This window comes from Miscanthus floridulus, chromosome 16, assembly GCF_019320115.1.
Source record: "Miscanthus floridulus cultivar M001 chromosome 16, ASM1932011v1, whole genome shotgun sequence".
Classification (NCBI taxonomy): Eukaryota; Viridiplantae; Streptophyta; class Magnoliopsida; order Poales; family Poaceae; genus Miscanthus; species Miscanthus floridulus.
Window position 1 is genome coordinate 84,439,868 of NC_089595.1, and position 72,089 is coordinate 84,511,956.

The 72,089-nt window shown below is 46.1% G+C and overlaps 2 pseudogenes; both read left to right on the forward strand.

Annotated features, from left to right (window-relative positions):
- Positions 1-16,220: 16,220 nt before the first annotated feature.
- LOC136510943 (L10-interacting MYB domain-containing protein-like) lies at positions 16,221-17,107 on the forward strand (annotated as a pseudogene).
- An 8,035-nt stretch (positions 17,108-25,142) lies between these two features.
- LOC136510944 (disease resistance protein RGA5-like) lies at positions 25,143-27,099 on the forward strand (annotated as a pseudogene).
- Positions 27,100-72,089: the final 44,990 nt, after the last annotated feature.

Genomic DNA, 72,089 nt, shown 5'->3' on the forward strand with positions numbered 1-72,089 from the left:
CATTAGCGAGGTCCTCTCTGATTCGAAGACCCGCTACCCGAAGGTTCAGAAACTCCTCTACGCCGTGCTCATTACCAAGCGCAAGCTTCGACACTATTTTGACAGCCACTTGGTGGTGGTCGTGTCCTTCAACGGCCTCGGTGAAAGGTCCTAATATGGCTAGAGGGGGTGAATAGTCTATTTAAAAATCTACAAACCAACTAGAGTAATTTGATTAGTATGACAAATAGCGAAATGCAAACTTGCTCTTGCTCTACAAAGGGTTGCAAGCCACCTATTCAACAATTCTAATTACTATAATCACTAGGCACACAATTTGCTAAGTCACTACTCACTAAGAGCTCTCACACTTGCTACACTAAAGAGCTCCACTAGATGAACTTAAGCTACAAAGCAAGCACTCAATTCTAGCTACACTAAAGAGCTTACTACAACTAGTTTGCGGGTATGTAAATGAGTACCTAAGGTGATTATACCGCAGCATAGAGGAGTGAACCAATCACAAGATGAATATATACTCAATCACTGGGAGAATACCAAAAGGCAAGAGACAACCAATTTTCTCCTGAGGTTCACATGCTTGCCAACACGCTACGTCCCCATTGTGTCGACCAACACTTGGTAGTTCAGCGGCTAAGAGCTGTTGCACGAACCTCGTCCACACAATTGGACACCGCAAGAACCTACCCACGAGTGAGGTAACTCAATGACATGAGCAATCCACTAGGGTTACCTTTCGGTGCTCCACCGGGGAAGGCACAAGTCCCTCACAATCACCAGAGATGGCCACAAACAAACACCAACTCGTGCTAATCCTCCTCTATCGCTCCAAGCCGTCTAGGTGGTGGCAACCACCAAGAGCAACAAGTGAATCCTACAGCGAAAAACGAACACCAAGTGCCTCTAGATGCAATCACTCAAGCAATGCACTTGGATTCTCTCCCAATCTCACAAAGATGTTGAATCAATGATGGAGATGAGTGGGAGGACTTTGGCTAAGCTCACAAGGTTGCTATGTCAATGCAAATGGCCAAGAGAGTGAGCTAGAGCCAGCCAAATGGTATTTATAGACACACCCAAACAATAGAGCTGTTGGCTCAATTATTGGGCTGACTACGCATCGACCGGACACGTAAGTCTATGTTGACCGAACACACCATTCGTGTATACCGGACGCGTTCGGTAGGTCGACCGTATGCGTCCAATCGCTCCTTGACCGCCACATGTCCTATTTCAAAATGAAGTAGCCGTTGCTGCCCACACTCACTTGCGATCGGACGCTCTGACTGGACGCTGAGCCACAATGTCCGGTTGAGTCCAGAGAGTACCCGGAGCCGACTAGACGCGTCCGGTCACTTCAGACCGAACGTAGGAGACGCAGCGTTCGATCGAGTCTTGTAAGCTCCTAGGTCTGACCGAACGCGTCCGGTCACTCTAGATCGGACGCAACCCACGTCCGATCAACTGGTATACTGAACATCGACTTCGCTGATTTACATCGGGCGTGTCCGGTGTGGTGACCGAACACGTCCGGTCACTCTATGACTAGCGCGACTTACTCCTTTTCAACTCTATCTTCTTCACCCTTGCTCAAATGTGCCAACCACCAAGTGTATCACCTTGTGCACATGTGTTAGCTTATTTTCACAAACATTTTCAAGGGTGTTAGCACTCCACTAGATCCTAAATGCAAATGCAATGAGTTAGAGCATCTAGTGGCACTTTGATAACCACATTTCGATACGAGTTTCACCCCTCTTAATAGTATGGCTATCGACCCTAAATGTGATCACACTCTCTAAGTGTCTCGATCACTAAACCAAAAAGCTCCTATCAATTTCACCTTTGCCTTGAGCTTTTTGTTTTTTCTTTCTTCTTTTCCAAGTCCAAGCATTTGATCATCACCATGCCATCATCATCATGTCATGATCTTCATTTGCTTCATCACTTGGAGTAGTGCTACCTATCTCATAATCACTTTGATAAACTAGGTTAGCACTTAGGGTTTCATCAATTCACCAAAACCAAACTAGAGCTTTCAATCTCCCCCTTTTTGGTAATTGATGACAACCCTTACACAAAGATATGAATTGAATTTTAAATGAATCCATGTTACTTGCCCAAACATATTTACCATGTGTAAAAGGATATGGACAAGTTTCATGAATCCCATATGGTAGCAATTGCTCCCCCTATATATGTGCTTAGAGTTTGGATTGTAGTTTGCACATATGCTTAGATAGGAAATATAGGAGACAATGTCTACCAAATGATGCTAAGGTATAAGAGATGGACCTTTGAAGCATGATACCAATTGGAGTGCACCAATATACCATCCTTAGCACCATTAGTAACTAGACATACACAACAACTAGAATACCCCATGAGATCAACATTTAGAAGTAAGGGTCTAGTTTCCATAAAATGAGCATGAGTCTAGTTACTTAAACCTATGCATGCTAGTTTTTTATTTCATCATCCAAACCTACAACTAGCATACACCACACAAGCATGGATATTGAAATTTAAAACTTGTGCCATGCAAGCAACTATATGAAATGCACATTCGAATGCAACATACAAGTTTATGAGCTTGCCCCCCCTACTTGTGTGCAATTTATGATTGATCCCCTTACAATATCATTTCATTTGTTTGCTCCCCCTATCTTACTATATTTGTGAATTTCTCTTCCCTTTTGTCAACAATTAGCACAAAAAGGTGAGCTCAAATTTTAGATAGGTTGGGGTGAAACCATGTGAAGTGAGGATCATTTTTTCCCAATTTGGTTCAATCTAGATCACTTGCAACAGATATTTAACTCGGTTTGATCCAAGGACAAGTTTCTTCACACCTCTAAATAAGGGTTATCTTGTACCATGTTGAGTTAAACACTTATAGCTTATTTTCTAGATCAAACACTAGGTTTACAAGCCCACAAACATGTCATATGCTACCACTAGATCATTTCAAGCATGCAAGCAATAGTGGTACCACACAAGCATCAAATTCATTTGATTTTCATGAATGAGCCTATTCAAATGTGAAATATGTCTAGATGCACTAAACATGTCCTTAGCAATGATGTATGTCATGCTAATCAACTTTTACCTTGGATTGCTCGAAGGAGAGGCATGTCATATAAGTGGGGGTGCCTCAACACATATTTGAGAAGTCAAGTATGTTCAACTCATTCCTTAGCTTGCAAAACCTCTTTTCATCAAGTGGCTTGGTAAAGATATCGGCAAGTTGATCTTCGGTGCCCACACTCTCAATGCAAATGTCCCCTTTTTGTTGGTGATCTCTTATGAAATGATGGCGGACATCAATGTGCTTTGTTCTTGCATGTTGAACTGGATTGTTGGTTAACTTAATTGCACTCTCATTGTCACATAGCAATGGCACTTCCTTGAACTTGATTCCAAAGTCACTCAAAGTAGCTTTCATCCAAAGTAATTGAGCACAACAACTACTGGTCGAAATGTACTCCGCTTCGGCGGTTGAAAGTGCTACACTATTTTGCTTCTTTGATGACCAAGACACAAGTGATCTTCCCAACAGTTGATATGAGCCCGATGTGCTCTTTCTCTCAACTTTGCATCTCGCATAATCTGAGTCCAAATATCCAATCAACTCAAATCTTGCTCCTTTGGGATACCACAATCCAATATTTTGTGTATGCTTCAAGTACCTCAATATTCTCTTTGTAGCCTTCAAATGACTTTCTCTTGGTGAGGCTTGAAATCTTGCACATATGCATACACTAAACATCACATCCGACCTTGATGCGGTCACATAGAGTAGGCTTCCAATCATAGACCGCTACATCTTTTGATCCACCATGTTGCCACTAGCATCACTATCCAAGCTTCCATTTGTCCCCATTGGTGTACTAATAGCTTTAGCATCATCCATTCTAAACTTCTTGAGCATGTCCTTGATATACTTGCCTTGACTCACAAATGTGCCATTCTTCATTTGCTTGATTTGAAGACCAAGGAAGTAACTAAGCTCTCCAATCATGGACATCTCAAACTCACTTGTCATCATCTTGCCAAACTCCTCACAAAAATCATGATTCGTTGACCCAAATATGATATCATCAACATAGATTTGCATTACAAACAAGTCATTTCCAAGCTTCTTGGTGAAGAGAGTGGTGTCAACCTTTCCCATCTTGAATCCTTTAGAGAGTAGGAAATCCCTCAATCTCTCATACCATGCTCTTGGTGCTTGTTTCAATCCATACAAAGCTTTTCTCAACTTATAAACATGGTTGGGTTTCTTTTCATCTTCAAAATCGGGAGGTTGCTCAACATACACAAGCTCATTGATGTACCCATTGAGAAATGCACTCTTTACATCCATTTGGTACAACTTGATGTTGTGGGCACAAGCATAGGCTAGAAAGATCCTAATTGCTTCCAATCTTACAATTAGGGCATATGTTTCTCCAAAGTCAAGACCTTTAACTTGAGTGTAACCTTGAGCCACTAATCTTGCTTTGTTCCTTATCACTATCCCATCTTGATCTTGCTTGTTCCGAAAGACCCACTTGGTTCCAATCACATTATGACCCTTAGGCCTCTCAACTAACTCCTATACTTGGTTTCTTGTGAAGTTGTTTAGCTCTTCATGCATAGCATTGACCCAATCAACATCATTCAAAGCTTCATCTATCTTCTTAGGCTCAATGGATGACACAAATGAGAAATGCTCACAAAATGATGCTAATCTTGATCTAGTTTGCACTCCCCTTGAAATATCACCAATGATAGTATCCAATGGATGATCTCTTGCAACATTGGTTGGTTGGAGTACTTGCACTTGATTGCTAGCATTTGATTGATCATTTGGTTGAGATGATGAACTAGCCATTTGTTGATCTTGCATATTGCCATCACTAGTGCTTGCTTGGATTTGATCATGAGAACAACTAGCTTGCACATTTGAGTTGGAGAGTACTTGATTCTTGTCATCTTCAACATCAATCACCTCTCTAGGCCTTATCTCACCAATATCCATGTTTCTCATTGCCTTGATCAATTGAGTGCCTTTTACATCATCTAGGTTCTCATCTTCCTCTTGGGAACCATTTGTTTCATCAAACTCCACATCATGAACTTCCTCAAGAGTACCACTAGCCAAATTCCAAACTCTATAAGCCTTGCTAGTAGTGGAGTAACCAAGCAAGAAACCTTCATCACATTTCTTTTCAAACTTGCTCAATCTAGTGCCTTTCTTCAATATGTAGTATTTACAACCAAATACCCGAAAGTATGCTATGTTTGGCTTTCTTCCATTCAAAAGTTCATAAGATGTCTTCTCCATCATGGGGTGACAATAGAGTCGGTTGCTATAATAGCAAGCCGTGTTGATTGCTTTGGCCCAAAATGAATGACTCACATTGTACTCACTCAACATTGATCTTGCCATATCAATTAAGGTTCTATTCTTCCTTTCAACTAGCCCATTTGATTTAGGAGTATACTTGGCCGAGAATTGATGTCTAATTCCAAATTCATCACATAACTCATCAATTCTAGTGTTCTTGAACTCACTTCCATTGTCACTTCTAACTTTCTTGATGGTTGTTTCAAACTCATTGTGAATGCCCTTGACAAATGATTTGAATGTTGCAAACACATCACTCTTGTCAACAAGAAGGAACACCCATGTGTATCTAGTGAAATCATCCACAATCACAAATCCATATTTGTTTCCACCAATGCTAGTATATGTGGTTGGTCCAAACAAGTCCATGTGCATTAACTCAAATGCCTTAGATGTGCTCATCATACTCTTCTTAGGATGTGTGTTACCAACTTGTTTTCTGGCTTGACATGCACTACATAGCTTATCTTTCTCAAAAGTGACATCTTTCAAGCCTCTAACTAAGTCATGCTTGATTAACTTGTTTAATTGTTTCATTCCAACATGACCAAGCCTTCTATGCCATAACCAACTCATGCTAGACTTAGTGATCAAACATGTTGTCAATTGAGCTTCTCTAGCATTGAAATCAACTAAGTATAGATTCTCATATCTAAATCCTTTGAATATCCAGTTAGAGCCATCTACACTTATGATCTCTACATCATCCACACCAAATATGCACTTGAAACCAAGATCACATAATTGAGCTACCGACAATAGGTTGAAGTTCAAGCTCTCTACTAATAGCACATTGGAAATGCTCAAATCATTGGATATTGCAATCTTACCAAGCCCTTTGACCTTGCCTTTGCCATTGTCACCAAATGTGATACTATCAATCCCATTGCTCTTGTTTTCATTGATTGAATTAAACATTCTTGGATCACCGGTCATGTGTTGTGTGCACCCACTATCAAGCACCCAATGCCTTCCTTCGGCTTTATAATTTACCTACAAAAGAAGATCAATTCTTTTTAGGTACCCAAACTTGCTTGGGTTCTTGTAGGTTAGTCACCAAGGTCTTTGGTACCCAAATGGCCTTCTTCTTTGGGTCCACAATTGGTGTACCAATGAACTTAGCCTTCACACCATTGGCACCCTTATAAAGCATGTAACAAGAATCAAATTTGATTGAGGATACATTAGGTAGCTTGCTCTTGTTAGTCTTGCAATTTTGCTCTATATGCCCAACTTGCTTGCATCTATTGCAAAACCGACCATTGCCCTTCACAAAGCTAGCTTTGGGAGTGACAAAGGCCACCTTGTCTTTCTTGGGGGTATAGCCTAATCCCTCTTTGTTGAGAGAAAATCTTTGGCTACCCAAGCACTTTAGCAAGCGGGCATCTCCACCATAGGCATTGCCTAAGGCACGAGTGAGCTCATTCACCTCCTTCTTGAGGTTCACATTTTCCACCATAAGTGAGGCATCACAAGTGAGACCATCACTCAAAGGTGAAGTGGAAGTTGTAGTGCTATAAGAAGTGTTAGTGGGAGCAACAATAATGGGTTCATGAAAAGATTCATCAATAAGATCACATGTTAGTCCCACATCACATGTTACTATCACTTGCTCCTTCTTGGCTTCCTCCTTCTTGACTTGCTCAATGAGAGAGGAGTGAGCCTTTTCAAGCTTAGAGTGAGCTTTGCCAAGCTTCTCATGGGCATCCATTAGCCCCTCATGAGTGGCATTGAGCTCATCAAAGGATTGCTCAAAAATTTTTACTTTCATGCGCAATTCTTTGCACTCCTTTCTCTTCATCTCATTGCAAGCGTGCACTTGCTCACACATGTCCAAGAGCTCCTCCTTGGAGTACTCCTCATCATCATCATCACTCCTACAAGCATCACTTTCACATTCATCATCATCATCACTCTCATCATATTTTACCTTGGTGGACTTTGCCATGAGGCATGTTGATGGAGTGTCAAAGATAGAAAGCTTCTTGTTGATGGCAATGCTTGCTAATGCTCTCTTGAGATGTTTCTTGTCATCATCACTAGAGCTATCATCATCCGAAGAGCCATCACTATCCCATGTGACCACATAGCCTCCACCTTTTTTCTTCTTTTGGAAGGTCATCTTCTTTTCCTTCTTCTCCTTTTCTTTCTTATCCTTGTTGTGCTTCTTCTTCTCATCCTCATCATTGTCACTATTGTAAGGATAATTTGCTACAACATGATCGGGGCTCTTGCAGTTGTAGCATCTTCTCACATACTCCTTGCTCTTGATGTGATCTCTTCTCTTTCTTGCACCATAGCCCTTCTTTTTCATGAATTTTCCCATCTTGCGCACAAAGAGAGCCATGGCTTCATCATCAATGTCACTAAGATCATCATCATCACTTGACTCTTTCTTGGACTTGCCCTTGTTCTTGTATGATGATGAGCTAGCCTTGAATGCTACACTTTTCTTCTTCTTGTCTTCTTCTTCCTTCTTGTCATCCCCCTCCCTTTCCACATGGTATGTCTCTTGGGTCATGACATCACCTAGTACTTGGTTGGGGGTAATGTCCTTCAATCCTCCTCTTATGATGAGCAATCTCAACATCTCAAATCTTGGAGGTAGGCACATCAAGAATTGATGAGAGACGTCATCATCCTTGATCTTCTCTCCCAATGCCTTCAAGTCATTGACAATTACTTGTAACCGATAGAACATCTCTGGAATGCTCTCATCATCCTTCATCTTGAAGCTTATCAATTTGTCCTTAAGAATATATAACTTGGCACTCTTCACCGCCGGTGTGCCCTCTTGGTGAAGAGAGTGGTGTCAACCTTTCCCATCTTGAATCCCTTAGAGAGTAGGAAGTCCCTCAATCTCTCATACCATACTCTAGGTGCTTGCTTCAATCCATACAAAGCCTTTCTCAACTTATAAATATGGTTGGGTTTCTTCTCATCTTCAAAACCGGGAGGTTGCTCAATATACACAAGCTCATTGATGTACCCATTGAGAAATGCACTCTTTACATCCATTTGGTACAACTTGATGTTGTGGGCACAAGCATAGGCTAACAAGATCCTAATTGCTTCCAATCTTGTAACTGGGGCATATGTTTCTCCAAAGTCAAGACCTTCAACTTGAGTGTAGCCTTGAGCCACTAATCTTGCTTTGTTCCTTATTACTATCCCATCTTGATCTTGCTTGTTCCGAAAGACCCACTTGGTTCCAATCACATTATGATCCTTAGGCCTCTCAACTAACTCCTATACTTGGTTTCTTATGAAGTTGTTTAGCTCTTCATGCATAGCATTAACTATAAGAAGGGTTAGTAGGAGCAACTACAATGGACTTATAAAAAGATTCATCAATAATATCATATGTTAGTCCCACATCACAAGACATGATCACTTGCTCCTTCTTGGCTTCCTCCATTTTGACTTGCTCAATGAGAGAAGAGTGAGCCTTTTCAAGCTTAGAGTGAGCATTGCCAAGCTTCTCATGGTCTTCCATTAGCCTCTCATGAGTGGCATTTAGCTCATCAAAGGATTGCTCAAGACATTTGACTTTCTTGCGTAATTCTTTGCACTCCTTTCTCTTCATCTTAGAGCAAGTGTGCACTTGCTCACACATATCCATGAGCTCCTCTTTGGTGTACTCCTCATCATCATCATCACTCCTACAATCATCACTTTCACATTCATCATCATCACTCACATCATATTTTACCTTGGTAGGCTTTGCCATGAGGCATGTCGATGGAGTGTCGAAGATGGAGGGCTTGTTGTTGATGGCGATGCTTGCTAGTGCTTTCTTGATAGATTTCTTGTCATCATCACTAGAGTCATCACTATCCGAAGAGCCACCACTGTCCCAAGTGACCACATAGCTTTCACCCTTCTTCTTCTTTTGGAAGGTCTCCTTCTTTTCCTTCTTGTCCTTCTTGTGCTTCTTCTTCTCATCCTCATCATTGTCACTATTGTAGGGACAATCTGCTACAATGTGATTGGGGCTCTTGCAATTGTAGCATCTTCTCATATATTCTTTGCTTTTGGTGTGATCTCTTCTCTTTCTTGCACCATAGCCCTTCTTCTTCATGAATTTGCCCATCTTGCGCATAAAGAGGGCCATAGCTTCATCATCAATATCACTAAGATCATCATCATCACTTGATTCTTTCTTGGACTTGCCTTATTCTTGGATGATGAGCTAGCCTTGAATGCTACACTCTTCTTCTTCTTCGTGTCTTCATCTTCTTCTTGTCATCCTTGTCAACCCCCTCCCTTTCCACATGGTATGTCTCTTGTGTCATGACATCACCTAGTACTTGGTTAGGGGTAATCTCCTTCAATCCTCCTCTTATGATAAGCAATCTCAATATCTCAAATCTTAGAGGTAAGCACATCAAGAACCGATGAGAGACATCATCATCATTGATCTTCTCTCCCAATGCCTTTAAATCATTGACAATTACTTGCAATCGATGGAACATCTCTAGAATGCTCTCATCTTCCTTCATCTTGAAGCTTGTCAACTTGTCCTTGAGAATATACAACTTGGCACTCTTCACCACCGGTGTGCCCTCGTATGTTTCCTCCAATCTCTTGCACACCTCATTAGCTCTATCACAATCCTTGATTTTCTCAAACACCTTGGAATCAATGGCATTGTATATGGTGTTGAGAGCCATTGTATTGTATTGCTTGTTGGCCTTGTCTTGCTTGGTGAGATTGTCGGGATCAATGATAGCATAGTCACTCTCGGTCGCATCCCACACTTGATTATTGATTGAACTAAGATATATCTTCATCTTTCTCTTCCAATAATCATAACATGTGCCATCAAAGAATAGTAGTTTGCCCCCCACATGGTTGAACACAACTTGAGCCATAATTTCACACTGAGGTTGTTAAGCCTTCAATCAAACGGTGACCACGGCTCTGATACCACTTGAAAGGTCCTAATATGGCTAGAGGGGGGTGAATAGCCTATTTAAAAATCTACAAACCAACTAGAGCAATTTGATTAGTATGACAAATAGCGAAATGCAAACTTGCTCTTGCTCTACAAAGGGTTGCAAGCCACCTATCCAACAATTCTAGTTACTATAATCACTAGGCACACAATTTGCTAAGTCACTACTCACTAAGAGCTCTCACACTTGCTACACTAAAGTGCTCCACTAGATAAACTTAAGCTACAAAGCAAGCTTTCAATTCTAGCTACATTAAAGAGCTTACTACAACTAGTTTGCGGGTATGTAAATGAGTAAGTAAGGTGATTATACCACCGTGTAGAGGAGTGAACCAATCACAAGATGAATATATACTCAATCACCGGGAGAATACTAAAGGGCAAGAGACAACCAATTTTCTCTCAAGGTTCACGTGCTTGCCAACACGCTACGTCCCCATTGTGTCAACCAACACTTGGTGGTTTGGTGGCTAAGAGGTGTTGCACGAACCTCGTCCACACAATTGGACACCACAAGAACCTACCCATAAGTGAGGTAACTCAATGACACGAGCAATCCACTAGGGTTACCTTTCGGTGCTCCGCCAGGGAAGGCACAAGTCCCGTCACAATCATTGGAGATGGCCACGAACAAACACCAACTCATGCCAATCCTCCTCCGCTGCTCCAAGCCATCTAGGTGGTGGTAACCACCAAGAGCAATAAGCAAATCCTGTAGTGAAACACGAACACCAAGTGCCTCTAGATGCAATCACTCAAGCAATGCACTTGGATTCTCTCCCAATCTCACAAAGATGTTGAATCAACGATGGAGATGAGTGGGAGGACTTTGGCTAAGCTCACAAGGTTGCTATGTCAATGCAAATGACCAAGAGAGTAAGCTAGAGCTGGCCAAACGGTATTTATAGACACTCCCAAACAATAGAGCTGTTGGCTCAATTATTGGGCTGACTGCGCATCGACCAAACGCGCAGGTCTGTGTTGACCGGGCGCACCATTTGTGTATACCGGACGTGTCTGGTAGGTCATCCAATCGCTCCCTGACCGCCACATGTCCAATTTCAAAATGAAGTAGTCGTTGCTGCCCACACTCACTTACGACCGGACGCTCTGACCGGACGCTGAGTTAGAAACGATTGGACGCTGAGCCGCAGCGTCCGGTTGAGTCTAGAGAGTACCCGGGGCCGACCGGACACGTCCGATCACTTCAGACCAGACGTAGGAGGCGCAGTGTCCGGTCGAGTCTAGTAAGCTCCTAGGTCCGACCGGACGCATTCGGTCACTCCGGACCGGACGCAACTAGCGTCCGATCAACTGGTATAGTGAACTTCGACTTCGCTGATTCACACCGGACGCATCCGATGTGGTGACCGGACACGTCTAGTCACTCTGTGACCAGCGTGAGTTACTCCTTTTCAACTCTATCTTCTTCACCCTTGCTCAAATGTGCCAACCACCAAGTGTATCACCTTGTGCACATGTGTTAGCATATTTTCACAAACATTTTCAAAGGGTGTTAGCACTCCACTAGATCCTAAATGCAAATGCAATAAGTTAGAGCATCTAGTGGCTCTTTGATAACCGTATTTCGATATGAGTTTCACCCCTATTAATAGTATGGCTATCGATCATAAATGTGATCATACTCTCTAAGTATCTCGATCACTAAACCAAAAAGCTCCTATCAATTTCACCTTTGCCTTGAGCTTTTTGTTTTTTCTTTCTTCTTTTCCAAGTCCAAGCATTTGATCATCACCATGCCATCATCATCATCATGTCATGATCTTCATTTGTTTCATCACTTGGAGTAGTGCTACCTATCTTATAATCACTTTGATAAGCTAGGTTAGCACTAAGGGTTTCATCAATTCACCAAAACAAAACTAGAGCTTTCACTCAGGGACATCATAATCAATTAGGAGTCCACAGGCCGCATCACCAAATGGGGGCTCGAGCTCATGGGCCTCAACATCACATACGCCCCTTGCACGACGATCAAGTCCCAAGTGCTCACCGACTTTGTGGAAGAGTGGACGGAGGAGCAAGCCTCAACCTCTCCTATCAAGTTGGAGTACTAGAGTATGTACTTCGATGGCTCCCTCATGCTCAGGGGGGGGTAGGCGCAGGGGTTCTCCTCATATCTCCCAGCGATGATAAGCTAAGGTATGCCCTTTAGCTCCATTTCTTGGCCACTAACAATGTTGCAGAGTATGAGGCACTCTTTCATGGCATCCGGGTGGCCGTTGAGCTCAGCGCATGGCGCCTCTTCATTTGAGGGGACTCTGAGCTGGTTATCAACCATGTCATGAAGGAGTCAGCCTGACGGAACATGAGGATGAGGGCCTATTGCTCGGAGGTCTAGAAATTAGAGGAGAAGTTCGATGACATCGAGCTCCATCACATCCTCTGGAGGGATAACGAGGAAGCTGATGCCCTGTCAAAGCTAGCATCCTCTTGAAAGGACCCACCGTTGGGGTCTTCCTCAATGTCCTCGACACCCCCTCGATCCACCTTGAAGGAGAGGCAGGAACGACCACCAGGGAGACCGCCTCTAACACGGCCATGGTCGGTGATGGGTCACCCCCCCTGAGGGGTGCGTGCTGGCTGTCACCACATGCGGCCGTAGGAGGATCAAACCGCTGGCCGGCCCTCTCCCTGACCCTCCAGCATGAACCCAAAAGTGCGGGCGACAGGAGCTCACCACCCCCAATGAAGAAGGTGATGGCCCCAATGCAAGGGACTTCGAAGAGCCCCCAGCACAGATGGACAACTCGCTCGGCCAATGGGGCACACCCTCCGCAAACTCAGCACCGCCCCTTACCGACGAGGCGGGTGCGCTGGTAGAAGACTCCCCCTGATCGCCTAAGACTCGGAGGACTAGATGACGCCCTTCCTCAACTTCCTCAGACAAGGGATCCTCCCCGACGATGTTGCCGACACCCATAGATTGGTCCAGTGGGGCAAGAGCTATAAGCTCATGGATGGGCAGCTCTACCACCGAATTCGGGTGGACTAGGCATCGGTGTATCACCCTGAGTCCAACGCCTAGGTCGAGCACGCCAACAGGTTGATCCTCCAAGGGATCAAGACTCGCATCTACAATGAGCTCAAGATCGATGTTGGCTGTTGGGTGGATGAACTCCCCTCCCTGCTCTAGAGCCTCAGGACAAGTGTGAACCATTCGATCAGATACACGCCTTTCTTCCTCATCTATGGGGCTAAGGCAGTCATCCCCTCTGGCCTCGACTTCGATGCACCCGTGTCTATTTCTACGATGAGCGGTAGGCTGAGGAGTAGCGCTAGGCGGACATCGACATGCTTGAAGAGGAGCAAAACATGTTGTCATACTATCCACTAGGTATCAGCAAGAACTCTGTTGCTACCACACTAGGCGGGTATGTGAACGCTCTTTTGTTGTAGGTGTCCTCATCCTCCGAAGGTCCGCCTCGTCCAAGAGAGGCCACAAGCTATCTCCACCATGGGAAGGCCCCTTCCAGGTCTCGCAGGTGATCCGGCCAGGCACTTACAAGATCAGCGACATTTTAGGGAGAGAGTGTGACAATGCGTGGAACATCAAACATCTATGTCACTTTTACCCATAGCCCATTTCCCCATATTACATTTCCATACCTCTAACCCTCTAGTAGGAGCCCACCCCCTAGATGGGCGGAAGGGATGCCACCTAAAGAAAGGGGCGCTGCCCAGGGTTCAAAGTCGGCTCTCCTGAGCTTCAATGCTGCCCCAGGAAGAAATTGAAGTGTGAGGGATGCTCAGGAGACGGGCCCATGCGGCCGTAGCCGAGACGCCTAGAAGCTTCTTGACCGTCCTAATGAGCAATGTCCCGACCTTGAGCTGCTTGAGGTGACCCACCGAGGGAGGCAGAGAGCCCCCAAGCTCGGTAGAGTGGGCTCGAGAACCAAACAAGAGGCTGGGTTGGGAAGCCAAGAATCTCCCCCTAGGGGACACGACCAAGGCACGAAACGACCATAAACTTGGGGTTCTCATGGGCTTACCCGCTAGTAACACGGGCGCGACATCTTGGCCACCGAGGCTTTTGTCGTAGCAGCCTAGCCCCATGAGGGAACAACAGCTCCAACCTGCAAGCTCACTTGAGAGCTAAAAACCCATGAGGCCCCACGATGGCCTCGAGGGCTACGCCAACTTCAAGAATCCAGCCTCCCGATAGACAGGCACCCGGGCGGCACGCCCCCAAAACCAACCAACTCTCTAGAGTTGGATTGGGAGCCTCTGAGCAGTGGACCCAACGAGGGCTCTCATCGAGCTCGGCGCACTCCCCGCACCCTGACCTATGACTGTAAAGGTTGGCCCGAGAGGATCGAGGCCTACTACCGAAGCCCTTAGAATGGCGTGGTGCGCTGGGTGATCAGGTGGCCCCAAGCTAGAGCCTAGACGCTCTCAATCACCCAACCCATGGCAGGCCTAGATTAGGAAGGAGGGTGCCCCCGGGTCCAAGGTTGGCAACTCTGAGACGAGTTCGCCGAACCCTCCCTTGGGCCATAGACTCGCACAACATGGGTTAAGAAAGGGGTCAGCACCACCATCGCTTGGCCTCGATAGCCGAAGCTCCCCATCTCACTTGGGAAGGCCCCCACAAAGGGTGTTGTGCTCTCATCAGCGGAAGTCATCCCCGCCATGGCTAGCTCGGTCAATAGAAGATCGAATCCAGCCCTTCATCACCATCATGAATCGGGTCTAAGGCCATGAAGGGCTAGAGGGCTCCTGATGAGATCCTAACATATGGATATGTTAAGCCTTGGGATCAAAGGTTCTCGACCGAGAGACCCCTTGACTGACCCTTCTAGGATCACCCAAGGGCTCGGGGGCTATACCCATCGGGTACGCTCACGCGTAACCTTAGACCAAGGAATCAGACCAAGCCTGAGCGTGACCACCACTTTCGCTCAGGGCTTGGGGGCTCGACTGAGCCCTAAGCTCCTGATCAACGGAAGCCTAGACCCAATCCTTGGCTCCCTCCTGGCCTTTGGCACTAGCCAAGGCCTAGGCACGAGAAGGTACACCAAAATCCACCAAGGCCCGAGGGCTCCCTAGCGCTGCCCCACAGGCATGGCGCTGTCAACCACTTCTCCGATAGGGTCATGCACGGGGCGTGACGCAAGAAGACAAACTCCTCCTCAGCCTCTAGGGGCTTGGGGGCTCCTAGGCTCGCACGTCAGTCCCTCAAGCCAACCTCCTTCACCACCAAGAAGCCTTCGGAAGGCACACCTAGGGGAGGTCGGTCCAAGCTGACATAGCTTGACACTCAGCATGTCAGAACAGAGCAGCCGAATGACGCCCAGAGCTTCTTTGGCTCCACGACATTGCCATGGTCCACACGACGCCGCTGCAAGATCCTCCTAGACTCTGACGCATGTAGACCATATGCTCAACTCCCCCAAACCGCCATGTACCTGACCTACCTCGGAATATAAGGGGGAGGTCGAATCCTAAGAGGGGGGAGAACGATCCCACGCAGATCATTCGCTTCTTCACCATTCCACTCGAGCCATCGAAGAACACCCGAACCAGGATAAACCGTTGCACCCCCTCTGTGATTCTAGTGTTCTTGGGTCCACCCGAGACATCGAAGACACACTTTGACACTACCACGAACAATAATGCTTGCCACGGTTCTGACCCTGCGACAATCATCATCAATGATCTATGATGAAACGTAAATATTAGTCATAGAAAGCGATCTTCTATGACTATCTCGGATTCGTCATTAAGATTTTCATCATAGAAGTGGATATTTCTAGTAGTGCGGCCTGAATCAGTATAAACTATTGTCTTCGTGTTTACCTCCGAATTTGCATACACCGAAGCCCTCCAATCATCGTTCCGTGTAACCCTATGACGTGTTGTCGCTCTCCAAACATCGAAACCAATGTAATTGAGAAGTTTGAAACAAGAATAGGGTTAAGTTATACAAAGCTATAGTTCAAGAATAAATGGGACAAGCTGAAAAAGGATTACAGCAATTGGAAACAATTGGGAAGAGCGATGAGCTATGGCTGGAGTGCCGAGAAAAAATTGTATTGAGCTCTAGATTGGTGGTGGAAGAAAATAAGCAATGTAAGTTCCTATGAAGTTTTCTACTTGTAATTTATGTGTGTGTAAATCTATTTCTGAAATTTTTTATGCATGCAGCAATACAATGGCATCTCCAAGTTTAAAGGCTGCTCACTTCAAAATGAGGAAGAATTGTCTATCATGTTTGAGGATATTTGGAATACTGGTGATGGATCATTGCCCATTAGGCTCCAACTAGTGGTTCTATACCCCCAAGACATTGAAGAACAACCAGAAGACGATAATTACAAGGAGGAGCACATGGACAATAATGCTGATAGTGATGGCGATAATGACACAACTTCTACTTCCAAGGGAAAGAAGCGGTGCATGGCCGAGAAAGATAATAAGGGTAAAAAGGTAAAGACTACTGGAGGACAATGGATGCGAGACCAGATGGCTAAAATTATTCAATTGAATGAGAAGACGACCACATCTTGTGAGTCTGTTGTGTTAGCAAGAACACAAGAGATGCCAGGCACTTCCATAAGAGATGTAATGGAGTTAGTGAAGGCATGTGGTGCTACGGCTGGCACAAAGAAACACTTCATTGAACTCAAATATTTACCAAGAAACCTGAAAGAGAGATGTTCCTCATAATGGAAAAACCCAAAGAACACTTCTAGTGGCTATCAATAAAGTATGAATGGATGAACAAGAAGGGTTAATTAGTGGCTGCTTGTGAGTTTATGTGGTGTGATATTTTTTTGGTGTCTTCTATGATATTTTTTTCATGTCTCTAGAACTATTTCATATTTGCTTGTGTGAACGTTGCTGTATTTTAGAACCTTGCTGTATTTTTTTCATGTTCTATGGATCTGTACCAAGTTTGAACCTTGCTGTATTTTAAAACCTTGTTGTAATAATCTGGTACTTATTGATCGTTTATTATACAGATGTCTTCTTCTAAAAGTGAACTGGATGCTAGTGAGTCAAAAGATGATGAACCGCTTGATATTAGGGTCATGCAAATTATGAGACAAAATCAAATGAACTTGTCTCTAATAGCATGCCTCTTGAATAATTATTTCACTACATACCATGACAATAATCCACCAAGGACTTCAAGGCTCGAGGGATTTGCTTGGATGATGGAAACATTAAACACTCTAGGTGAAAGCCATAGAATATTTAGAATGGATGCAGATCTCTTTTACTAGTTGCATGACATATTGGTGAGGTGACCATGGATTGCAATCCTCTATGCATATTGGCTCTATGGAATCACTTGCTATATTTCTTGTCATATGTGGTCATTGTTGGTCAAAGGAAAAAGTGACCCCTGACCTTTTGTGTTATGTCTACTTCATCCCCTGAACTGTGAAAACATGTATTGAACACCCTAAACTTTCCTAACCCCCTGCACTGGTTTTGCCCCCCGGTTTTGCTGATGTCAGTCCAAGCTGGCTCCCAATGACACGTTGGCGTTTAGGCACGAGCAGAGGGTGGGAAAAGGGAGCCGAGGAGCGGCAAATGGCCTTGCAAACTACCACCGAAGAGGCCATGCCTTCCGTGGAGGCGTGCACGGAGCATCAGGTCCCACCAATGACTTTCGCGAGGGAACCAAGGGGGTCGAGGTTTGGTAGTCGATGGCCAACAAGGAGGAGACAGTGGCGGCGGTGGAGCAGGATGAGCCAACGCAAGATTCCTCGTAGGAACGGGACGACGGAGAGGTGGCACAGCTAAATCGCCTGAGCCTCATTAGCAAGGCTACCGAGGAGCTTGCGAATGCCGTCGCTCATGGTGTGACTCGGCGAGCTCTCAGCTGACGTCGCCATGCTTGTGGTTGTCTTGGCCCCGCTCAAGGCTGCAGAGGAGCATGCCACGTTGCTCAAAACCGTGAAAGAGAATGCCCAGGCGGAGGTGGCGCGTGATGCCAAGGCTAGCCATGGTTCTAGGCGATAGTCATGGAGAACGGCTTGCCCTTTACATCTAAAGTTGCCATTGCTGTCTTGTCTGCACGTCCATCCATATACTGTCTATCACCCTCGGTGTGCATCTAGTGAACCAGAACAAGCTCCAAGCTCGCTGTAACACCCCAGGTGTTAGTCACAAGTTAAGCAGTGGATTTGGACTTAAGTAGGATATGTCAAGCAATGATTATGATATCTAGTTCATAATTTAGAAGTGATGATGAAGGTGTTGAGGCCCAATCTATGAAATTGAGTCCCAACTTGAACTTGGACCACGCACCTTTGCTTACATGTGGACCCTAGTTAAGATTAGGCATGAGTAATGTTAAACATGCTTATTTCATGAACATTACATCAACATGTATCCATCTTGACCAGTGGAAAAGTTTCATGAAGTTTGGAATCAAGAAGTCACATGAAATGATAAGTTATAACCTTGCATGAATTGCTGCATTAAGTGAATGGAAACATGGGATATCGACCAAACCTTGCTACCTTGCCCAAATGACTCTAATTGAACTCTACCACAAAAGTCATTAAGGGTCCATGTTGAGCAAATGCAAAGAAAATGTCTCAATCGGTCTAAAACTCCAATTTAAGGTTTATCGTGATGCTGCTTTGGCCAAGGTCAAATAACAGTGTGGAAATAAGTTATGAAGTTTGACCTTACATAAAAGTTGAAGTTTCAGTGGAGTACAACAAACTTTATTTTTGGACCAAGCCCTGATTCAACTCCTAAGTGGCTCAAACAGTGGCCTCAAGTTTGGATGCAGTGCTGTTTTGGCCTCTCAGAAATCTTTCTAAGTCTCTGATCGGCAACAGCGAGTTGACATGTTGTGATATTTTTATCTTCCAAATTCATATGGTAACTCAACTAGATTCCTTAATATGAGTTGAAGTACACTTTGTGCTGGAAACAATGAAGCAAGTCTCATCAAGTTTGGAGTTTATTTGGATCTTCAAAGTTAGTTTCAAAATCAGCAAAGACTAACTGTTTCCAAGAGTTAACTGAATCCCAGTTTCAGTTTTGTGTACCCCACTTTGGAGAATTGTATCTCCCTAACCAAGCTGAACCAGTCCATGATCCTTTAAGCAAAGTTGCATACCAAGAGGTGCACAACAACATTTGTTCAAGGGTCATGAGCTAGTTTGGTCCCTAACTTAGTCAAACTAAGGCCTTAAAACTGAATCCAGTGTAGTTTTGGATCTCAAAAATTTGGCTAAGTCTGAGATTACAATGTTGATGATGATTGGCATCTCGCGTTCTCGGATTTTTGTTAAACAACTTGAGTTGAGCCAAAAATAAAAGTTGGAGTTTACATCATGAAGAAGGAATAGGAAGAAGTTGGATCAAATTTGACCATGTTTGGACCAAGTAATTGGAGCACCAGCAGAGCAAGGCTTAAACCTTATTAAGTCATTGACATTATCATCTCGGGGCTTAATTAGCCTCTAATGGAGAGCTCAAATGACTAGGCACCCTTAATGAGTTTTGTAGATCATCAGGTGGGCTGCAACTTTGCTTTTAGGCTCAAGGTCCAATTTGGCCTGTACCTGGCCCAAAACGATGTCCCGCAGTGGCAGCCATGCCTAAGCTAAGTGTCCCACCTCCTTGCCACGTGCCCTTGCTCCTCCAGAGCGGATGCCATGCTCCTCCACGCCTCCATGCCCTTGCTCTCTCCTTCCAGGCACTCGCTCTTGCCTCTCGCTAACCCTCCCTTGCCTCTATTGAGCACGCAGAGCACGCACAGCCATGGCTGCCCTAAGCTCAGCTCTACAGTACCGTGTCTGACCGCTCACGCTTGCCTCTGTCCAAGTGGAAGCGTGCCCAAGCAGCCCCACATCCGTAGCACACGTCTGCCGGCCGCTTTCCCCGTTGTGGACGGCCGCCGCCCGAGCTGTGCCTCTGTGCGCCGCGCATGCATGTGGCCGAGCCACCTGGGCTATCCTTGGCCTAGCTAGTGCCACCCTCGGGCATGGTGGACAGCCGCCATGCTCTCCCACCACTTGCCTCCGCCGGAGACCGCCCTTGCCGGCCGAAAATCGTCGTTCCCGAGCTCGTCCCCTGCTCCAACTCACGTCAGGGACCTCGAGCAAGAATTTGATAAAAGGGAAGGACCTAACTATGAACCATAGACTCATATGAATAGTGCCTATAGGGACCTGTTCGCTGGAATCGGCATTTGAAGAAAGTTCGGGGTCCTCGGTGCAAATTTGTTTTTCTTTTATGGTTGAAACTTTGAAAAATAATAATAAATCGTACAAAAATCATAAAATAGCTAATGAGGACTTTTTGGAATCCTTGTGAGTAGATCTATGCAGTGGAGTCATAATATGACATGTGTTAGTAGAAGGTTTTTGCTGTTTTATTTATCTATTTTAATTAGGGTTTTCTAGGGATAAATTTATATCTAAAGTTGTGGTGTTCCAATTGCTGTGAAATTTGTATGGTACGCTAACGATGCTATTTGTGTTCTGTGGTAAAAATTTCGTGGCCATTGGAGGTAGTATGGTTGAGTTATTGATTTAACTTGTTTATTGCTTGATAAATGCTTTTAAATAAGTTATAATTTTTATGTAGGTGTAAAAATCGAAAATGGGGTTCCACTACCTTTGTATGATATTGTGATACCATAATAACATATAATATGGCCATGTGTTTGCAGAAAGTGGTGTGTTTTAGATTTATCTTGCTCTCACATGTTTTCTTGCATTAGCAATTTGTCTTTTTTGTAATAATTAATCTATAAAACCTGAGCATGTGAAATTTGTGCAGTAGCCATGTTTTGATAACATCTAACACTAATAAAAGTCTCAGCCCCAAAATAGTTGTTCTCATATATCACTAAAATTATATATATGTTTATTGGCAAAAAGGATTAATAAAAGCATAATTGTAGATAAAGCTTGTAATTGTATTTGGTGATGCTTTGAGTGATTGGGGTTCAATAAATTGTTGTTAAGTATGTTAGTGGTGGTTGAAGTTCTTGAATGGACAAGTGAAACATCAAATTATTATATTCTGAAATGGCTGCATGTGCATTTTCTGTTGTGATGATAACTTGATGGATTAAATGATGTTTTCTATAAATATGGTGAATACAAAAGTTGTAGATAATTTCCTTATCTTGCTTTTCCTAAAATTTCATGATTTTAGGCCTAAAGGTTTAGGAGTTATAGATTTTAGAAGTTTGCTATCAGGTTTTTGCATGTCCTCTAGATAGATCTGATTGATTGTATTGTTTGGCTCATTTAAACATGTAATCATGTATTGGTGATAATAGGAGAGTTGTAGTGATTTTCCTAAGCTTTCTAAAATGTATCACTACTTTTGATGGTCTAGAACTCTAGTTATTGCTATTCAAAGTGGAGTGGCGGTTCTGTCCAAACCTTTTCAAAGAGGCCTTCTTGGTGTTGTTTAACCTTGATAGCTGTAAAATCATCTTAAGATGATAATAATAAAGTTATAGATAACTTAATAATCTTTCTATAAAGTTAAGGATCATGCTTGTTGGATGAATATAACTTGAGATATGCATTTCTGAAGTTACAATCAATTTTCTGTTCTTAGTTGTATAAGCTCTGCTTCATGATGGATTTTAACCTGGATATTTGTTGAATCAGCTTTTGGTGTTAATAACAAAGTTTTATATAATTTCATTAGATTTTCATAAAGTCTATGATCACACTTTTTGCATGCCTAGAACTCTGGGTATGATTAAAACAAGTGACTGTGGTGCTGTTGTTTAGAATCTGTGTTTATACCTAAAATGGTTTGCTTCACCTTGCTTTGCTTTATGTGTTGCTAAGTGTGGCTCATGCCTTTGATGGTGTTAAGTTAATATGCCTAAAACCTTGTGAAACTTGTGTTATGCTTGGTGCTGCCTTCCTTGCTACCCTAGCATGATAGGTTGTGTGATGCTTAATTAAGTAACGTGGAGTGCTTATATATGTTTGGTCTAACCTTGTGCTCATCTTGAATACTTTTATGTGAGGCATCTCATATTGCCATTCTTCGCATTTATGCACTTGCATTATTGCATCTCGTCTAGGTACGCTAGATGCACCACGTGAAGGATGTGATGTTGGAGCCGAACCCGAAGATGGAGTTTGGTGAATCCATCTAGATGATAGAAGGACTAAGCAAGTGCCGAGATGGGAGATGCTCGCCAAGCGAGTGTCATCTAACAAACACTGACCTAGTGTTGGATCCCAGGCAAGCCTCGGAGCATTTTAAGCCTCCCATGCTTTATAAAATATCACTTGAGTTCTTTAAATTTATGCATTAGGTTATAAGAGTTGATTGGAAACACTTGATGCATAGAACTATCTTGTCCAGATACATATACCCTTAACCCTGTGTAGGTTCAGGATCGAATATATGCTTAGCCATGCTTAGACCGGTAGAAGTCGGGTGATTTTCTGTCACCTGCGAGATATAGGTAGATACGGAAGCACAGTTGTCTATATTTGCTATCATAGAAAAGAACCATAGGATAATATAACTGGAGGCCGGGCGGAGTCTATGTGTAGGTTAACTCATGTGATTCCGTCTGTGCCAATTAAGGACCGTACCGTTGTTGGCGCTTCTGTCGAGATTGAACGCATGCATCTCACTTAGCTGGCTGGATAACTCATTCCGACCGCGAAGCCGGGTAGCTCAACTCAGGTCGGGCCACATTCTATTAGAGTGCGCACTCTGGATGGTAGTAAGGATGTGCGGGGAGCCAGACATGAGCCCAAGGGTAGGCCGGGCCTAAACGTCCTGGCAGCTAGTTGTCCCTGATTGTGCGGCGCTAGTCGAGCCCGCGAAATGTGGACCTGAGTGTTATCAAAGGTGACCTAAGGCTGCCGTGGCTGGTAGACCTAGGTTTGTGTTAGGAATAAATTCCTGACTGGTTGAAATCGATTCGAATCGCCGTCTCTCATAGATAGTGAGAAACTTGGCTAGTCCCAACATCGTAGTAACTGAATTATGGAATGATGGTTATGATGAACATGGAATTATTACACCGGATATGGTTACTATTGCTATGCTACTAAATGATATACCACATGTTTGGCACAAGTTAGTTGCTAATCTAGAGATGAATAGCTATAATTAACTTGATGACCGAATTATAAAAGGTATAGTTGAATTAGTGGCTTTTTATGTAAAATGTTGTCAAGCTAGCTCTACTTATAAAGCCTTGCATGATCCTTGGTGTCATTTTTTTGGTTTATGACGGGTAAGTCTAGCTGAGTACATTCGAGTACTCAGGGTTTATCCCACCATGTTCCAGGTGAAATTCTCGGCCTGAGGAAGATGGTGGCTAACCACCAATGGGCTCGGTGACTCTATATTTATTTCTCATCTATATGCTTTTGTCAGAGGATGTCACTTATACTAGCAATGTATTTGGAACTTATATTAATGTAATCATTAAAAGCTATGTTGTTTCCCTTAACCGGTTTTGAAACCCAAACTTGTAATATTATTTCCGCTGCAACTCTATGTATATGATGGGTATTTGCTTAATCACGCGATCTTGGTTGTGATGTTGATTTACCGAGTTCCTTCGTGACACTCGGCGGACTACCGGGTTTATATAAGTGAATGTATATGCGCGTCAATGTGCTAAACCGGGACAACCGTACTTGATCTTGTATAAATTGGGCGGTTCTGTCACAATTACATGCTTGAGTGAATGCCCACATCGTTGAAGGAGGTTCTGATGGGTGGGCCCTCATGCCATAGTGACTCATCGGATTCCAGCTAGACTGCCACATGAGCAAAACCATTTTACAAAACCACCATAGAGGGTTATTTGAATGATATTGCATAGTTTAATGTGCATAATACCTGGTTTCATAGATTAGGAGGTGAAGTAGACTACCTGTCATAGGTTATGGGGTTATATAGACTTTTTTCGTTGGTCAAATGTTGCTGTTCAAAACAAATTCAAACATTTTGGGAAGACAGTTAGTAGGAAATTTGAGGAGGTTCTAAATTGTGTGGTTGTTATGTCTAAGCACCATATCAGACCTAGGGATCCAAACTTTTGGTATGTGCACCAATGGATAAGAAATGATAATAGGATGTAGCCACACTTTAAAGATTGCATCTGAGCCACCGATGGTACTCATGTTAGTGCAACACCACCTCCAAAAGATTATCTTAGATACATGGGCAGGTCTGGCAACACAAAATGTGATGGCGATGGTTGATTTTGACATGAGTTTCACATATGCATCTATTGATCAACCAGGCTCTATGCATGACACCATTGTTCTCTATAATGCCATCCAAGCTGATGAAGATATCTTTCCACATCCCCCTCTTCGTAATTTTGACCCTTGTCATTAATTCTTCCTATTTTATACTCACACTGTGTGCTACCATTTGTTAGGAAAAATACTATGTTGTTGACTGCCGGATAGCCAAATAGACCAGGATATTTATCACAATCAAAGGTTAAAGATACCATGTTCCAGACTGGAGAAGTGTCCCGACACCTAGTGGTGAACAAGAGGTGTTCAACCATTTGCATTCAAGTCTTCGTAATGTTTGTTGAGCGTACTTTTGGTGTATGAAAGATGAAATGGAGAAGTCTTCTCAAGATGCCAAGCTATCCGATGATAAAGCAGAAGATGATTGTTGCGGCCACCATGTGTCTTGGTAACTTCATTCGTGAAAAAATCATGCACTTGACAAGGATTTTCATAGATGTGACCGAGATCCAGATTATGTGCCTACCATACCCAGAAGGCTTAGGAGACATGCTCCTCCTCACACGCCAATGAAAGGACTATGGATAGATTCCGTGATGACCTTGCTAGGGAAAGTACGTTATCTAGGGCCTAACTTTTATACGCGCTCATTTTGTTCTCTTTTGGCACTTAGTTGTAATAAGTTGGAGCCAAATAGTTTGGACTTGGAAACATGTTGATCGTACTACTATGCTTGTCATGTCTAAGCATTTATTAATTAATGCATGCAAAAACCACATAATACATGGAGAATTTCACTAGCCTCAATTTCTAGTTACATAATAAAACCATGATGTATCATATAAATGATTGTCTATACATGATATATTGGGCATACTTCAGTTCACACAGATAAGTGTACTTTGGATAATTCCAGCAAAATCCTCTCTTTCATCACTTCATAGACAACTTGCTAAACGATTTTATCAGACAGAATTCCTTTCTAATAGAGAATCACGCAGAATCACTTCACCAGGAGCACAACTCTGCCAAACAGGCCCGAACTCATCCGAACGTGGTGCAGCAAGAGCTGAAGCCGGAGCCTAAATCATCCGTCGCGACGCATCACGGCTGGGAGCGTCGTCTCGGAGTTTACGGACTCCAGTTCGATTTTTTTTGGAGAAACCCCTTATTGGAGGGCTACTACGGCGGCTTGAGGAGCAGCGAATGAAACGCGTAGGATGGGTAGATGCCGCGTCCGCAACGCGTAGGAAGAGTAGGTTCTCGGAAATTCCCTCACTCGATCGGGCCAAACGAAGCCTGCAACAACAACTCGCTCAAGTCGTCTCGCAGTCTCGCACACTCACGCGCCACGGACTCACCGCGGTCGTCGGTCACCACGCACCATCCTCGCATAAACCGTATGAGCTTAGCTAGAGTCCAGAAGACTAGCTGGCTAGTTCTTGTCTTCCTGCCGGCCGCTTGCGTCAACGCGGCCATCCTCCACATTGCAGATCATGTCCCTTCTTGCAGTCTTGCTTCCCTCCCTCCCTACTGTCTGATGCAAGAACTAAGAACACCACCACTACTCTGATTTCTTAGGCGTGTCACCCCGATGGTCAGTGGCAGATCCACACGCCTCCCTCCACCAAGAAAAGCGACAACAGGCAACCGACCCGGTGATTGGCGCCTTGGGCCGCCTCATCCCCAAGCTCTACCAGCTGCTCAGGGAGGAGTACAACCTGCAGACCAGCACGAAAGAGCGCGTCAGGTCCCTCACCCTGGAGCAGCAGGCCGCGCTCAGCTTGGTGTCTCAGGTGCCCTGCGACTACCTCGACGAGCAGGTCCAGCTCTGGGCACGCGAGGTCAGGGAGTCATCATACGACATGGAGATGTCTCAAAAAAGTTACCAACATATGGAAGAAGAGCAAGGCGCGCCGTAAGATCGGCATCGATGTCAAGAACATAATGAGACATCTCGAGGAGGTGACGGAGCGGTGTCGCAGGTACAAGGTCCACGATATCGCTGTGATCAAGCCAGCACCAATGTCAACCGTTGACCCTCACCGCCTTCATGCCATGTACAAGAAAGCCAAGAACATAGTTGGCATCGACGAGTCAAGAGAGGAGCTCATATCTAAGCTGCAGTCCCTACAGCCGAACCATGCCTTGTCTAATGTGAATATGATGAAGATAGTTTCAGTTGTTGGAGTTGCTGGGCTTGGTAAGACCACTCTTGCCAAAGCAGTCTATGATAAGCTTAAAGGGCATTCGCCCTGTTCGCTTGATTTATAAGCCGTACTTTTTTAGTCAACCAACAGTATTTTTCTCTCACAGCAAATCAGTCAATAATACTTTCAACCATGGCTTATCAGTCAAGCGAACAGGGCAATTATGATTGCTGGGCTTTTGTTCCTGTTGGCCGGATTCTTGACTTCAAGAAAGTTTTCAAGGACATTCTCATTGATCTTGATAAGCAAAGATATCTCCAGTTCCGTACCGCGGTACTGGATGAAAGGCAACTCATAGATGAGCTCCATTCCTTTCTAAAAAAATAAGAGGTACGCATTAGTCATTCAATTTTCAGGGTTCGTATTTCCTATACTCCGACAATAGTACTCTCTCACCCTCCATTCTAAATTATAAGTCACTTTGACTTTTTTAGACATTCATTTTGCTATGTACGTAGAGATATGTTATATCTAGATATATATAGTAAAATGTTTGTAAAAAAAAATTAAAGAGAAGTGAGCTGCAAGTCACGGACAACAGTTAGCCACTTATATATATACTCTTCTCATGCTCTTTATTAAAAAAATTAAAGAGAAGTGAGCTGCAAGTCACGGACAACGGTTAGCCACTTATATATATACTCTTCTCATGCTCTTTATGTAGCATTGTCACTGATTTATCTGGGGATTTGAGGGAAAACTCTCTGTGCCTGAAGAGCTCTGCTACCAACCCTAGCTGACGGGTCCCTCCGCCCCACCGCCGACGGTGGCGCCGGCCGCCTCTCCGGTGCCGGCTCCCACCCCTCCCCCACTCGCCTCCTACTCCCTTCCCTCGGCGCCCCTCCTCCACTGGATGCACCCCAACCCTAGCCCGATGGTGTGGCAGAACCGCCTAATCTAATGCCTCTCAGAGTACTCGTCTTATATTAGACACTAAGTACTCAAGGGAGGACACCAAATTGCGCGGTTTCGTCGAGCACACCCCAAGGTAGAACCTGAAAATACATATTTTTCCATCAGGATCACAAATGAGATAATAAAGCTTACATCATTATTAACCATTTCTTACATCGCTTTTCACGCAACATCAGAGTATAATATTTATTGTTATAACAGCAGAATGTAATCATGTTTCAGAGTTATGCATAATTTAATTGAACAGCAGAATTAAATATCTATTTCTGACATGATGAAGCATTGATATATATATTATGACAACAGATTATAAAACTTCTATTTATGAAAACATTTCGTAAAAGTTATAAATAAAAACTATGATCGCAGCGTAAAGGAATCATCTTTGAGCCCACCAGAAGAAATCCACACATAAGAGTCAGCTCTAGCATCCACCTGTCACCTACAACAGGGGGAAATAAAACCATGAGTACTCAATTATACTCAGCAAGACTTACCCGACAGGAGGAAAGAAAAGACTCCAAGATATGCAAGGCTATCTGGCTGGTGGATTTATTGCATCTGCAGGAGCATTACTAAATGTGCGTCCTTATATTCGATTTTATTAGCAGTCATCATTAGTTCATTAACTAACCATTCTATGTAAGCACATGTGCTACTTTCAAGTAGGTGGTAAGCAATCAGATTTCCTTTTACTATCTTTCATCTTCCAGTTCTTACTACGGTGCTAGAGTGTAGACAAGTCGTACTGACACGGCGGCGATTCACGAATCAATGAGCCTAGCTGGGTACCCCAAAACACACGCCCCGCTTGTACCCCAGGCACAAGCAGGACCAACCCACTACCATCCTACCACGGGGTCTAGGTTCTCGTCCAAACTTGGACTCCAAGCCCCCACCCCTGAGTCCCGGACTCAGTGCGGTGTAAGGACCTCCACCCAAAATCCATCCTAAAAGTCGGTCTGAAAAGAGCCAGAACCCATGACAAGAGAGTAACAAGTCTTCCTTACGTCCATACCCAAGTATGTGCTCGGGATAATAAGTCTGTGACTTGCCTAGAGTTCAATGTAACGGCCGATACTTAACCGACACAGACATAGAAAACAGTATAACCAAGCTATGCCCCGTTGGCCGTAGGACACAACCTCTTACACCTACCAATACCCAAACCATATCTCTGCTCGGTCTCTATTTTTCCTTTCACCGTTTATATATTCCAAGTGATAATAATACAGTAATATATTTTCTATCTCTCGCGAGTGACAGGCAATCACTCGACTTCTATCGGAGTCCTGTAGCATAGCAATCTACACAATCCTATCATACTAGTAAGACTCATAGGATATATATATATATATATATATATATATATATATATATATATATATATATATATATATATATGTATGTATGTGGGTTTCATTCAACTCCTTAAAACTTAATGCACAAATATAATTTAAAGTGCAGAAAAATATAGGTTATGCACCGGGGCTTGCTTGGGTAAAATATAACCAAAAGTTAGCATTCCATCTCCGTGACATGATCCATGGCACCATCTTTTCAGCTACTCCAGTTGATACCATCAATCCACTGTCCTTCCTATTATGATAGGTATTGATGCAAATGCGTAGATGTAAATAATCAACGACAGTCGAAATGCTTAGAAATCCGATCACGCCTCACAAGCTAACGAGATAGCTCTAACGCGCTAGTCTATGTATCAACATCATCGAGAAATGTGTCATTTTCCAACAAGTGTTTTAGTTATACAATTTCAAGGTGTTTCTTTATTTCATTTATTTGATTTACTATATTTGAAATAGGACATCATTATCTATCTAGCAAACTAATTATTCTGGAGCTACAAAAATTACAGTGAGCAGCTAATAATATTAGTAATTTACTGTAAAATTTTTAGAGTCAATACTGTCACCGATTTATCATGGAAATTCCTACAAGTTCACATTTTAACACTATTAAGCACGTTAAAATAATTAGAGCAACCCTGGAAACATTTTAAAACTAGATGAACCAAATACGCTAATAGATAGATCATGATTTTAGGAACTTAACAAAATTAATTTTATAATTTTTAGGCAACTACACAAATTTATATTGATTTTACAAGTTTATTTCTGAAACTAAATTAACAATTGCTTTAGAAAACTAAAAGGGCCAGCGGCCACCAAATCGGCCCACGGCGGGCGCGGCCTCAGCGTGGCCCATGAACGGCGAGCTAGCTCGGCCCGCAGGTGCACAGCGCGTGGCACAGGCGCGAGCGGCACCAGGCCGTCCCAGGCGGACGTGCAGCCCAGGCGGGGCAGGCGGCGCAGACGGCCTAGGCCACAGCCCAGCAAGCCGGCCCACGCAGCAGGGCAAGGCGGCGGCTGCACATTTACGAATAGGCCCCTGTACTTTTACTTAATCCACCCACCGGACATCAACACTATTCAAGTGAGTGAAAGAAATTACGTTGAGAACCCTAAAAATTTTTACTTCGATTCTTACCCTTCTCTTCATCCTCAAAAGCAGAGCACGGACAGGGGAGCACTGGCCGGCGGCCGGAACGGCGCATCCAGGCGTGGTGGCTGCGCAACGGCTACGCGCATGCGCGGGGAGGAGTGCGCGGCCGGGCGGTGGCGGCCATGACCTAACGATGGCCAAGGCGGCCAGGTGACACGCACCGGCAGTGGCTCCTCGGCACCGGGTGGGCATGGCGTGCTCGCGCGCGCGGTGGTGATGGTGGAAGTGGCCACGGCGGGGCGTGAGGGTGGTAGTGGACAACGGTGGGGACGCTGCGGGGCGTGGCAGTTGACGGTCGGAGTGGAGGGCGAAGGAGCATGTGAGGCGGAGCCGTGCGCGGGCTTCGGTGAGAGGGAGGAGAGCGACGATGCTGTGGGACCACGGTCCGGCGCAGGGACGTGGGGTGGGACCCGAGCGCACTTGTGCGTGCGACGGCCAGCAATGGGAGCGCCCGCAGGTGCTAGCAGAAGGTCGCTCGGAGCAGTGGGTTTAGCGTGGGGCTGAGGGGCGCACGCTCTCATGTGCGGTGGCCAGGCGACGGTGGCCCGGCGATGGCTCTCCTAGGGCTCGGGCGAGGGCAGTGAGGCAGTGCGGAGCTCGCCGTGGCGAGCGCGAGCCACGGCGAGCAGCAGCCAAAGATAGAGAGCAAAGCGAGGAAGAGCGGAGAGCATGCGAGAGGGGGGTGAGCAGTAGCTCGGCGTCCTCAAGAAGCAGAGGGTAGGGACAGCAACAGCAGCTCGGAGGTGGCCCGGCCTGCTCGGCATGGTCATGTCGGCGTAATGACACTAAGCAGGGTGGGAGCAGGGCCATGTGCGGGCAGCGTGAAAAGCGGCAGCGTCCCGACCAGAGCTATGCGGACCAAGGCAAGAGTGCTCTGCTAGTAAAGTCGAGGCTAAGTACATGCGAGAAAACGACGAGGCACCACCGTCCCTCAAACTAGTGCATAGACGGAACGACTCAAACCTGGCGGGACGCGAAGGTAGCTAGCTCGGCAAAATCATCCATTAACGCTCTCCCGAACAAGGACATGAGGGAGTATGTGCACATGGCGCCTACTGCGCTCACCCAGTGCAGCAGCGGCACCAAGCCGAGCAGACGAGAGATAGAGAGAGAGAGATGTATGAGACAAAACCAGTAGAGGGAGGGAGAGCAAGCAGCCGGCAAGGCCAGCAAGTTCGGTCCTAGCTCATAATGCGCACGTCGTACCGGCGAGGTAGGTGAGATGAGTGGCCAGCGGCACTTTCATTTTTATTTTTATGTCGTTCATGTTTATTTTTAACTAACAAACATCACATTAAAACTGGAACAAGCATACCAACATATTCACGATGTTCATATCCTGCTGATGATACGATTTTTCCTGTTTATATTTTATATTATTTTAGCTTCCAAAAATTCATTTTCTAAACAACTTTATGCACTAACAAGCATAACTAAAACTCTAAGGTTTTAATATTTAGCAAATTTTACTTTCAATAAATTTTGTTTATAAAAATTATTTTCATGCTCAATCCAACCGAACAAGCCATTTGCCATTTACTTGCTAGAATCGTTATCGGACATTTTTAAATACTTTTACACACTAAGTGAATTAACTTAGATATTTAGTTTAGTCCATCAAAGTGAACCACCTAAGACTCACTTGTCATTCCATGTGTGTTTTAAACTTTTAAACCCGAAAACTTATTTTGCTAATTTCTCTTAGGCATTAACCTAGGTGCTAAGCAAGCTCGTAACACTAGAGGTGTTACAGAAGGGCTCCTCTGCCCCGTCGCTGGCGTCGACACCCACCCCTTCCCCGCCTACGTCCACCCCTCTCCCCCCTCATCACTCCACCCCATGACCCTCCTTCGCTCAACCTTGCGAGGATGCCCTGTCGGTGACGCCACCGCCGTCGCTACCACGCCTGCAATGGAGGCCACCTCCACCTCGCCTCCCCATGGCCCTAGCACCAATGCCTGCACAGGGGGTGGGCCGTGGTGCCACGCCAAGCCAGGGTTGGCGTGCAGGACCCCACCGCCATGCGACGGGCCCTGGGCCAGCCTGCAATCGATGACGCTGGACGTTGAAGGGAGCGTCGGTTGCGTCAAACCTCCGGTTGCCATCGAACTGCTCAGATCCATGCCATCCGGGTCCAAGGCTAGGCCTTTAGGGCCTGTGGGCTCTCCGGATGCCGTTGCGACACCTATGGCCAGCTCCTCCCTCTCACCGGCTATGACCCCATTCTACCCAAGCGGCTCCTCGAGAGGGCGCTCTAAGCACCGTCGATGGATGGATGACACCAACACCGTGGATTCCGATGATGACCAACCTATAGCCACCTACCTAGATGTTGTTTGGCATTTAGCAAAACCCCAGCCTCGCTCAACCGAGGGTCCAGGCTATTGCAGAGCAGTTGGAGGCTGACACAGGCTTGGGAAAAGGCAAGGTGGAGCGGGCACTGGCCGACAAGGAACTGAGTGAAGACAAATGAAGTGCTTCTAGCCATGCCCACAGCTAGTGTGAGGCCTACCTACTCGGCTAGTGGATGGCTGTGTCCCCGCCTACCAACGCCTCGATCGCTGTGGATGGGCCTCCACCCCCAACATCGATGGGTGGCGTGAGATCCTCCCCTAATAGGAGATGGGACCTACGGTCGTCTCGGCTGAGCCTCGTCACGACCCAAAGCAGCTTTTGTATGCCTGGAAGATCCCCGCAGAGCTTCATGGCAGATGCTTCAACTGCCTTTCCTACTCGCACCGAGTAGCGACTTGTTGGTTCCTACGACAATGCCTGCACTGCCATAGCTTCCGCCACCTCACCAAGAACTACAAGCAATCAAGGCATGCTGCGATGTCAACGGCGAAGGGTAGCGACTGGCCATGACACTTCGCTCATGGCGGCAACCCACCAGAATCTCAGCAAGCGCCCTGTGGCGGTCCACCGAGCTCGGATGGGGCTGCACAGGGTGCCATGGGGGGCACCAGTGGAACCCTAAGACAAAGGTGGCGACGTCGAATTAAGCTATCGAGGGACGTCAACTTGGGTGCACTAGCCGACTACGATGACAACGCTGCTATCGCTGTCGCTGACGCTGCACGCTGCTTCCCTGAGCTAGATCCACTAGCATTGGAGTTATGCGCGTGCGCGGGGCCTCCCACGTGGGTCAACCCAACACTAGAGGAGCTTGTTGCCTTGCTCATCGTGATCCCCCCAGCAGGAGCACCAGCACCAAGGTGCTCGACTGCTCTAGTGGTCGCCTCTCAGGAAGTGGACGCATCACTGGTGGACACCAAGACTGCCTAGTTGGTGACGAACTCTTCTTCGTTGTCACCTTTGTAGGGGCCACCATAGGTCACTCCACCACAGGAGGATAGCCCGTTGCACCCTAACCTAGTGTTGGTAGGGGCTGCCACCCTTGGAGACACGACAGTCGTGGCTACCATGGATGCCGTCAACCGCACTCCATCCCCTCCGACGACCTATGCCGATAGATGCCTCAAGCGTTTCACCAAGCGAGTCACAAAGGCGAGGCAACCACCACTCCTAGAGCTACCCGGAGATGATACATCTGTCGATGTTTTACCACTGATAGCCTGACATGGGGGTACCCGGGGCAGTATGTTCGGGCTTCAGCGTATGCGGAACTCGACGGTTAACACAAGAGACGGACGATTTATCCTGGTTCAGACCCTCGATCGTGATCGAGTAATAGCCCTGCGTCCAGTCGGCGTTAGCCTTTGCATTGGATTGATTGTAAAGTGTTGTGTCGTGTCGTCAAGTCCCGTCTCTAGGAACCCTGCCCTCCTTTATATAGTCAGGAGGTCAGAATCCTAATCGGTTTACAATGAGGGTTCCTAGTAGGATTACAGAATAATACTACTACTAGGATTACAGAGGAAGAATCCTAGTTAGACTAGATCTTCTCCCTTCCTTGCGGGGTATCCCATAGGTCCCGTACCGCACGCCAGCTGTCGATGTTTTACCACCGATAGCCTGCCATGGGGGTACCTAGGGCAGTATGTTCGGGCTTCAGCGTATGCGGAACTCGACGATTAACACAAGAGACGGTTGATTTATCCTGGTTCGGACCCTCGATCGTGATCGAGTAATAGCCCTACGTCCAGTCGGCGTTAGCCTTTGCGTTGGATTGATTGTAAAGTGTTGTGTCGTGTCGTCAAGTCCCCTCTCTAGGAACCCTGCCCTCCTTTATATAGTCAGGAGGTCAGAATCCTAGTCGATTTATAATGAGGGTTCCTAGTAGGATTACAGAATAATACTACTACTAGGATTACAGAGGAAGAATCCTAGTTAGACTAGATCTTCTCCCTTCCTTGCGGGGTATCCCGTGTGTCCCGCACCGACAAGCCCCCGAGCACTTCATGGTTGAGCTCTGGAAGCCTCGTCTTGTTCCTTCAGGTCTTGCCGAGCAGGAACAAGTGTCGTCCGAGTGCTTTCTTGAGCGAAACCGTGTAGCGCTTCATGAGATCTTTGCGTGGTATGCATCTTTTTGAAGAAAAAAGTACTCCCATCTGGGTGTAGCCCCCGAGCCTCTTGCTATTTGGCACAAGGAGCTAGAGGATCTTCTTGAAATCGCTCTGATGCTTCGTTGAAGGGCTCCCGAGCATATATCTGGGTTCTTTATTGAAAAGAGCTCGGATATAGCTAGGTCTGGGTTCTTTTGTCATGAAGTCTTGAAGTGGTCTGTCTTGAAGAAGTCTTTTTAGTCACGTGCGCTTTTTTGAAGAAGAAAAAAGTGCACTCACTGAGTGTAGCCCCCGAGCCTCTTGCTATTTGAAATAAAAAGTTGGAGGGTCTTGAATCTCATGTTGTTTGTAAACTGCTGTCTTGAAGAAGTCTTCTGAGTGATGTGCACTTTTTGAAGAAAAAAGTGCACTCACTGAGTGTGAAGAAAAAAGTGCACTCATTGAGTGTAGCCCCCGAGCCTCTTGCTATTTGGAACAAAAAGTTGGAGGGTAGTTGTTCAAAGGACTGAAAGCCTTTCTTATTGCAGCTCCGTCTTGATTCTGAGTTGTTCAAAGGACTGAAAGCCTTTCCTATTGCAGCCCCTGAGCATATACCTAGGTCCTTTTATTCGAAAAGAACTCGGATATACGATCTTGGCATGTTCTCTGGTAGTCTGCTGCTGTCAGATGTAGTTGTATGGTGGTGGTTGAGAGTAAATGTTGTTTGTTCACGAGTTGTACAGTGTTGGTATATTCTTCTGAATATGCTCGTTCTTGAGTAGTGCTCCTTCACGCCTGAGTCCTCTTTCATTGAATTCTGTCTTTTCACTATATCCTTTGTTAGGTTTGTTCCGTTGGTGCTCCCGGTCCATGTGCACCGCTTCTTTGGCCTATAAATTTCCTCCTTGTGTGCTGTTTTGATTCATCGAGCATTTTGTTGCGTGGTCTAAAATCTCCGTAGTCATGAATATGGTAGTTTGTGAAGTAGAGCAGCCCCCGGGCGTATTTTGCAGTTCTTGTGTATCTTGTCATAGCTGGAGGGAGTCTTGTGATAGGGATTAGAGGTAGACTAATCCTGCAGCAGCATTGTACTTGGAAGTACGTGGCGGTAGTCAGAGGGAGTCTTGTGATGTGGGATACGTTCCTTCATCTGGCAGTTCTGGGTTGATCCTCGTCGCCTGCCCTAAGACTGTCCGGTGCAGATCAACACCATATCCAGCATCACATCGGACTTGGTTAGACAGATGCCTGCCGGCCTTCTCTGCTCCATGTTGTCCCACCGTGCTGCTGATTTCCGCCTTGGATGCACTGCGTCCGTCCTTTGAAGAAAATAGTGTAGCCACATACGGTTTGTGTTGTAGAACCGACCAATTTATAAGAATACAAGTACAATGGCAATCCGCAAGCGGTCGCACTGTTATACTTGAACCCCTATAAACCCGGTAGTCCGTCGAGTACCACGACGGGTCTCGATAAACGATTTACAACAACCAAGATCGTACAGGATTCAACATACATGCCACATATTACATAAAGTTCACAGATACCTTTCATCATCAGAGTACGAATAAAAGTTATTACAAACCGAGTTTGATAAATAAAGCGGAAGCAAATAAGTTCGAAGATAAAGTTTCCAACATAGTTTGATACAGTGCCAAGCCAGATCACGGTCCACAAAAGCAAGGATAGGAGTTAATTAAAGAAGCCTGCCCAAGGCTTACTCCTCATCCACTAGCGGGATAGAAGCAACTCTTGCAATAACCATGATACACAGTGCCATCTACAACAATAGGGAAAATAAACCCTGAGTACGAGGAGGTACTCAGCTAGACTTACCTGTCATGAACCAGAAATAAAATGACTCCAAGGATTATGCAAGGCTGTATAAGTGGACGTAACTTGACAACATTTTGCGAAAAAGGCAACTTACCCGTTGTACAATTATGATTCCTTTATCAAGTTAATTATAACTATCCATTTCTAGATTAGCAACTATCCTGTGCCAAACATGTGGTATATCATTTAGAAGCATACAATAGTAACCATAGCAGGTATTGTAATTCCATTTTCATCCGAACCATCATGTTTCATAACACAGTTACTACGATGTTGGGACTAGCCAAGTTTCTCACTATCCGGGAGAGACTGGCGATTCGAATCGATTTCAACCAGCTGGGAATTTATTCCTAACACAAACCTAGGTCTACCAGCCACGATAGCCTTAGGTCACCATTGGTACAACTCCGGTACACATTTCGTGGGTCCATACTGCGCCGCACAATCTGGAACACCAGATGCCAGGATGCTCAGGCCAAGCCTGCCCTTGGGCTCAGTCTGATCGTTCCCCGAAAGGAGCGCACAGCAGAACGATTCCCGGCCTGAGTTGAATTACTCGGCTTCGTGGTCGGAACGAGTTATCCGGCTAGCTAAGTGAGAGGCATGCGTTCAATCTTGTTAGAAGCACCAACAATGGTACGGTCCTTAATTGACACAGACGGGGATAAATCCACACCCAAGACCTCCATGTCTTGTCGCTTCTCTATCGACTTCCCGTCCGGTCTCGATTTACTTTTACCCCATGGTTCTTGTTCCACGATAGCAAATATAGCCAACCGTGCTCCTGGTATCCACCTATATCTCGCAGGTGACAGGACATCACCCGACTTCTACCGGTCTAAGGCATGGCTAAGCATATATATTCGGTCCTGGACCTATACCGGTTAAAGGTGTAATATTTGGACAAGGAATGTACATGCATCAAGTGGTTTCATTCAACTCTTATAACCTAATGCAGCAATCATAAGCACTTAAGTAAACATTTGTAAATTACTGGGAGACTTATAATGCTCCGGGGTTTGCCTCGCAGAAAGGAAGTAGGGCGGTGGTCAGGACACTCCGGAAGCTCTTCAGGGTTCTGCTCCACGCCTTCGGGAGCTGCGGCTTGCGGATCCTCCTGCTGATTCCCTTCCTCTGCTTCTTCGAATTCCAGCAACGTGATCATCTTCCTCCGATCCTAGATGCATGAGTATGGCATAAGTATTACGAATGCATAATATGTTAACAAGTGCATCATGTTTATTGAGTAGGTGCATATCTCTTCTCGGTTATTCACTTAATCTACTTCCTACAATGCATCGACTATGCCACAAACAGTAGCTACTTGTTTCACTCATAACTGGAGTTCTACAAATCCAAAATCCAGTGATCTAGGACTTTCTGGAAAGCTTATCAAATTCTCTACAACTTTGTTATTAACCATTTTTACAGTACACATCAGTTTCAACATGCAACTACTCAAACTCTAGAATCAGTCCTAGAAACTATTTAATATGCAATATAAAGTAACTAATACTTTCTACTTCATGTAATCATTCAAAATTTGACAACATAGAATCTACCAACAGTTTAAGCATACCAAATATATTTAAGATAATACAATGGTGAAGCCCAAACTATGTATTTAATTGCCTTTATTATTTTATTTAGATATCTAGGTTAAATAATAAACATATATCAGATATACTTAATAAATTCCTCAAAAATTTACAGTGCCTTACTAATGCTATCAAAGGACTACTATAAAAATTTCATGTCATTTTACTAAGTAGAACATTCTATACAACAATGATAAGGCAGTAAGGCTTGAAATAGCATAAATGGAAAACCCTATTGAAAAGTGTCAAGCAACAGATTTCCTATTTTTCTTAGCATCCATATGGTACTAGGATTACCTCCAACAAATTTCATGAATTTTGGACTCATAAATAATTTATAAAATTCATGCAAGGATTGACTAGTCTATAAAATAAAAATCTATAACTATAAATCTACCCATGCACTGGTCCTTAAATTTTTTACCAGAGCTCATATATGACAAGAATAGCTTACCACAAAAATTTCATAATTTTTGGAGTACAGGAACTCTAGATATAAAATAAACAAATTTGAATGCATTCAAAAGCACACTTCAAATCCCTATTTGAATCTCCAAAAATTTCTACTGTAAATGTTAAAAACATATTTTTCCTAAATACTACACTTCCTAAGGAACACCTACAAATTTATTTCACAATTTTTGGAGCTATCAAACTGAAGATACAAAAATCACAGAAGAAGTCAAAAACTAGGAATCAAATGAGCTATCCTTCAATACTGCTATCGCTGACCGGTGGGACCCGCTGACAGAGGACCCCACGCGTCATCGACTCAGAAGCAGAGCGGCGGCACTGTACGCTGCTGGCGCAGCAAAAGCTCATCGACGGCGAGGTTGCCGGTGGTGATGTCATCACGACACATTCTACTGTGCAGCGCGCGTCGAACGACCTAGGTGGTGACGGGTGAGGGTGGGTGGAGCATGCTCGTCGTCGGTGATGGCGGCACGGCGGCGCTGCTCAATGCTGTGCCGGCCATCTCCGGCCATGGGAAAGCTAGGCGAGGCGCGCAACGGTACAACGGTGACCTAGTGACTCTATTTCAACAACAAAAGTTCCACGTAAGGCTCCGACGACGCATGGCCACGGCGCGGTGGCGCGGAGGTTAGAACGCGGCGGCGCGGGTTGTCACGTTCCACGCCGGCGGGACCACCAATGGAGGTGACATCATAGCACCGGCTAATACACATCCTAACCAAATGCTAACGCTCAAAATCGAAAGGGAAGCGCGCGCGAGCCGAACAGTGGCGAGCTTGCCGTGGAGGCGGCCATGGCGGCCGAGGTTCCTGACGAGAGGGGAAAAAGGAAATACGCCCTCACCAAGGCGCAATAGAAGCAATCAACACGTCATGGTGGTAGAGGTGGATGAGGCGCAATGACTAGCGAGACGGAGATGGTGGTGATGCGGTGCAGCGCACGCTAGGCGACGGCGGAGGCGAGGAGGTGCTCGACGGCTATGGTGGTGCTTCGAGGACGACGAAGAAAACCGTGGCGAAGCAAATGGGGTGTGCTGGCTGAGTGCAGGCGGGCGCTGGCGTGATGAAGGCGCGCTTCGGCCTGCCTTGGCCGCGCTGGGCAGAGCGCCGGCGATGCGCGGCCACGCTTCCGCGTCACGCAGGCGTGCGAAGCCTGCCGGTGTCGGCCACTGAACGGTTTCGTTCAGTTCGTTCAGACACTGCAATGGACGCCTAACAGCCGGTTTTCACGTTGATATTACAGCAAATCCGTGGCTCCTTCGTGCAAACATCCTAAACAAAATTTGTAGTCCTATGTACCATTTACCATATCTCTTAAGAAACCTTCTTCTAATTCGCAACAGATAGGGAGAAAAATCAGTCCAAAGTTGAGCCTGTCAACTGCCATTATAAAAAGGACTTAGAAAAATTCGTTAAGTGATGAAAGCTTGGTTTTGCTGGTTTTTGTGGGACCCATTCAAGCATGTTAGAAGCTAAATCAGTCCATGACCCAAAAATAAAAGTTGTTCCTTATGTCAAACACTACAACTTTGATTCAGTGAACTCCTCCATGCAAGGTCTCTAACACCTAGTTCAACTTTAGTCAAACATGCTACATTTCAAATGATGACTTGAACAAGAACTATGACTTAAGTGATCTAATTAGCCCTAGCCCTAATACACCAAAGTTGTTCATGATGATTCTCTAAGCATGTTTAAGCCATTTGCAAGGTCATTCAATCATTTTGTTTAGTAGTCACTCATAGATCTATTTAAAGTAATCACATGAAATATGCCTTAAAGACTTGACCATGGAAAATGACATTCATGATCCATGTTCCATTTGTGAACCTAAGCATTGCCAAAATATTTTGGTGACTCAATTCTACCAAGTACATGTTTACATTCATGATCATTTGCATATGTACAAAGAAACATGCAAAAACAAGCAAACGTTGCATATGTTTCAAGAAACACGAGATAACAAGCAATGTTTCATATGTTTCCATCAAATGTTTCAATTGTAAATGATGATTTATGAATGCTTGATGCCCATGCTCATGTTATGCAAGTCAAGTTATGCAAGGCTAACACCCGAGGTGTTACAGCCCCTCCCCCTTATAAAAATCTCGTCCTAAGATTTGCAAGACCTACCATTCTTGGAAAAAGGCGGGATAAACTTCTCGTAAATAATCTTCTCTTTCCCATGTAGCATCTTGTTCACTATGATTGTTCCACACCACCTTATAAAACTTAATAATCTTACTCCTCGTTACTCTCTCCATCTCCTCTAATACTCGAATTGGCTTTTCTTCATAGGTCAAATCCGATTGGAGCTTGCACGTTGGTGGGTGCAATAGCTTCTTCCGGTACTCGAAGACATTTCTTTAACTGAGAAACATGGAACACATCAAAGATTGCACTCATCTCTGGTGGAAGTTGTAACTTATACGCAACATTTCCTTTTCGTTCCAAAATTTTGTATGGCCCTACATATCTTGGTGAAAGCTTCTTTTTCATCCCAAATCTTTTCACACCTTTCATGGGTGATACTCTCAAGTATACATAGTCACCCACTTCAAAAGTTAGTGGTCTTCTTCTTCTGTCTGCATAACTCTTCTGTCTTGATTGAGCTGCCTTCATATGTTGTTGGATGATACGTACTTGCTCTTCGGCTTCATTGACAAAATCAATACCAAAGTATCTCCTTTCACCGGGCTCAATCCAATTCAATGGAGTTCTGCACTTTCTGCCATACAAGGCTTCAAATGGAGCCATTTTGATACTCGCTTGATAACTGTTGTTATAGGAGAATTCAGCTAAAGGTAACCATTTCTCCCACGAACCTTTTGAAGATATAACACAAGCTCTAAGTAAATCTTCTAGGATTTGGTTCACTCGCTCTGTCTAGTCCTGAAGTTTGCGGATGATAAGCTGAACTTCTGATTAGCTTGGTTCCCAAAGCCTAGGTGTAAGTGCTCCCAGAAACGAGCTATGAACTATGGTCCTCGATCTGAGATTATGGTCCTAGGGTACTCCATGCAGTCTCACGATCTGGGAAACATATATCTCAGCGTATTTCCCAACTATATACCGTGTGTTCACGGGTATAAAGTGTGCTGACTTGGTGAGACGATCAACAATGACCCATATTGAATCATGACCTTATGGTGTTCGTTGGAAGGCCTGTGATAAAATCCATGCTGATTTCCTCCCATTTCCATCCTAGAATAGGCAATGGCTGAAGTAATCCAGCAGTTTTCATATGGACGGCTTTCACTCTACTGCAGTTATCACACCTAGCAACATAGGCTGCGATCCCTTTCTTCATCTTAGTCCACCAAAAATGGGTTCTTAAATCTTGATACATTTTACTACTACCCAGATGGATAGACAATTTGGATGAGTGAGCTTCTTCTAAAATTTGATTCCTTAGCTCACGATCTTTTGGTACCACTAATCGGTCCTCAAACCATAATACACCTCTTTCATCCAATCTAAAATGTTTGGTTTCTTGCTCTTGCATTTTTCTCTTGATGTGACTTATTCCCTGCATCTGTCTGCTGTAGCTCTATGATTTTGCCCTCAAGCGAACAACTGATTGTGATATTGTGTAGTACAGCAGGATGTAGCAAGTTGAATCCATCTTCCAATAATGCTTCCACAGTGTTGCAATGGGACTTCCGACTAAGTGCATCGGCTACTACATTTGCTTTACCCGGATGGTAATGCACTTCTAAATTATAGTCCTTAATCAATTCTAACCATCTTCGTTGTCTCATGTTCAGTTCTGGCTGGGTAAAGATATACTTGAGGACTTTTGTGGTCAGTATAGATATGACATACATTGCCCAACAAGTAATGTCTCCATATCTTCAATGCATGAACAACGGCTGCAAGTTCCAAATCATGTGTAGGGTAGTTGACTTCATGTTTTCTCAATTGCCGAGAGGCATATGCAATTACTCTCCCTTCTTGCATAAGCACACATCCCAAACCTATTCCTGATGCATCACAAAATACATCGAAAGGCTTTTCAATGTCTGGTTGTGCTAACACAGGTGCTGTAGTCAACAAAGTTCTGAGGGTGTGAAAAGCTGTTTCACATTCTGGTGTCCATTTGTACTTCTCATCTTTCTGAAGTAGTCTGGTCATAGGCTTAGCTATCTTTGAGAAATCTAGGAATAAACCTGACGATAGTATCCTGCTAACCCTAGAAAACTCCTGAACTTCATGAACCGAAGTTGGGGCTTTCCAATCCATGACCTCTTGTACTTTGTATGGGTCTACTGAGATTCCATCTCTTGATAAAATGTGACCTAAGAAAGGTACTTTGCTCATCCAAAATTCACATTTGCTAAACTTGGCATATAGCTTATGCTCCCTCAGTCTAGGATAGGACAATCCTCAGATGCTCCTCATGATCTGACTCATTTTCTGAATAAATCAATATGTCGTCGATAAACACGACCACGAACTTATCAAGTTCGGGCATGAATACCGAGTTCATCAGGTACATGAAATAGGCTGGAGCATTTGTTAGTTCCGAAAGACATAACCAAATACTCGTATAAGCCAGTACCTAGTAGAGAAAGCAGTCTTAGGTATATCCTCCGGTCTGATCTTTATCTGATGGTAACCTGATCTCAAGTCAATTTTGGAGAATACCTTTGCCTTCGCTAGCTGATCGAACAAGATGTCTATGCGGGGCAATGGATATTTGTTCTTGATGGTCACCGCATTGAGTGGTCTGTAATCTACACACATTCTCACAGGACTTATCCTTCTTTTTCACAAACAAGGCTGGACATCCCCACGGAGATGAGCTAGGTTGGATAAGACCCTTGTCCAATAGATCTTGCAATTGAACCTTAAGTTCTGCTAACTCATTGGGTGGCATTCTATAGGGCCTTCTGGATATGGGTGCGGTACCTGGCACTAATTCGGTCTTAAATTCCACGTCCCTATCCGGTGGTAGACCTGGTAATTCCTCTGGAAATACATCCGGAAACTCACAAACCACGGGGATATCACATATTGTGGTGGTTTGGATAGCACAGGCTAAATGTTGGGGTTCGAAATCACGGGAGAGTGGGACTAGAAAAGCATTCCCTCCCGTGGGTTCTCTCAACATAATAGTGCGGGTGCTAGTATCAATAAGAGCACCATGACACTTCATCCAATTCATGCCTAAGATTACACTTATCGATAACCCCGTCAATATTATCAAATCTGTTGTGTACACCCTCCCTTGTATCAAGATGAGTACATTTTTGACTATCTTTTTGGTAGTAACAGTTCCCCCTGCTGAACTTATGTTAAAACCCCCTTTGCTTACTTCTATTATTTCTTGATCATGTCTAGATGCAAATGCTTCACTCATAAATGAATGAGAAGCTCCTAAATCAAATAAAACAACAGTGGGATGCTTGTTGACGAGAAACATACCAGCCGTGACAACTTCTCCGGCGGGCACTTCCTCCACAGCGGTATAATGCACTTGTCCCTGACGTGCCCTAGCATTCACCTGCCTCTGATTGTTCTGATTTGGGTTGCCATTCCTCTTGGGGTGGGGGCATTCCTTGGACCAATGACCCAGTTGGTTGTAGTTGAAACATGGTTGATTACTTCTGAATCCAGTGGAGCTGTCCTAATTGCCATTTCCTTTTGGTAAGGCAATAGTGAATGCCTTACGGAATGGTTTCTGTGGCCTGTTATTCTGAGCTTTCGGTGGTGGAGGCCTAAACTTGGGTGCAGGTGGACGAAATTGTGGCCTAGCTGTGATAGGTGCTTTTGACTGGAAAGATCCGGATGCACCGGCCTCATATGCCCTCTTGCAACCTTTAGCAACTGCATGCATGTTGTTGTGGTTTTCTTGGGTCAAGGCATCACTAATAAACTCATTGTACGTGGCACATCAAGAATTTGCCATGGTCTTCATCAGTTTGGTACCCAAACCTCGCTTGAAACTCTCTATCTTTTTCTCTTCAGTATCCATGAAACTTGGAGCATATCTTGACAAGTTGTTGAATGCGTGCATATATTCTGTGAGTGACTTTGTTCCTTGAGTGAGCCTCATAAATTCGGCTGCTTTCATGCGCATCAGGCCCGGGGGAATATGGTGTCCCCTAAAAGCCAGCTTGAACTGTTCCCAGGTAACTCGCGCATTAGCAGGCAGAGATGATAGGAAGTGTGTCCACCAGATCCCTGCTGGTCCTTGCAATTGATGAGAAGCATACTCTACTTTCAGATGCTCCGTGACCCTCAATAGACGAAATTTCTGCTCAATGGTATTCAGCCACTCATCGGCCTGCAGTGGTTCCTCAGCCACCTTAAAGATCGGAGGCTTTGTGTCCAGAAACTCCTTGAATGTACTGTGCTGATTTGGCTCGGCCCCTGGTTGATGTGGTTGGCCACGAGTAGTGTTTTGCGCGATAAGGCACAAAGCTTCTTCCATTGTCCTCTGGCTACCCAGGAACTGGGTAAAGAATTCCTGAGCAAACGGCGGCGGTGGGGGTGGCAAGTCATCATGGTTGCCATCCTGGCTGCTACTAGCTCCTGCACGGGTGCGCGTCATCTGCGAAGTTGCAACAATAAGCGATTATTGGTTGAGGTCAAGAGATTGCAGAGGAATTTTGTACTCATGCCAAACTGAAATTACTGGAGAAAATTCTCAAAATCACAATAAAACAGAGGCATAATAATTCATTCTCGCAACATGACATCCCCAATTTGACCACTTATCGTGCTCATAACGCATGCAAATTAAATCGTGATCACCAACAAAGGACTGGAATAACATTGATGTTCAACCAAACGTGCGCTTAATCAATCATTACATGATAATCGGATTACCATTACCAAATTCGAACTACAGGTCCATTACATGAATAAAGGCGATACATTAGTCCTTCCACTAAGTGCTAAGCGATCTAATCCTCATCATGATCACTATCGAGGTCAGACGCAGAATCATCTCCTTCCTCAGGTTCTACTTCTTCTTCAGGCTCCACTTCTTCTTCTTCTTCGTACCCTTCTAGATCCATTTCTGCGGCTCCAGGTGGGACATAAGGGTGGAGCTAATTGTTTAGTAGATGAACCTCTTCATGCAGATTATCATTGTATTCTTCCGCATTGGCCAGCTGCTGCACTAGCTCAAACTGTCGAGCTCTCAGGACATCTTCTCTGGACCAAGCTGCATTTCGCTGGTGAGTTAACCGAGTCATCTCTTCAGTGAGCCTCTCAATCTCGGCGTCATGCTCCCTCTGAAGTTGACGTCGGTCCTCACGGGCATGACCAAGAGCACCAGACACACGTCTGAGGCTACCTTCAACTCCATCTAACACTCTCATCAATGCGAACATGGCGCTCATGGTAGGGTTATCACTGTTCTGCCCTTCTACTGCACCAATCTCCAAAGATCTTCCTCTTGCCTGTTGCCATGAGTCAGTGGAGGGGTTACCCCTCGGAAAGACTCCAACCAAAGCGGCTGCCAGCTCCTGAGGAAAACAATCCATTATATCTCTCAGGATCCCAAAGGCTGCCCTGCCAGCTGCTTCTTCAGCAGTCCTACCAGTTGACTCATAACACCAGCCTGTCCACTCAGAATCATCACCTCGGGGACGAACAACGGCCTCCACAGTAACTAAGAGACCTTCTCCCAACCGCTCATTCGCCCAGAAGTAGCGGGGTTCCATTCCATCAGGATAGCCTACATGGCTGAGCACTCTCCACAAGAGTGTAGGCATCCCAAACTCTCCAAGGAACGTGTGACGTTGACGGGTACGTGGAGCAAGCTGACGGCTAGGAGCTCTGCCTCTGGTGGACTTGCGAGCAGTCTACTTGGTGCGTGCCATCTGCACCATTAACATGTACCCCTTGGTGAGACAATGCCATAATGGATAAGAGTTACATAACCGAGTAAGAATCTTATAAGGGGAGGAACAATGTAATTATGTGAATGGTAATTTAACATGATGCATGCTCGTGCCGTACATACTCACAAACTTAGGAAAAATTTGTTTCTAACGGTAGACACGGTGGCATACATACGTTCTCTCATAAATATCGTAACTAGTCGAGCTACACGTTTCGTTGTTAGTGTACCTGCATAAAATTTCATTTCAGCCCTAAACCCATAATGAATATGCAGAATGTAATTGTAAATACTTCCATATATGTATACCCATACATATACTTCTGTATCAATTTACCCGACAATAATTTAACCCACAATTAAATACGTACCATATACACATGCAAGCATGTATACATAGCCGTACCAAAGCTAACTCTTCCCGACCGCACGCTCACATCTTGCGGTCATACACTCATCTTACCTTGGCGTAGAGGCATTTGATCCATACATTACCACTCAAGTGAATGGCATCCATACTATAGCACGCCGTATGGACGACGAAGTAAAAACCCCCATGTTAGTACTTAAATAGCCACCTAATAGTCCTTAATTTGGGCCTAAGGAAAGTGATCATTGGCACACTTTAGATTTCAAATACCTATTATATAACTAATAGTTGCTAGAGAAGGGTTTTTGGAAAAACAAAACTTTTGTTTTAAATACACTTGTGACAATTAACGTTGAATCTTGCTCTGATGCCAGCTGTCGCAGAACCGACCAATTTATAAGAATACAAGTACAATGGCAATCCGCAAGCGGTCGCACTGTTATACTTGAACCCCTATAAACCCGGTAGTCCGTCGAGTACCACGACGGGTCTCGATAAACGATTTACAACAACCAAGATCGTACAGGATTCAACATACATGCCACATATTACATAAAGTTCACAGATACCTTTCATCATCAGAGTACGAATAAAAGTTATTACAAACCGAGTTTGATAAATAAAGCGGAAGCAAATAAGTTCGAAGATAAAGTTTCCAACATAGTTTGATACAGTGCCAAGCCAGATCACGGTCCACAAAAGCAAGGATAGGAATTAATAAAGAAGCCTGCCCAAGGCTTACTCCTCATCCACAGCGGGATAGAAGCAACTCTTGCAATAACCATGATACATAGTGCCATCTGCAACAATGGGAAAATAAACCCTGAGTACGAGAAGGTACTCAGCTAGACTTACCCGTCATGAACCAGAAATAAAATGACTCCATGGAATATGCAAGGCTGTATAAGTGGACGTAACTTGACAACATTTTGTGAAAAAAAGGCAACTTACCCGTTATACAATTATGATTCCTTTATCAAGTTAATTATAACTATCCATTTCTAGATTAGCAACTATCCTGTGCCAAACATGTGGTATATCATTTAGAAGCATACAATAGTAACCATAGCAGGTATTGTAATTCCATTTTTATCCGAACCATCATGTTTCATAACACAGTTACTATGATGTTGGGACTAGCCAAGTTTCTCACTATCCGGGAGAGACGGCGATTCGAATCGATTTCAACCAGCTGGGAATTTATTCCTAACACAAACCCAGGTCTACCAGCCACGATAGCCTTAGGTCACCTTTGGTACAACTCCGGTACACATTTCGCGGGTCCGTACTGCGCCGCACAATCTAGAACACCAGATGCCAGGATGCTCAGGCCAAGCCTGCCCTTGGGCTCAGTCTGATCGTTCCTCGGAAGGAGCGCATAGCAGAACGATTCCTGGCCTGAGTTGAATTACTCGGCTTCGTGGTCGGAACGAGTTATCCGGCCAGCTAAGTGAGAGGCATGCGTTCAATCTTGTCAGAAGCACCAACAACGGTACGGTCCTTAATCGACACAGACGGGGATAAATCCACACCCAAGACCTCCATGTCTTGTCGCTTCTCTATCGACTTCCCATCCGGTCTCGATTTACTTTTACCCCATGGTTCTTGTTCCACGATAGCAAATATAGCCAATCGTGCTCCGGTATCCACCTATATCTCGCAGGTGACAGGACATCACCCGACTTCTACCGGTCTAAGCATGGCTAAGCATATATATTCGATCCTGGACCTATACCGGTTAAAGGTGTAATATTTGGACAAGGAATGTACATGCATCAAGTGGTTTCATTCAACTCTTATAACCTAATGCATCAATCATAAATACGTAAGTAAACATTTGTAAATTACTGGGAGACTTATAATGCTCCGGGGCTTGCCTCGCAGAAAGGAAGTAGGGCGGTGGTCAGGACACTCCGGAAGCTCTTCAGGGTTCTGCTCCACGCCTTCGGGAGCTGCGGCTTGCGGATCCTCCTGCTGGTTCCCTTCCTCTGCTTCTTCGAATTCCAGCAACGTGATCACTTCCTCCGATCCTAGATGCATGAGTATGGCATAAGTATTACGAATGCATATATATTAACAAGTGCATCATGTTTATTGAGTAGGTGCATATCTCTTCTCGGTTATTTAATTATCTACTTCCATAATGCATCGATTATACCATAAATTAGCAGCTACTTGTTTCACTCATAACTGGAGTTCTACAAATCCAAATCCAGTGATCTTGGACTTTCTGGAAAGCTTATCAAATTCTCTACAACTTTGTTATTAACCATTTTTACAGTCACATCAGTTTCAACATGCAACTCCTCAAACTCTAGAATCAGCCCGGAAACTATTTAATATGCAATATAAAGTAATAATACTTCTACTTCATGTAATCATTCAAAATTTGACAACATAGAATCTACCAACAGTTTAAGCATACCAAATATATTTAAGATAATACAATGGTGAAGCCCAAACTATGTATTTAATTGCCTTTATTATTTTATTTAGATATCTAGGTTAAATAATAAACATATATCAGATATACTTAATAAATTCTCAAAAATTTACAGTGCCTTACTAATGCTATCAAAGGACTACTATAAAAATTTCATGTCATTTTACTAAGTAGAACATTCTATACAACAATGATAAGGCAGCAAGGCTTGAAATAGCATAAATGGAAAACCCTATTGAAAAGTGTCAAGCAACAGATTTCCTATTTTTCTTAGCATCCATATGGTACTAGGATTACCTCCAACAAATTTCATGAATTTTGGACTCATAAATAATTTATAAAAATTCATGCAAGGATTGACTATCTATAAAAGAAAAATCTATAACTATAAATCTACCCATGCACTGGTCCTCAAATTTTTTCCAGAGCTCATATATGACAAGAATAGCTTACCACAAAAAGTTCATAATTTTTGGAGCACAAAAACTCTAGATATAAAATAAACAAATTTGAATGCATTCAAAAGCACACTTCAAATCCCTATTTAAATCTCCAAAAATTTCTACTGTAAATGTTAAAAACATATTTTTCCTAAATACTACACTTCCTAAGGAACACTTACAAATTTATTTCACAATTTTTGGAGCTATCAAACTGAAGATACAAAAATCACAAAAGAAGTCAAAAACTAGAATCAAATGAGCTATCCTTCAATACTGCTGTCGCTGACCGGTGGGACCCGCTGACAGAGGACCCCACGCGTCATCGACTCAGAAGCAGAGCGGCGGCGCTGTACGCTGCTGGCACAGCAAAAGCTCGTCGATGGCGAGGTTGCCGGCGGTGACGTGATCACGACACATTCTACTGTGCAGCGCGCGTCGAACGACCTAGGTGGTGACGGGTGAGGGTGGGTGGAGCATGCTCGTCGTCGGTGATGGCGGCACGACGGCGCTGCTCAACGCTGTGCCGGCCATCTCCGGCCACGGGAAAGCTAGGCGAGGCGCGCAACGGTACAACGGTGACCTAGTGACTCTATTTCAACAACAAAAGTTCCACGTAAGGCTCCGACGATGCCTGGCCACGGCGCGGTGGCGCGGAGGTTAGAACGCGGTGGCGCGGGTTGTCACGTTCTACGCCGGTGGGACCACCAATGGAGGTGACATCATAGCACTGGCTAATACACATCCTAACCAACTGCTAACGCTCAAAATCAAAAGGGAAGCGCGCGCGAGCCGAACAGTGGCGAGCTTGCCGTGGAGGCGGCCATGGCGGCCGAGGTTTCGGCGAAAGGGGAAAAAGGAAATACGCCCTCACCAAGGCGCAATAGAAGCAATCAACACGTCGTGGTGGTAGAGGTGGATGAGGCGCAACGACTAGCGAGACAGAGATGGTGGTGATGCGGTGCAGCGCACGCTAGGCGACGGCGGAGGCGAGGAGGTGCTCGACGGCTATGGTGGTGCTTCAGGACGACGAAGAAAACCGTGGCGAAGCAGATGGGGTGCGCGGCTGAGTACGGGCGGGCACTGGCGTGATGAAGGCGCGCTTCGGCCTACCTTGGCCACGCTGGGCAGAGCGCCGGCGACGCGCGGCCACGCTTCACGCCACGCGGCGTGCGAAGCCTGCCGGTGTCGGCCACTGAACGGTTTTGTTCAGTTCGTTCAGACACTGCAATGGACGCCTGACAGCCGGTTTTCACGTTGATATTACAGCAAATCTGTGGCTCCTTCGTGCAAACATCCTAAACAAAATTTGTAGTCCTATGTACCATTTACCATATCTCTTAAGAAACCTTCTTCTAATTCGCAACAGATAGGGAGAAAAATTAGTCCAAAGTTGAGCCTGTCAACTGCCATTGTAAAAAGGACTTAGAAAAATTCGTTAAGTGATGAAAGCTTGGTTTTGCTGGTTTTTGTGGGACCCATTCAAGCATGTTAGAAGCTAAATCAATCCATGACCCAAAAATAAAAGTTGTTCCTTATGTCAAACACTACAACTTTGATTTAGTGAACTCCTCCATGCAAGGTCTCTAACACCTAGTTCAACTTTAGTCAAACATGCTACATTCAAAAGATGACTTGAACAAGAACTATGACTTAGTGATCTATTTAGCCCTAGCCATGTACACCAAAGTTGTTCATAATGTTCTTCTAAACATGTTTAAGCCATTTGCAAGGTCATTCAATCATTTTGTTTAGTAGTCACTCATAGATCTATTTAAAGTAATCACATGAAATATGCCTTAAAGATTTGACCATGGAAAATGACATTCATGATCCATGTTCCATTTGTGAACCTAAGCATTGCCAAAATATTTTGGTGACTCAATTCTACCAAGTACATGTTTACATTCATGATCATTTGCATATGTACAAAGAAACATGCAAAAACAAGCAAACGTTGCATATGTTTCAAGAAACACGAGATAACAAGCAATGTTTCATATGTTTCCATCAAATGTTTCAATTGTAAATGATGATTTATGAATGCTTGATGCCCATGCTCATGTTATGCATGTCAAGTTATGCAAGGCTAACACCCGAGGTGTTACAGTTTGTTCTACAGAGTAGCAATTTGGAACACATAGTCGTTCCAGAGCCTAGCTATGTCCGGGTTCCTCTTTGCTACCTTGCTTGTCGTAGTACCGAGTTCATTGGGTCTTGTAAGATGTGTAATCTTCTATTTTTTGAAACCATTTATAATGGAAAGAATCTTGTCTTCTGAGTTATCATTCTTTATTCTGCTGATGTCCTGGTTGTTTATGAGATTCCCAAGTTCTTTCTATAAGGACCGGGTTGTTGCGTTCCTTGTGAGGTAACCCTTCGTTGCTTCATAGTTGATGAGTTCTTTTTGTAGCAATATGATAACTCCGCCATGGTGCTAGATGGATAAGTCTGAAATCTACCCGTTGAACTGTTCCGTTGTGTGGATTTGTGCCGTCCGTCATTTTAGCTATGTTAGTAAATGGACCGTTGTGTCCTCCTGCCATGTTAAAATGGGCCTGGTGGGCCACATTTTTACTGGTCTAAAATCTATTTAAGGGCCTTTTCTCTTCTTTTTCTTTACTGCTCTGATTTTCCCTTGAAACCCTAGTCTTCAAACTTTCACCGCCACCATTGTTGCCATCATCTGAGTGCCGCTGTCCGAATCATCATTGCCTCCTAGTTGTTTATTGTTCCCGCTAGTATATGGGTAGGAAGAAATTAGTGAGCAAGTCCCAAGCAGCCTTTGTAGACGAGGAGGCATCACTTTCCATGATTGAGAATCAAGAGTTTAAGGCCATGAGGGCTGCTCAGAAGATTTGGCCGGCTCTGACAACGACTGAAGATCAGCTTCACGAGCTTGTTAGAGATGGTCTGATTCAGAGCAAGGACATTGCTGATTGGAGAGCTCCAGGCGAGCATCGGGTCCCTACTCCAGGTCCTGGTGAGATAATTCTTTTTGTCTCCTTTATCCGTGTTGGACTCTGCCTTCCTGCCTTTGCTTTTCTTCACCGATTTCTCAGCTATTTTGGGATTAGTCTGAACCATCTTGCTCCCAATGATGTGCTTCATCTTTCTGTCTTTTTTCATCTTTGTGAAACTTTCCTTGGAATTCCACCTTCTCTTTCTCTCTTTCATTACTTCTTTCATCTGAAGCCACAACCCTGCCGCGATGACACCAATGTTCTTGATGGCTGCGGGATTCAGTTTCGCCAGGGTCTTAAAAGCAAATTCTTTGACTATGACCTGGTTGATTCTATGAGGGATTGGCGTGCCGACTGGTTTTATGCTGCCAATTTGATTGCTCCTCTTTTCGTTCATTCTAGATCTGGTCCCTTGGTTAATGACCGATGGGAAAAGAACCCGGTGACGACGGCTGAGGTCCAGGCGATCAAGCCATTTCTTGAGAGGATTTGTACTCTGAAACAGCAAGGCTTGACCGGCTTCGGGATTATTTCTAGTTTTCTTCGCCGCCGAGTTCAACCTCTGAAGGAGCGAGAAAATTACGATTTTGAGTACTCTGGGGCGGAGGACCCTTCTCGTATGGTCCCTGCCCTTGAGTTGACTGATGAGGAGGTGCTCGAGCATCTTCAGAAGATGCTGAAAGGAGTAAGCGTCGTCCCGCTTGCTGTCCTTGAGTACAGTGCTAAGAACCCGCCCCCTGCTGTGAGTTGTTCTTTTCTTATGCGGGTACTTTTGTGTGTCTTTTGTTGTATCCACTTTTGCTTAATCTTTCTTGTCTTGTTGTTTTACTCTTTTATAGGAATTGGGGCGTAACTTCGCTGATCCGATTCCCCTTGATGATTGCCCTGCAAATGTGGAGGCTGGGGATAGTCTTGTTGGGGCATCCTTGACCAGTAAGTTTCAAACCACCATGATATTTCCTGGCATTTCTTTCACAAACCTTGATGTATATGTAGAGTATGTTCCTCGTCTAGTTCCTCGAGGTCCTCGTACTGTCGGAAAGAGGGGGTGAGCGAATAGTTCTTCTTCTGCTTTATCTGCTGCCAAGAAGTCTCGCCAGCCGAGTACTCGTCTAGATACTCCAATTGTAGCTAGCATGCTCTTAGGTGAGCATATTAATACGCTCTGTCCTTTTGTTGTTTGTTTTTATCTTTGACCAAGTACTTTTGTTCCTTTTTAGCTGGTGCTATGGTGGCCTTGGTCGAGAGTGAGGAAGAAGAGGATGATGATGCCGCCCTTGTTACCCGTCGGTGAGTTGTTTTCTTGTTTTCCTGTTGTTGAACCCCTCTTTTTGTTTTGACTTTGGTCTTGTTCTCTTGTAGTAAGCGGTCGTCGGGTTCGAGTTCTTCTGGGGCTCCAGTACCGGCCGCGCCGCTCCTGTCGTAGGGTGGCGGTGATGTTTTTGCCGCTATAGTTCCCCCTCTTAGGTCCTCTGTTGGTTTTCTGAAGAAGAGGATAGCTGAGTGAGTGATTCCTTGTTATGCTTCTTCGCCTCTGTTTTCTTTTTCCTGACTCATATTCTTATCATTGAGTTTTCTTATCATCTTGTAGACCCTCGCCTTCTCTTACTCCTCAGCCGCCATCTTGTCAGTCCTCTGGTGCACCCCCGCGTATTGAGTCAAAGGACTCGGAAAGTACGGTCGGTGAGGTGGCTGTGAGGGAGACAGGGCCCCTGGTGATCGTGCTGCTTCGGATCTACTAACTCCGGGGGTGATCGTGGCCGTGGGGGTGGATCCATCTGAGGAGGTAGCTGGGGCTTCCTAGGATACGGCCTTGGTTTTGCCTTCTTTGCCTGCGCCGGCTTCTCCTTCTGCCTCTCTTGGTACCGGTGCTCCGCGTTTGGATCATGATGTGTTGCATCAATTTGATGCTACTCATCGGTTGTCAGAGCTGACTGCTGCCTGGGGAAACTTAGCGACCTTTATGACTTCTTTTGGGGAAAAGCTCTAGGTAAGTTTTTCTGAAGTTCTTTCTTTGGATGTTCGTCTTTCTTCTGTCCTTATGTCTTGTTTTTCTCTCTCTCTTTTTGCTCAGTCTTTTTCTCATGATCATACCGGCTTCTTTTTCTCGTCTGAAACCGAGAAAAAGTTGTCTTCTAAGGTGAGTACCCTAAAGGCAGAACTTGACCTCTATCGGGCCAAGTTGGAGACCGAGCGTCAGACGCATCAGAAGGAGGAGAAGGCTCTCCATGCCCAGGTGGTTGAGGCAGAAAAGCAGAGGGATGCAACTGCCCAGGAGGCCTTGAAAAATGTGGAGGCCATGAAGAAAGAGTGCACTGGTATTGTGAGTTCTTTTTCGTTTCCTTTTGTATTCAAATTTCCCTTTCTGCTGACTTGTTTTTTGTTGCCTGGTCTAGCTCTTCGAGTTGAAAAGCAGAAGCTCTCAGAGGGTATCGAGGAGATGAAGACACTTGTTCGCACTAACCACAATAGGGCTGAGGAGGTAATTACTCGAGCTGAAGAAGAACTCGCGCTTGCTAAGTTGATTAGGCATGGAGCTGATAAGGATCTTGTGCAGGCCCAAAAAACTATCGAAGACTTGACTGGTAAGTTGGCGATGGCTACTAAGAACTGGAATGCCTTGTGGAAATCATTTCGATCAGTAGTCGGTCTCCTCTGGACTTCAGCGGATGATGGTCAATCTTGGGCTCAGTTTATTCCCCAAGTGCCGACCCGTTTCTAGGAGTTTGTGAAGAGATGCGCCCAACTGTGTACCAGGAATGTTCTTGCACAGGTCTGGGTTCTTTTTCTGGAGTTTCAATTGTCCAAGGTTGCTGATGAAGCCGAGAGCTAAGAATATCTGGACGCTGTTGAGAAGTTGGAGCCTGAGGTCGAAGATTTAGCCAGGAGGATTGTTGAAAATCTTAACATTGATATTTCTTCTCCTGATGACAATGCTTGATGTAATTGACCTTTGTACTCCCGCTTCTGTAGTAGAACACTATACTTCTTTTTTGAATGAAGATTGAATAAAGATTCTTTATTTTTTGTTGATGTCTTCTTTGTCTGGATGTCTTTATCTTGTAAACAACTCGGTTTGGGTAGATCGTTGTCTTGACAAATTTTCTTGATCTGTCGAGTGCCTGTCTGGCCTTTGTCTATGCCATGTAAACAACTCGGTATATGTAGATCGTTGTGTTGACAGACTTTCTTGATCTATCGAGTGCTTGTCTGGCTTTCGTCTGCGCCGTGTAAACAACTCGGTATAGATCGTTGTCTTGACAAACTTTGTGTTCTTGTTAGTACTGAAAAGACTTAGGACCGGCGATCTCAAGTATGTTCAGCTTCTTCTTTTCAGCTTTTTTGTTTAACTCGAGATGTGGTCAGCATCTGGTCCTTTCCCTGGTCGCAAAAACATCTTAGGATCGATAAGCCCCCGAGCACTTCATGGTTGAGCTCTGGAAGCCTCGTCTTGTTTCTTCAGGTCTCTCGTCTTGTTTCTTTAGGTCTAAGTGTAGCCCCTGAGCCTCTAGAACAAGGAGCTGGAGGGTCTTGTCTTGAAATTGCTCTGATTTATGCTCAGGCTTAGTTTCAGTCATTTTGCTTTTTGGTTTGGGTGTTAGCTTATTAGCTACCCTCATCGGCAGGATCAAGCATCTTTTCAGCTCTTTTGCTCTCGGCCGGTATGCTCAGGCATATTTTCAGCCATTTTGCTTTTTGGTTCGGGTGTTAGCTTATTAGCTACCCTCATCGGTGGGCTCAAGCATCTTTTCAGCTCTTTTGCTCTCGGTCGGTATGCTCAGGCATATTTTCAGCCATTTTGCTTTTTGGTTCGGGTGTTAGCTTATTAGCTACACTCATCGGCGGGCTCAAGCATCTTTTCAGCTCTTTTGCTCTCGGCCGGTATGCTCAGGCGTATTTTTAGCTATTTTGCTTTTTGGTTCGGGTGTTAGCTTATTAGCTACCCTCATCGGCGGGCTCAAGCATCTTTTCAGCTCTTTTGCTCTCGATCGGTATGCTCAGGCGTATTTTCAGCCATTTTGGTTTTTTGGTTCGGGTGTTAGCTTGTTAGCTACCCTCATCGGCGGGCTCAAGCATCTTTTTAGCTCTTTTACTCTTGGCCGGTATGCTCAGGCGTATTTTTAGCCATTTTGCTTTTTAGTTCGGGTGTTAGCTTATTAGCTACCCTCATCGGCGGGCTCAAGCATCTTTTCAGCTCTTTTGCTCTCGGCCGGTATGCTCAGGCGTATTTTCAGCCATTTTACTTTTTTGGTTCGGGTGTTAGCTTGTTAGCTACCCTCATCGGTGGGCTCAAGCATCTTTTCAGCTCTTTTGCTCTTGGCCGGTATGCTCAGGTGTATTTTTAGCCATTTTGCTTTTTGGTTCGGTCTTGCCATCATACTTAGAGTGGTTGGATGGCTTGAACTTGTGAGGTAGCCGTATTGAAGCAAGTCTGTTTGCAAAATAGGGGAATCTATCGTGCGTTATGGCCTCTGTGTATTCTGATTCAGCACCCCCTTCTTGCCAACTGTTATCTTGGTGAGAGTAGTTCTGCGTGGCTGTCTGAATAGGTGCTTTGCTTTTGACCTTTCTTGGTCGTTCGACTCGGTCGTTTTAACTATGGTCCCTTCTACTTTCTCTATTGTGACTTCCACTTGGTCCAAGTCTCTCGAAAGCAGACTTCCTTTGCTTTTGATCTTCCTGCTCATGAGATGTTGACCTAGCAGGCAGTCTTGAGTGGGTCCTCCCATCGTGCGTCCTTAGGACTGTTGATCGGAGAAAGTCCCGGAGCTGTTCTTATTTTTCACTGGGATGTGAGGTCGCCCTGAGTTCTTCTAGTGCTTCTCGGATCTTATCGTAGGGTGTATTCGCCGCTCGTCCTTCTTCGACCTCTCGTTCTAATTTTCTTCTATTGTACTCGGCTAGCTCTGACTCATATCTAATCCAAGCTTCCTTGCGCTGCCTAGCACGGCGCTGACGTCCTTGTTTCAATTTGTTCTTTCTTTCTCTGGCTTGCTTTTGCGCCTCGGTCTCACCATCGTGCCCCTGGGTAAAGGGTGATATGTTGGACTCAGATTCATCCGATGACCTGACGTCAGGAGCTTCTGGGGGGACCAATGGTGATCGAGGGCGGCGAACCATGAGTACTTCTCGTGCGTGAATTGTTCCGCTACCAGCATCGGTTTCCACACTGTCGGAGTAGTTGATAACTTTAGTAGAGGCTTCAAGGTCGCAGATCGAGTCTCCTTCTTGGTAGGGTAGAATTGTTGTTGTCGTATTGCCGACTAATTGGGTGCCGCTATCCTCAGGAACGGAACCTGGCCAGTGGACAATGCAATCTTGAGATGTTATAGTTAGTACGAGACCTTCCTGAGCTCCTTTCAGTGGCATTCTAAGCACCGGATCGAGGAATCCTTCGGGTCGTGTTTGATAAGACGTTGCCATGTTGTGGAGTCCGAACGGAAAAGGACCCAACTTCCTGAAAAGACTCTGAGTGTACTCCGAGTTGTATTCTTGATAGGCCAAGGCCGCGTTCTTAAGCCCCATCGAAAAAGAACTCGGTTTCTCGGAAGAACTCGGGTAAGACTCCATTTCGGATGCGGAACCCGAGTTTGAGTTGGATGCGCAAAGTCGTGAAATCAGAGTTGAATCGGACATCGCGAGTTGCGCGAATCTTCCAGCAAGTTGATCTGTCGTAGTTGCCGAAATAGAATGGTCTTCATGGTGATCCGAATCTTCGAGGAGATGGCTTTAAAGCTTGCCATTGTCATCTGCCTCGTAGATCCATGAACCGAAGATGAAGGTTGATCCCATTGAGAAGATCATGTTGTCGAGGTCCGTCGAGCTCTCGGATGAAAAGTCGCCGAAACTCCCTACCTGGCGCGCCAGCTGTCGATGTTTTACCACCGATAGCCTGCCACGGAGGTACCCGAGGCAGTATGTTCGGGCTTCAGCGTATGCGGAACTCGACGGTCAACGCAAGAGACGGTCGATTTATCCTGGTTCGGACCCTCGATCGTGATCGAGTAATAGCCCTACGTTCAGTCGGCGTTAGCCTTTACGTTGGATTGATTATAAAGTATTGTGTCATGTCGTCAAGTCCCCTCTCTAGGAACCCTGCCCTCCTTTATATAGTCAGGAGGTCAAAATCCTAGTCGGTTTACAATGAGGGTTCCTAGTAGGATTACAGAATAATACTACTACTAGGATTACAGAGGAAGAATCCTAGTTAGACTAGATCTTCTCCCTTCCTTGTGGGGTATCCCGTGGGTCCCGCACCGACAACATCCCACGACAGACATGTACCACCCGCGCTCCCCAAGTGGAGCAAGCGGATAGTGACGCAGAAAATGTCACATATCCCGACGTCCAAGCAAGGTGAGCACCTTGTCTTGAAGCGCCTGCGCTCCCCAAGTGGAGCAAGCGGATAGTGACGCAGAAAATGTCACATATCCCGACGTCCAAGCAAGGTGAGCACCTTGTCTTGAAGCGCCTAGGACTAACCAATGGGATGTCGTCGCCGTCCACGTGAGTTGTTCCCAGCGGACGGCGACGTGGATGCGTGCAAGCATCGCCGCCACCACTCGGAAGCCCGGGCATAGCCCTCCTAGTTGGCGCCGCAATTCTGGTTGATCAGTGTCCAATGTGTAACAGTATAGCTTTCAGTACACTAGGTAGGGTCTGAGCGTCCATGTATAACTCTTTTGACCCCCTAGGGCGCCGCTAAGGCGTGTTGTATTAAACTTTTACTCTAGCTGAATACAAAGACGTGTAAAACTTTTGCGTGATCGAGGAAAAAGTCAAAGAGACTTATAATTTGGAATGGATGGAGTAACGTATAAGTCACATCTAAATGTTGTTATTTAAACCAATCATTCAAATCTTTCATAACAAACTATTTTCACTGTCGTTTTCAAGTCAGTGTGCGGACCATGCCCATGCGGGAGGACCATCGTTATTGCGACAACCTGGGCTTGGAATACCTCTCTTCGCTTCGCAAGATTGAAGTTTGTATCCTTCCACTGCCTCGGGATACCTGGGGATATCAACGCGACTTGGAGGCAGCACTAAGGCGTGCGGTCCAAGTCCATCCCAACCGTCCTACACTTCATTTCCTCTGAGTTATATGACTATGATCCACCAAACGGTATGAAAATCCAACTTTACATATGTTTCCAAATCTTAACCATGTTTTCTCAGTTATTAATTTCCGTATTCAACAGAAAGGGGCAATAACTCAGAGGCCGAGGAGCACCAACCCTTGTGGGGATGGGATCCATTATTATTTGCATTTGATATAAAACTATTGCTGACGCCACCTCTACGGTCCTATGAGCCAGGCAAGTGCAAGTGTCTTGTGTATTTTTATAAAACAAATCAAGAAAAATACGAACTTACATAATATGTCTAGCCTAGCGCTTAAGCCCAAGTGGAGATGTCTCAGCAGCTTTAAATTCAATGAACAAGTTGTTTCAGGTGAGAATGGGAGACGAATCGGCTTAACCGGCATAAGTCGTGTGCGACCACGGATGTGCTAGTCCTTGCTGGTGTGTGATTCAATTGAGGTGTCAACAATATGGAAATATGGAATGGACTAGACAACATCTCCATGTCCTCTGTTTCTGATGGTGAGTTGCATTGACCCATGCCCTGTGTTTGTGACGAGGAGTTGCACAGACGACCCCTCCAAAAACTCCATCATGTATTGGCAGCATTAGCATATTATACGTATTTGCTTTCTTTTTTTCTACATGTTCTAGGATGTGTAAAGAGATGGTCACTTTAAAAAAGTAGATCAGTACCCTCCCTCTGTCTCCGATCGTGGCTCGGCCCCTCGTAATGGGTGTTAGAATAAATCGAAAGTATGTAACAAATCTGATGATGCGATCTGTATAGTAGCTAGCATATTTCTTTCTATTGTTAGCTGAGATATTTCCTGTATTGTATATTATATAGATTACTTGTAGTATAAGTTGCCGGCTAATTACGGATTGCATCCAATCTCCTGTAAGCCCACGCGTGGGGGTCTTCCACGCCACTATAAACATGCAGGCCGGCCGAGCCAAAGGTCACGGCTTCCGCCAATTCCTTTAGTGCCTCTGATATTTTTTTCAATGGGAACGGAGAAGACCCCTAGTTCAAAGGCAGAGCAAGCAGCAGCACATCCCTTTATGCCAAGTCTCCAAGTGATTCATCATTTTGTGCGCCACAGAAGGCCAAAACCTCGGCTTCCAAATCAATGTTGGTCTCGACTATTTGCTACCTCAGGTTTGGGCAGAAGTGGAGGCAGCGCTGACGCGCGTGATCCAAATCCATCCCAACCGTCCTACGCTTCGTATGCAGCGAAGGTGACATGATCAACAAACGGTATGAAAATCCAACTTTCGTAACTTCTTACTTTTTAGAGTGTACCTTGAGCTTAATTAATTTCCATATCCTTACTATATTTCCTTGGTCATTAATATTCAGATTAATATATGTCTTGAACTTGTCCTTTATTTTTAAATAAAACTAGAAGAACGTCTCGCGCGTTGCTGCAGGAATCGGAGCGGGTGAAATTATACTACTTATATTTACTAATATGATTGAATAAATATCATAATATATGTTAGTGGATGATTTTTAGCATTTCGACGTAGACAACTAAATATATTTTAGTAAATGATGTGGTTTGCTAATGTGAATAGCTTGAATGAAGGCATAATGATATGTGTTAATTGGATGTGTTAGTGGATATTGACGTGGACACTTTGCATGGTGAGATAGTTGAATGTGCTAGTGAGATGTTCTAGTAGATGCTGATGTGGACATTTTGCATGGCAAGATAAATTGTCAATGAGGTTTATCTTTATAAAAGAGTGGAATGTTCTAGTGTATGGCAAGATAAATTGCTAGTGAAGTTTATCTTTACAAAAGATATAGATTTCTGTAAGGGCTGCGGCCTCTCCGGATCCCTCAAAAAAAAAGTAACACTTGTTAATATATATGAGAAGATGGTGGTCGTACATGACATGACCTCGCAAGAAGTATGACAATATTTGGGAGACAACTTACCTTATGTTTTTTAAGTACTGCGTACTCAATTAATCTGCTTGTGTTTACCCGATAATATGAGTAGCAGCAGCCTGCTGCTTAATTTGCTTGATCTTTTGGGAGGGAAGATTGGAAGCTGCTGCAGGAAGGGGGTTGGTCCACTGTAGGGCCTAGAAAAAGGAAGAAGTAAAATAAAAATGATAGGTATGTTTTGGAATATCAGAGGATTAGGAAAAATTGATAGAATCCCTGCGCTAAGGAGCAGAATCAGAGATCACCACTTAGATTTTGTAGGTATCATAGAGACTAAGAAAAATAATCTTTCTGGTGGACTTCTAAAATCTTTGACTCATAACACCCCTTTTTAATTGGTTTCACTTAGAAGCAAAGGGCTCAGCGGGAGGAATCCTGGTAGGTGCAAATTTAGATTTGTTCAATATGGCAGTGGGTGAAATCCTTACCTTTTTAGTTAGTGTTATGATTGACCTGTAAGAAAACTGGTTTCACCTGGAAACTAATAGTAGTGTATGGAGTAGGCAGGTAGCATTAGAAACCAGAAATGACGTTCTCGGCGATCTCCCTCCTCGTCCTACGCCATGGCTGCCTCCTCTGAGTTGCTGTAGCCATGGAGCTCCATGGCCTCAACTTCAGGCCGGGGAAAGTCGTTGAAGCAGAGATTCTCCGCAAGTTTGGTCTCCCAGTTTGCCCTTCTCCATCTCTTTCATCAGCTGAATTCTTCCTGGTTCTTTCGTTTGGCCGTTGCAAGTACAAGTTGAATGAGCTCTCGGCGGCCTTCATCCTCCAATCAGTCATCGGTGGTTCAGCCGGTGATTTCAAAGTCCGCACTCTCGGCGATCGAGTTTTTCGGTTCTCTGTTTCATCTCAGGTGATTGGGTTTCACATCTACAAGCTTCATTCATTTGAGAATTCAAGCTTCAAGCTCTTCTTCAACCTATGGCATGATGGTGGCCCAAGATATCAAGCAGAATTCGATCATTGGGTTGCTGAGGAGGAAGCAAAATGGACCACTGTTGGTGATCGGAAACAGCCACCTCCGGTTCGCCCGCCACCGCTCACTGATCGGAAACAGCCTCCTCCGGTATGTCCGCCACCGCTCACCGGTGCTAACTCCATTCCAGTTCAGAGGCCTGCTCATGGTGATCGTTTTCAAATTTCAAAATCAGTTAATTCTGCTCGTAATTCAGTTTTTAATCGCATTAAGTTCAATGCGGTTACTACTCAAACGGTCCCTCCTTTTAATCGTCTTTATGTCAATAATCAAAAAGGCATTTTGGGTGCCAGGCCAAAAGATTGCCCAAATGGGCCTTCTATCTGTACTAGATGTCTGGCCCGTGATCATTTGAGGCCCAATTGGCCGAACCCGTTACGTTGTCGGACTTGTTTCCGTTATGGTCACTCGTTTGACAATTGCAATTTTCCGCCTCGATCTCCGTGACCCATTCTGGAACATCAGTCCTGTAATGTCGCACCTTCCTAGGGTCATCGCCAATCCATGTCTATGACTGATGGGGCCGCTGCGTCTCCACCGCCCCGCCTCTTCGCCTCCCTTATTGATTACTTCACCCACCAAACTGGGCAGTCACCCCCAAGGCCCCAACCCCAGTCACTATCGATTGGCCTCGCCCCTGGTGCATTACTGCCCCCGAGTTTGATGACGACGACGACGTCGTCAGAGCAAGGGCTAATAATACAGCCGGTTTGCTGGCTGTAAGATTTTTTTGTAGCCTTCTCTCAGTCTAATCATATAGTAGTTAGCTCTTTACAGTTAATACATGGCCCACTTGTCTCTCTCACATACTTTCTTGGTTCTTGTGTCCAAGCCGGCTGTAAGCTTACAGCCCGCTTCTCCTCTCTCCTCCACCTCAGTATTTAGTCGACTCACAGCCTACTATTATTTATATTTGCTCTCATAGAGCAGGACGCCGGCGAACAACCTCCTTCGCCGAACCCAGCGAGGTTTTTCTCGAGCTTTGGTGAGTACGCTCATCTTGTTCTTGGCATTCAACCTCCCCCTATTCGCCACATTTTATGGGTGGAGAAAAACCCAACTGCTACAGTGATGCCTTCTCCTCCTCTTTCACAGAGCTCCATGGCTTTCCGTTTCATTGATCCTGCACCGTTCATGCCCCATGGTGCACAACGCCAAATGATCAATGTGAGGCCTCTCATGCGCCGAGTTGTGATTGGATATGTTCCAGAGCGCAATCATGATCTTGCTATTGCTGTCCTCAATCCGATGCCTCAAGGCCCGATCAACTTTCTGGACATTCGCAACATCCTTCATGACTTTCTACGCAATCACAGAGGTGTCGGTTATCGGACAATGCAACCCTGCCCACATGGTCAAGCGTTTGTTTGTTTCAACTATTTGTTTGACAGGGATAACCTCATTCAGAACAGCTCCCACCAGTACGGCAATGGCACTATTTCCTTCTATGCGCATAACAGAGCCTGGAACAACAGAGCGGCTATTATGACACATGAAGCTTGGCTGATGCTTTTGGGGCTGGATCTAGATCTCTGGACCCAAGATCTATTGGAAAAAGTTGTTTCTTCCTTTGGTCAGCTTATGATTTGGGAGGAGGATCACTATTACATGGCTAGAGCTATTGTCAAAGTTCGTGTATCTGATTTAGATGATATACCGTGGTTCTTTGTCTTTACAGAAGGAACTGATTTTGTATCCAACAGCTGGACAGTGCAATGTGAAGTTTTGCTCACTAGAATGCTTGAACAAGGTGCTCAGGATGAGGATTTTCCACCAGGGGACGATGACTTTGATCCCAATGTGTTCTTCTACCATGGTTTTGGTCAGCCTGGTCAAGGAGCACCCCCACCACCTGCTGATCCACTGGCGCCTTTTATTTTGGAGCATCTCCAGGCCATGGGCTGGAATGCCTGGCCACATCAACCTGTTCAAGCCCAGAATGAAGATGCAGTAGCTGTCAATGGGGATTTGGCCCCTCCACTCATACCTTTGCAGCCTGAGCCTGCCTTGTGCCAAAATGTAGCTGCTCAGGCACCTGAAATACCTCTTGAAGAAGCCCACCTGCATGATGTGGTGCTCCCAGCTGTTGAAGAGGTGGTTCAAGCCCAGGCCAAGGAAATTGATGTGGTGCAAGATGCCCCCTAGAACCCAGTTCAAGTTCTAGCAATGGATGATCTTACTGATTCATCTGATGAAGAGATCCTACCTCCTCCAGCACCTGCTGCTGCTCCAGAAGTGTTTGTCCCAAACCTACAGAATCTGCAGAATTATGTAGTTGATGAAGTGCCACTTGAAGATCTGGTACCTTTTGATGATCTGGCCCCACAGGCTCCAGCTTCTGTAGACATGGGCAACATTTAGCTAGGATTTGTTCAGACCTTTGTGCCTCTAGTGGATCATATGCAGTTGTTGTCCCCAAGCTCTTCCAAAGGCCCATGTGCTGCTGCAATTAGGTGCTGGGCCAAATATTTGTCCTCTGTTGACAGGTTCCTGCCTACTGTCTCCATCCCCACGCAATGGGTGGACTTCTTTACTTTGATGATGCTCAAGCCTGGCACTTTTGAATGGGCTCAACAACTCCTGACGTCTCCTGCTTGGGCCACAATCGTAAAGCTTTTTTCCTTTTCTCTTCCCTTAATTTCTTCCTCATTTAGATTCTAGCTAATAAGTCAGACAAATAATATACCCTCACTGATCAAGCCTGTTGCAACTGCTTTCAACGAGGAGGAGGTGTGATGACGCCACCACCAGCTTTTGCTCCTGTCCCACCTGTGCCCCAACAAAAGCTAAGCGTGGCCAAAGTTAGACGAAGTGTACGGGTGCACAGTCAAAATAAAGGTTTTAAGAATGATCTGTGCAAGGACCGTAACTGTGTTGGTTGCTCTGTTGATCCCCCACTCTCTGTTTCTGTAGTTCGCGACCTTGGAGGGCGATTTTTTTATTTTTTAGTCTTTTTTTGAAAATTTTTCACAAATATGCTCCTGGTGGTAAGATTTCAAAATCTGGACCCTTAGCTCAGCGTCAGCGTATACTGCTGACGCCGAGCTCCGGGCCACGTTAGAGCCATGGACGCTGACATGGCAGCCAGCTCGGCGCCGAGCTCGGTGCCGTGGATCCTAGCGCCAAGCCCTCTTACGTACACTGTTCGCCTAAACGGTTGTTTAACCCGTTTAAACACCGTGTAAATGCTACACGGTGGTGCGCCGTTTTCATTAAATCACCCATTTACCCCGTTTATTTGGTCGTTTAGCCCGTTTAATGGGACATTTTGCCCGAATAATGACTAAACGGTAGGTGACCGACTGTTTACCGTTTAGCGTTTAGGAAAACACTGTTTATGTATGGGTCCGACTTTTCTTTTTCTCTTCCTCTCTCTTTCTCTCTACTGTCCCAGCCCGCATCGTCCCCGCCCGCACCGTCCGCGCCGTCCTCGCCCACACCGTCCGCGCCCGTTCGCCCGCGCCCCTGTGCTGCCCCGCCCGCACCCGTGCGCTCGCGCTGCCGCTCCCGCGCGCCCGCGCCGCCCCGGCCGCCGCCGCCCCGTGCCACTCGGTGCTGCGGCCCTGCCCTGCCCCACCCGTCCGCGGCCCATGCACCCTCGCCGGCCGCCGTGACCGCCCTGCCCGCCACGTCACGCGCCGTCCTGCCCAGCCTGGCCGCGGCCCGCTGCGCCCTGCCTTGCCACGGCACTCGGCGCCGTGGCTCGCCTTGCCCCACCCGTCCACGGCCCGAGCACCCTCGGCGGCCGCCGTGCCCACGCGCCCTCGCCGGCCGTCCACGGCCTGCCCCGCCCTGCACGGTCCGTCGTGCCGTGCCCGCCCCTACCCGCCACGCCAAGGCGCGCGGGAGCTCCGGCCTAGGCACGCCAAGGCGCTCCGGCGGCTTGCTGTTGCACTCCACCGACGCTCCACCGACTGCACAGTAAAGTAAGTTACTTTATTCGTTTGAATTTATAATTTAGTACTTAGTTAACAATAGTTAGGGTGTAATAGGTAGATAGATATTTAGATAGATATATAGATACTTATGTTGGTATAACTAGTTTTCGTATATAGTTATTATATAGTTAGATACATACATAGGTATATATTTAGTACTTAGTATATATATGTAGTACTTAGTACATAGTATACATTTACTTATCTAAATACTAGAGACCTTCACGTTAGTAGTTAGCGTGTATTTTTTTACTAAAGGACATGTGTTTCGTTATGTGTTTGAAATAGATGGACAACCTAGTAACCATATATCATGGAGGCACCGTTGAAAGCGATCGCTATAGATATGTTGAGTTTGTTGGCATGCAAAGCGTGCCTATGCTATTCAATGACAGGCCTTCGTTTAGTGAGATGGTTGCAAGGGCTCAGAAGGAGCTGCATTGCCTTGGTGATGATGATAATGGCATTGCAGTGGAGGGTGTACTGCACCTAGGTTCTCCTCCCAATATCCTCAGGCGAATGATCCCAATTGAATGTGCGGATCAGTGGGAGAACTATGTGAGATCGGCTATGAAGAGCCAGCTGCAATGTTTGGACGTGGTTGTGCGTTGGGTGTTAGTTGATCCCATCCCTCATGGGTTTTCCCCACCAATGGGTCAGCAGGCACACTTCGACCCTCCCGTCCCGAAACATGATATAGATATGGAGGTTGCACCTATGGTTCTCGATGCTCAATCTGCCCCCAATGAGGTAGTTGGAGATGCTTCTTAGACTCATGTTGTTGTGGCAGATCCTCCTCATGAGATCCCTTTGACACATAATCATCCGAGTAAGTGTCTTATCTGCATGGTTAATGGGAGCTTACCCCCTTCCTTACATCCATTTCTTTCATTCTTTCCTTATTTCTCTACTTATGTTGCAGAAGACATTCCTAACAATGTGGATGTGCCCCCTGTTGCTGCGCAAGTGCACTGTGGAGATGGATTACGTGGCTCCAATAGTATTGAAATTATGAATGATTCGGAGCCATATGAGATGACAAGGGCTCTTGATTCTGATGATGATCGCCCTATTGGAGAGCTGACAGAGAGTGATGTTGAGATGCTAAGGCGTATTTTTCTTGGCCGCCGTGATCCAAGAGTTCATGAGTTCAGCGATCTTGCTCATTCCTATCAGGCATGCGTAGAAGGACATGATGATGAGCTCCTAGAAGCTCCTGAGGTCGGTCCTAACATGGTAATTGAGAATAGGAGGGTATTCAAGGACCTCCCTGCATTGAAGAGGTGGTTGCAGGCGTTTGCAGTGATACGAAAGAGACCTTACAAGGTCTTGCATTCATATGCGGAGCGCCATTACATAGTTATGTGTGACAAGGAACGCTACCCATGGAGGGTTTGTGCAAGGAAGTAAAAGGTCACCGGAAAGTGGAAGATCACAAAAGTTATCGGGCCACACAATTGTGCTGACCATGAGCTGACACTAAAGCATCGGCAGTTGACATCTACCCTCATTGCCAAGCGGTTGATGGGAATATTGCAGGGAGAACCTGTCGGGTACCATAAAACGGGGTACCCCTAGCGTATATCGAAAGAACCTTTTCAACCCCATAAAAAACAAAGCCAGAAGGTAAGCCATTGGTTAAATACCGGCCCCGTCTGAGCCCACCGGCTCTCCGCCTCGCCTTTGGCCTCGCACGGGAGGTCTCGACGGCCTGATGAATCTCCGCCTCGCGCGAGGCCGCGTGCGGTAGGCCTCGACAAGGAGCCCAATCTCCGTCTCGCCCGAGGCCCCGTGCGTATGGCCTCGGACAAGACAGCGATTCTCCGTATCGCTCGAGGCCGGCTCGGCAATGGCCCGTCGCCCCCGCCTCGACCCATCTTCCCGACAACGCGCCGCATCCCATTAATGCATCAACCACCCCGCAATCTCCGTCGCACGACGGCTCGACACCGTGGAGTGGCCGACGGGACGGGAGGTCACGTCAACGCCATACCGTCCCGAGTAGGACAGGGTAGGGGTTACCGGCCACTATGTGCTGGTGCTATGCACACGATCAGCGCCTGGACTACACTGTGCCACCTAATCCCTGCCCCAGGAACAACGCGGCATGGGAAGTCAAGTCCGGGTCACCATAGCCTCGGAATCAGCATGCAAGCCCAACCGCTCCCTTCGAGCCACGACAATCTACTTTAGGGTCTCGACAACCTCGAGATTCGTGTCTATCGAGCCTCCCACAATGGCTCGGCCTCGGCACCCGCTGAGCCTCGGCCTCTCTCGCAGTCAGCACGCGATGACCGGCACGTCGACCGCTACGCCCCGCTTCAAGCAAACACTGGAGCCCCCACGATGCACAGGAACGGATGTGACCGGCACGTCGCCCCAGTACTTCAAGGACAGGACCACTCCGTCGACCACGCCATCACAGCAACGGGCTACAGGGCTCGGACAAGCCGCCTCCGTTCGCACGACGCCATGTAACTAGCGCATGTATCACCCTTGTCCCCTCTTCAACTATAAAAGGGAGGGACCAGGGCCATTTCGGGGGATGGGACACGGATGATTAGGCCTAGGCTCACGCAACTGACTCACACACAAACACTTGGACGAACACTCGAGTTCTCCCGCGGCTTGAGATCAACATCTCAAGCAATCCACACCACACCACGAAGAGACCTAGGACTAAGCCCCCTCTCTCGCCCTGCTTGTAACCCCCTACTACGAGCATTTCGGTGCAAAGAATACAAGATCGATCATTTGAACTAGACGTAGGGTACCCACTACCCGAACCAGTATAAACTTTATGTCTCTTTGCATCACCATCCGAAATTGGGAACATGCAGTACAAATTTACTAGTTGGTTGAGGACTCCCCGGTCCCTAACACCGATAGTTGGCACGCCAGGTAGGGGCCTCTACGTGTCAGTTTCGTCATCCCAACAGGTTCCGAATGGCAGACCCCGTACGACCGCTGCGTCTCGGCACGGTGATTTGGTTTGGGAGCCTAGAGTTCATGTCTCTAGGGCATGAGTACGACATGGTACTCCTCACGCCCCGAGCCCCACCAACCGACGATGAAGTCACGCACCGATAGCCCAGGCGCAGGCGACGCCTGGGCAGCCACTCTCGCCACGCTCGCTAGGCACGACGTGAGCAGGATCACCCCGACGCTACGCGAATCCAGGGCGACACGCCACTCTCCGCCGGTATCCTACGACCAGCTATTAGCGCAAGGTCCCTGGTTGGGGACCTGTCTAGCCTGAGCCTGGACAAGGGAAAAACGCCGGTGGCGCGCAACGACGCCCCGTCATCAAGCTCCGCTCCACCGCACCCTGAGGAGCCAACTCCGGTGGAGCAGAGCCCGGCGACGGCACCATCCCCATACCCCTTTGGGTTGAGAAATGCCGCCGCCTCTTATGCTTACGCCTACGCTTCCGCTCACGAGGATCCCTTAGGACGCCGCCAGCGCTTCGCTCTCAACTTCGACACCACCACGTCGACTCACACCCATGCCGACTCCTCGAAGGGGGACGAGGCATGGCCCGGAGCGGATTTCTCTGGACTCCACGACCCTGAAGCCATGCGCCGCTTCTTGGCCGCAAGCGACTACTGCTTCGGCTACTCCGACTCCGACAACGAGGGCACCTACGACCCCACTCGTGAGTGTTTCCACGTCGGGCTCGGGATGCCAAGGACAGACGAGGAGGACGAGGGCGTAGGCAACCGGTCCCCGCCTCGCCAGGGGGTGGACGCCGCCACACCTCTGCGCATTATCCCACCGGCAGCGTGAAGCAGGAACCTTGCCCCCACGCAACCTCAACGCCCAGACCTGGAACAGCTCCGTGAGCTCTAGGCCAAGGTTGAACAAGGCCGACTCCTCCTACAGTAGCTTTGAGACTCTCTCGAACAGGAGCAACGAGGTCACGGCGATGGCGGAGGAGCCCGATGGAGGGCCCGCGATGTGCACCACCGCATCCACGACGACGAGGGGAGTGAGCAACCCCTAGTCTTCAATCGCGCTAGCCAAAACATCGCGGCTACGGCAATACTGGTCCGCGCGATGCCCGAGCCTTCTACCACGGAGGGGCAACGGGTCCGCGGCGAGCTCCGAGATCTCCTAGAAACTGCTGCAGTGTAGCAGGCCGAGAGTTCCGCCTCCCGACGGCACGGGGGTGCCTCGGACCTACCCGCGGCACCGCCTCGGCAGGATAGGGAAGCCTCGGTTCATCCTGAGCCTGCTCGAGCACCGATAGCCCACAGGGTCCCCTTGCTGCTTGACCGCCTTGACAATCGCTCCCTCACAAATCCACGACTGGCGCGACTTGGTTAGGATCTTCGTCGGGAACTTCTAGGGCACATACGTGCGCCCTGGAAACTCCTGGGATCTTAAGAGCTATCGCCAGAAACCAGACGAGTCTCTCCGAGACTTCATCCGGCGCTTCTCCAAATAGTGCACCGAGTTGCCCAGCGTTGGCGACTCAGAAATCGTCCAGGCTTTCCTCTCCGGCACCACCTACCAAGACTTGGTCCGAGAGTTAGGTCGGAACGTGCCGCGCTCCTCGACATCGCCACCAACTTCGCCTCGGGTGAAGAGGCTGTTGGAGCCATCTTCCCCGATGGCGACGCTAAGGGGAAGCCGAGGGACGAGGCCCCCAAGGCCTCAGCCTCCCACCTTTCCAAGAGAAAGAAAAAGGGCCACCTAGGGAAGCAGGAGGTCCTGGAGGCCGATCTGGTCGCGGCCGCAGAATGCAAGAATCCCCGAGGCCTCAAGGGCCCTAGGCCCTTCGACGACATGCTTAGGAAACCTTGCCCGTACCATTAGGGCCCGGTAAAGCACGCCCTCGAGGATTGCTCTATGCTCCGGCGTTACTACGCCAAACTTGGGCCCCCCGACGATGACACCAAGCTGAAAGGAGCCGGCGACCGAAACGATGACAAGGACGACGGGTTCCCCGAGGTGCACAACGCCTTCATGATCTTTGGCGGACCCTCGGCGTGCCTTACGGCACGCCAGCGAAAGAGGGAACGCTGAGAGGTCTTCTCGGTCAAGGTTGCCACTCCCCGATACCTTGACTGGTCTCGGGAAGTGATCACCTTTGATCGAGATGACCACCCCGACCATGTCCCAAATCCCGGGCAGTACCCACTCGTCGTCGACCCGATCGTCGACAACACCCGGCTCACCAAGGTATTGATGGACGGAGGCAGCGGCGTCAACATCCTCTACGCAAGCACCCTAGAGCTCCTAAAGATCGACCGGTCGTGGCTCCGGGGTGACACCACGCCCTTCCACGGCATTGTACCGGGGAAACGCACGCGACCCCTCGGGCGCATCGACCTTCCTGTCTGCTTCGGCACCCCGTCCAACTACCGCAAGGAAGTCCTTACCTTCGAGGTGGTTGGATTAAGGGGAACCTACCACGCCATCCTGGGGCGGCCGTGCTACGCCAAGTTCATGGCGGTCCCCAACTACACCTACCTCAAGCTCAAGATGCCGGGCC